This window comes from Miniopterus schreibersii (genome assembly GCF_964146895.1).
Source record: "Miniopterus schreibersii genome assembly, chromosome: 10".
NCBI classification, from domain to species: domain Eukaryota; kingdom Metazoa; phylum Chordata; class Mammalia; order Chiroptera; family Miniopteridae; genus Miniopterus; species Miniopterus schreibersii.
Window position 1 is genome coordinate 10,917,248 of NC_138110.1, and position 67,973 is coordinate 10,985,220.

At 51.2% G+C, this 67,973-nt stretch overlaps 1 protein-coding gene and 1 long non-coding RNA gene across 3 annotated transcripts; one reads left to right on the forward strand and one right to left on the reverse strand.

The window, feature by feature from the left end:
- Positions 1–2,546: 2,546 nt before the first annotated feature.
- GP9 (glycoprotein IX platelet) lies at positions 2,547–4,451 on the reverse strand. The gene is made up of 2 exons (XM_081149434.1): positions 4,363–4,451; positions 2,547–3,187 (listed from the first exon to the last, which is right to left on the reverse strand). The coding sequence occupies exon 2, from the start codon at positions 3,173–3,175 to the stop codon at positions 2,591–2,593; it is 585 nt and encodes a 194-aa protein (XP_081005560.1). The 5' UTR covers positions 3,176–3,187; positions 4,363–4,451; the 3' UTR covers positions 2,547–2,590.
- Positions 4,452–15,098: 10,647 nt separating this feature from the next.
- LOC308562760 lies at positions 15,099–56,338 on the forward strand. 2 transcript variants are annotated; one of them, XR_013999677.1, is made up of 6 exons: positions 15,099–15,159; positions 17,206–17,316; positions 19,887–20,091; positions 53,846–53,914; positions 54,011–54,187; positions 56,241–56,338. It is a non-coding gene; the product is annotated as an uncharacterized lncRNA (long non-coding RNA). The 2 variants fall into 2 exon arrangements; XR_013999678.1 differs by lacking the exons at positions 53,846–53,914; positions 54,011–54,187; positions 56,241–56,338 and adding an exon at positions 28,569–29,446.
- Positions 56,339–67,973: the final 11,635 nt, after the last annotated feature.

Below are 67,973 nucleotides of genomic sequence, written 5' to 3' on the forward strand. Positions count from 1 at the left end.
GGGTTTGAGACAATGATTGCTTGTGAGGGTCATCTGTACATTTCTAGTCCTAGCCCTGAGCATGTGGACATTTGTCTGTGCTGTCCCTGCTTACCCAGTGGCCAGAAGAAGTCAGGAGACCAGCAGAGGGCTCTAGAGAGAGCAGGCCTGAGAGAACGGGCTGAGTAGGAGGCAGGAGTCCTGTGGAAGGCCTCCTTGTGAACGGCTGATCACACCAAGGTGTCAGGGGGACCAAACCTCCCTTTGGGCAAGCAGGGTGTATTGGTTGTCAGGGCAGCTAGAAAAAATTACCTCGGTAAACTTTTCATGTGCAGCTGGGTTTTGAAAATACTCTTGAAGGTGGTAGTGAGGAGGATCATGTCATGGTGACTGTTTGGATAGATTGATGGCAATGACAGAGCTGGCATTTGGCTTATAATGGGGATAAGGTCCCTGGCTGTTTGGTGCTAGTGGTAACAGCAGCAATGGGGGAATGGTGGTGGGGAACAGTGTCAGCTCATGGGGCTAATGTCTGTGGCTGTGATGGAGAGAACGGGGAGGTGGCAGATGTGATGCTAGTGTGCAGGCCGTGATTGGTACCAAGGGTGGTGTTGATGACTGTGTGGGGAGGAGAGACTTGTCAGTGGCCATGGAGAGCTGGCTCTGTGGCTGACTGTGGTTCTAAAGGGGACAATGGTGGCTGGTAGGGGATGGTTGGTGGTGGCGGTGGGAGGCATTGATGATGGAGTTGGTGACTGTGGAGTGGGTGGTTCTGTGGTGAAAGCCTTGCTGGCCTGAAATGGAGCATGAGGGATGATGGAAAAGGGAAATCCATGCTCCCAGTGGCCCTGTTTTCCTAAGGCTCTTGTGGAAATTCTCTGTCCACCTTGGGAAAGCCCTGCATGGCCACTGAAGTTCCCTTCACTTCTTGCACTCTCAGGGGAATCATCAGCTGCACTGGTGCCACTGGGCTTCCCAGGCTCCTAACAGGTTCAGTCCCTAGAATCAAGGCTTATAATCATCACTGCACCAGGCCTGTGGCTGCACAGGTCGGGCTCAGGAAGGAAAAGGGGCAGAATTTATGGACATCTCATGTGGGGACTTGGAGGCAGAAGAGCCTGAGTTCTAGGGGGCCCAGGAAGTTTTCAAGGGAGCACTTTTCAGATGTGGAAGGGGACCTGTCTGGGATCATGCCTATGAAGTGACTGTGGGGGCCTGGACCTGTGTTTGCCTCCATACCCTGCAGGGAGAGCAGTATTTTCCTCTCTGGGTTCGACAGGGTGCAGGAAGATGACCACTGTGAGGTGCTTCATATAGGGCCTTGCACATGCCATGTGCCCAGTAAGCAGATGCCAGCTTTGACCATTGTTGTCATTAGGCAGCAGTGTTACAGCTGATTCCTAAGGCACAAATTACAGACTCTCAGTCTATGGACTCCAGCTAGTTGATAATATATGTTATATTTGCCCTATTGATATATCAGTTACAGTTTTTGTTTAATTGCCAACAGTTGAATAATTCAGAGATTTCACATAAAAATCTAGAGTTCCTCTCTCTTTAGCAGAATGGAACGCGGGGCCGCTGGGTCCACATCTCCACATGGCAGCATTTGGCTGGACCTCTTTGGATGGAACACAGGCTCTCTGATTTGCCACAGACTCCACCAGTCTCAACTGTCCATCCCTCATCCTGAGTTTGGGGGTCCTGTTCCAGCCTCTCCTTTGTGGACCAGTGCCTTTCAGTGGCACACTGTGCCCACTTGGCTTTCCTAGTGGCACCTCCTGAGCCATAGGACCACCACAGGGAACTCCTTGAGGCAGGGACCTTGGTGTAATTATATTTGGATTTGGCTTGGCCAGTAACGGACCTAAATGTTAGCTCGTACAGTTGAGAAAAGTTTAACTTAACTGTTGGCACCAGAATTCCTCTGAGAAGAGACGTGTCTTCTTTGAAGAATCTGGTGAATGGGGTAGAAGTTGAACCCCAGAGTTTGCAGATGTCTGATGTCAGCACTTGGAGGGGAGTTGTTTCCATAAGAAATGGAGTAATTTAATGTGCTGTTTCTGAAGAAGAGGGGTAGAGGGGAAGTAAAGGAGAGAGAAACTAGTCCAAGAGAAGAGAAACAAAGGGGCGGGTGAGCCCAGATGGCCTCAGGGCCAGACATTTTGACCAAGGGCCATTTGGGAATGGTGAAGTGCCTTTTTGTGTATGTCTGTTGCAAAGATAACCATGCCCTCTTCAAAAACTTGAGAGAAAGTTTTTGTTTTTTCTTGTTTTTGGAATTTGATGTGCAGTTGGCCTGGGCTCCCTAGGATGGTCCCTGTGGGAAGCTGGTACTATAGACAGGGGAGGGTAGGAGAACTGATGACCTGGGACCTGGCAGGCACTGGGGAAGGGCTCTGGATTTCCAAATTGTGAAACTGGGGGTGGCTGGTTGGAAGTAAGTGGGACAGCCCCTTTTACTAGGAACTTGGGGGACAGAAAAGCACCAGTTAATATAAAAAAGAACCCAGGTTTCCAGAATGTACTGAGAGGGAAAAAGAAAATCTCTGAGTTTGGATGAAATAGCTGAGCAGCCAGTTTATTTTGAGTTACTGGTGGTTGTGGTTGATCAGGGCTGATGGAGTCTGGGGAGGAGCTCAGGTGGGCCTGAGGGTGACCCTGGGAGCACGGGCTCTCTGGCAGTACACAGCAGAATTGCCAGGAGAGCCAGGCCTATTGTGGCCACAACAAGCAGTGCCACATCCCACCAGACCCCTGGGTAGTCCCAGGATGTCTGTAGCTGCCAGCCACAGTTGCCTAGCTCATAGCCTGTGAGATGGCCCAGTGGGTGGATGGTGGCAAGGCTGGGGCTGGCACAGTGGACATCCAGCAGGGCCTCGGGTGTGTGGTCCTCCAGCCAGAGGTGCAGGTAAGTGAGGCTGCAGTCACAGTGCCAGGGGTTCTGTGTCACATCAAGCGTCTGCAGCTGGACCAGGTGATCGAGGGTGCCGGGAGGCATGGAACGAAGGCTGTTATTGGCCAGCAGGAGGTGGCGGGTGTGGGCTGGCAGGGCAGGCAGGGATGTGAGCCCTCGCCCCCTGCAGTCCACCCACAGCCCCATGGTTTCCAAGGCCTGGCAGGTGCAAGGTTCAGGGCAGTCCTTGGTGGCCTCTGCTGTAGCCCAGAGCAGGAGCAGGGTCCCCCAGGCAGGCATTGTGCAGGCTGGCTGTGGGGAGAGTGAGTGTGGGGTGAGGGAGGGACTAGTAGCCTGAACCCCATCCCAAGAACCGGTGGGTACCATGGGAACAATGGTTTCTGACCTTGATCAGGGGACAATTACCTTCTAGGGCCTCAGCTTTCCTTTTTTAAAAAATATACCTTTATTGATTTCAGAGAGGTAAGGAGAGGAATAGTCATTGATCGGCTGCCTCCTGCAACACCCCCGACTGGGGATCGAGCCCGCAACCTGGGCATGTGTCCTGACCGGGAATCAAACCCCGACTGCCTGGATCCTAGGTCAATGCTCAACCGCTGAGCCACACCCTGGCAGGACTCAGCTTTCTTGTCTATGAAATTGCAGCGGTAAAGACTGAAGGAAGTGAACTGTGCCCAACTTGGGCCTGGCAGGCCCTCGCTGAACACTCAGGAGGCAAGATAGTGAGGGTGGCTGAGGTGGGGAGGAAGCAGGGGACCTTCAGAAGAGGACAGGGCTTCAGAAGGTGGGGACAGCAGGTCTCTGCTCCATGGTTTACAGTCCTGGCACTTGGCCTCAGAGCCAGGAAAGGCTGCTCCCAGTCTCCCTGCCTAAGGCTGGGGTTAGGCTGATGGCGTGGCTTTCACAGACCACCTCTCATCCCACCAATTTCAAACACTTGCTATGGCAAAGTCAACTCTTATTTGATGCTTGATGTAGAAAACAACACAAGCAGCTGGGGGCAAGAAAGGGAACCCAAAGGGGGCCCCCTCTGGAAAGCCACTCATCCAGGTTTTGGGAAATTAAGGCCCAGAGACAGAGTGTTTTGTGCGGGGTCACCCAGTAGTCTGTGTCAGAAAACAGACTCAAACTCAGGTCTCATGAGCCCCAGTTTTCTGCCTGATTCACTGCCTTCCCTCCACAACTGTTTTCCCCCTTTCTAAGACAAGCTCTTCCCAAGCCCCCACCCCTCCGCACCCCAGGGCCTTGGTCATGGCAGGCTCCCAAAGACTATTGCTTGAATAAACCAATGAATTTTGACTTAGCCCAGGAGCAGGTGTCTCCGAGTGAATGGCCCCACCCAACCCCATCTTCTGGAAGGGAGAGCAAAAGGAGACATAGAGGTGAGACTTGACAGCCCACCTCCCCACCGCCTGGGAGGAGCCCTGGTGTAGGAGGCAGTACTGGTAATAAGGAGGGCTACTTACCTTCCAGGCCTGCAGAGCAGTTCCCTTTCTGTGACCTGAACTGTCCTGGTTGAGGCTGGAGTGGCAGTCCTATGTAAAGCAGCTGATGGTGGCCACAGCTTGAGAGGGAGGAAGGAAATGATCAAAATAGCCTGGCTTATCCCCTGCATGCAGCCCTGGAGGGCCTGTCTCCTGGGGTAGGGAGCCCTGGGTCCTAGTGCCTTGGGCACAGAAGCCTAGGTCAACTTGAGTTTACCGAAGGGGTCCCATAGTGCGTGCCCCTTTCACCACTTTTAATCAAAATAGTCCCAGCCGCAGCCATCAAACAAGAAGAAAACAAAAAGGCATTCAAATTGGAAACAAAGAAGTAAAATGGTCATTATTTGCAGATGACATGATAGTGTACATAGAAAATCATAAGGACTCCACCAAACAACTACTAGATTTAATAAATGAATTTGGCAATGTGGCAAGATACAAGTTAACATTCCAAAATCTATTGTGTTTTTATACACCAATAATGAACTCTCATAAAGAGAAACATAAAAAAGAATCCCATTTACTATTGCAACAAAAAAATGAAGATACTTAGGAATGACTTTAAGCAAGGAGGTAAAAGACTTGTACGCAGAAAACTACAGGATGTTTAAAACAGAGCTAGAAGAAGATATAAACAAGTGGAAGAATATACCGTGTTCATGGATTGGTAGAATTAACATCATTAAAATGTCTATCCTACCAAAAGCAATCTATAGGTTCAATGCAAATATACCGTGTTCATGGATTGGTAGAATTAACATCATTAAAATGTCTATCCTACCAAAAGCAATGTATAGGTTCAATGCAAATATACCCATGGCACATTTCACAGATCTAGAACCAACACTCCAAAAATTTATATGGAACCAAAAAAGACCCCAAAGGGGACCTTCCTTCTCTTTCCCATCTTGCAAGCTGGTGGGTGCCAAGAAAGCCGAGGAGCCATCCGGATACTAAGGAGAAAGCTGGCGCTAAGGAGGGAACCCTGAGGCCAAGGAGGCTGGGCGGCGGCCAGGTTGAGAGGGGCGACCGCAGGCCGGGCGCCCGAGGGGAAGCCCCGCTGCCCGCAGCCCGGCCTGGCCCAGGACCCGGCAGGTGGCCCACGGCTGTGACTCCCGAGAGCCCTGCACCAGGGGCGGCGCTCAGCTGCTAGACCCCGGACTGAAAAGAAGAAGGAGACTGTTCCCACTACTGTCACAGAACCAGTCGGTGGTGACAAGAATGGCGGTACCGAGTGGCAAACTGCGCCACATGCCTCGGTGTTTCCTCCTGAGACGCGCCTCGGAAGCTGCTGAGCCAGAGCAGATCACCCTCCTCCCAGCACGTGAGGACATCGCGGGCCAGCGCCACCCGGGGCACTCTGTCACCCTCAGGGTGCCACAGAGGCCAGAGGGAGGTTTCCCTGAAGCAGCTGAGCAGTGGTTGGCTACTTGGGCCTGGACCCCTGTCCCTTAATCGAGTCCCTCTGCGGAGAACACACCAGAAATTTGCCATCACCATCCCCGCCAAAAGTGACAGCCGTGGCATGAGGATCCCCAGCATCTCCCTGAGGCTTCCTTCCAGCAGAAGCAGCTCCGCAGGCCCAGCCCCAGGAGGGTGGGACCTTCCGCACAGACAGAGAGAAACAGGAGCTGGCAGAGCAGGGCGAGGCCGAGACAGAGCCGGACTCGCAGGTTCTGCCTGAAACCAAAGCTGCCCTCAGCCCCAGGGCTGCCTCTGCTCTGCCTGCTCTGGCCAGAGGGCTTTACCCTCGCAAACTGGTGTTCTTACGAAGAACCTGATTAAACAACAGATCTGTTAAAAAAAAAAAAAAAAAAACTCAAATAGCCTCAGCAATCCTGAGAAAGAACAAAGTTGGAGGGATCACAATACCACATACCAAGTGATACTACAAAGCCTCTGCAATCAAAACAGCCTGGGACTGGCTCAAGAGCAGGCATAGAGATCAGTGGAACAGAACAGAGAACCCAGAAATCTACCCAAGCCATATGCTCAACAAATGTTTGACAAAGGAGACAAGACTATACAATGGAGTAAAGACAGTCTCTTCCATACATGGTGATGGGAAAACTGGACAGGTACATGCAAAAAACTGAAACTAGACCACCAACTTACACCATACACAAGAATAAACTCAAAATGCATGAAAGACTTAAATGTGACTTGTGAAACCATAAAAATCCTAGAAGAAAACGTAGGCAGCAAAATATTAGACATATCTCGTAGAGATGTTTGTGGATACATCTCCTAGTGTAAGGGAAACAATGCAGAAAGTAAACAGATGGGACCACATCAAACTAAGTAGCTTCTGCACAATACAGGATATGTTCATAGCGACACTATTTACAATAGCTAAGATCTGGAAAGAACCCAAGTTCCCATCAGTAGATGAGTGGAAAAAAGAGCTTTGGAACATTTACACAACAGAATACTATGCAGCGGTGAAAAAGAAGGATCTCCTACCCTTTGAGACAGCATGGATGGTCCTGGAGATGATTATGCTAAGGGAAATGGCCAGTCAGAGAAAGACAAATATCACATGAGCTCACTTATAGGTGGAATCTAATGAACAAAATAAACTGATGAAGAAAATAGATCCAGAGACACTCAAAAGAGAACACACACAAAGAAGCTGTGGCCCGACGGAGGAAATGCAGGGAAGAGCTCACCCGTCTTAGACTCAGTCGGTAAGGTTACCTGTCTCTAGATTATTGTGCGGTCACATACACTGGTCACATGTGACTATTTAAATGTAAATGAAGACAACAGACTAGAATGGAGTGAACAGAACGGAACAGGATCAGTTCCTCCAGGGCAGGGGCCACAGCTCAGTGCTCAGGAGCCACCTGTGGTCAGCAGCTACCATATTGGACACGTGGATGGGAACATCGCAGTCATCACACAGGGTCTGGAGGGCTGACCTGGAGCACAGATGACAATGAGGACACCGAGAGATCTCTAGGCAGCTGACTGGGCGTCACAGACTCAAACGGGGCACCAACTTGCCCGGGAGACCGCCCATATGCCCAGGTGGCCTTTACACTGGCTGTGGCTGGATGAGGTTGGCCGTGTCCTTCACTAGACAGGGACAGAAGGACACCTTGAGCTGGTGCCGTGAGATGTGAGATGTGAGAGGCTGGTTTCACTCCCACGAAGCCTGAAGCCACTGCTGCCTCCAAAGCAGGAGCTGGGAATGGCTGTTCCCAGGGACGGTGTTAGTTCTTGTGCCTGGAGATTGGGAAGGGAAGCTGGGGGGTTCCCAGGTGCCCACCTGAGGTACTCTGAAAGCACAGAAAGGCAACTGCTGGGAAGGACACACTCGTGCACCTCTGGGTGCTGTGGGAAGTCACAGCAGGAATGATTTTTACTGAAAAAGTCTGTATCCACACCCTGCCAGATGGGGCATTGCAAGAGGCTTACAGATAGACTGTTAACAGGTTAGGTTGTCCTTACCACCCCACCCTGGTAAAGCCGTCCTGATTTATTTGGGAGACCATCCTGTCCCCTACTTTTTTAGGTACCCACCCTGGCTGCTGGGGGGTTTGGGATGGATATCCCCAAAACCACGGTCCCTGGCCTAAGTGACAAGTTCATGCCTCGACGTGCAACGTAATCAGTCCCGTTAGGAAGCAGACACAGGGACACCATTGGCAAAGGGGCTGTTCCCCATGTACCCACAAGACAAGACTGGACACAGAGATGAGCGAATGTAGCCTTTAGTCACGACAGAGAAGGGCATGCCTGGGAACAGGGCAGGAGAGAAGACATGAAGCCCAGGGGAGATGCATGGAGGCCTGGCCAAGCTGTACCAGGCCCACCCGAGCCCAGACTCCGCTTCCTGCTTTGGCTTTTCTGTCTTAACTGAAACACCCTGACCAAGACCCAAGTCAGTGCTGCTGAGGAGCAGAGAGAAGAGCAGGCAGCTCCAGAAAAGCAGGGAACGTATTGACCGAATTCAGAGACAGCTAATGTGAACGTTAAGTACATCTCAGGACACCATGAGATGACATTCAGAATAACCCCTAAGTCCCCAAGGCAAACTGAGTCCATACTCAGAGAAGCAATGGGCAGTGCCTTTTAAGAAAAATTGTCTTTTAAAGTGGCTAAAAGAATCCACAAAGCTTGTCATGCTCAAAGGGAAAATTCAGCTTTCAACATGATTAATTCCCAAAGGGAAATATGTTCGTATGAAATAGAAAAATTGAAAAGAGAAATCATGGCTAACATTTGTGATGTGTAGAACATTAATCTAAAAGTAAATCACAAGCAGAGCCATCGTGGCTCAACAGGGGAGCATCGACCTATGACCCAGGAGATGGCGGTTCGATTCCTGGTCAGGGCACCTGCCCGGGTGGCGGGCTCGATCCCCAGGGCAGGAGGCAGCCCGTCAGCGACTCTGCCATCATAGATGATTCTCTCTCTCTCTCCCCCTCTCCCTTCCTCTCTCTGAAACCAATAAAGATATACTATAAAAAATAATAAATATAGAAAATACATCATGAGGTAATTCAGGCTCACACCATCCCTGGTTCACACACCACAGCTGCATTTCTGGTGAAGAAAATAGAGTGAGTTCTCCCATTTCCTCAGCGTGACTGAGGGGTGCAGATTGGGCTGTGGGACTGTTGGCGTCGGTAGCTGGACATTAATGAGGAGAGCAGAGGGACTCAGACGTGAGCATAATAAAGTAGGAGCTCAATCAAATATTGGCCTGTATTGCAAGGAAGCCGCAGCATTCATAGGCACCCCTGGGGATCACAGTGTCGCCTGGGGAATTAACACCCCTCCCTCCCTGTGTACGGAGAAAGGGTCAGCCTTCCAGTCTCCCCAGGGCACAACCGGTCGGTGTGTCCAAACTATAGGGGGAAGAATATACACTAAGGGGGACATTTCTCTGTCGGGTGCATGCCCTAAGCCTCGATGGTGTGGGGACGTGGTTCTTCTATAGGGCATGACGCTAGGAACTAAGGTGCTGACCATAAAGGGGGGGGCCTAGGCCGGGGAAAGGATCAGATAGGGTGGGGACACAGCCCCAGGAGATCCAGGGAATGGATTGCTTGGGAAAGGCCCAGTGCAATCCTGCGAAAGGATTGGGAAAGTGAGTGGTTAGTTTGAAAAAGCACCTGGTCCTGTCCAAGGGGAGACAGTACAATCCAAGCTCAACAGAGCTCGCTCCCGCTTGTCCTCCCGCACCGGGTAACGCTCCTTCACCGGGTTGGCCACGCCGTCTCTCTCAGCAGCAGTCAGCAGGCCCAGCAGCACCTGGGGTCCAACAGCCACACCGCCTCCGAGTGTGGGCTCCAAGCCCGAGCCTGGGCCCTGTGCTACCCAGAGCACAGTGGGGACAGACTAAGCCAGCCAGATGGGGACAGAGACCACACTGGACTAAGTCTTGGCATGACTCAGAATTTCCAGACACTGGTCCCATTTCTGGGCCAGATGAAGGAAAGGCTGGACTTTCTCCACAGTGGGACAGAGCAGAACCCAGGACAGTCCTTTGTGCTTGTTCCAGCTTCAATAGACTTAACCACCCATCACCTCCCGTGAATGTTTCCTCATGACTTCATGAAAGGAGCCCGTTTCCAGCAGCAACGGAGTCACCCTAAGCTGTGCAGACTCGCAGAGCTGACTTGCACCACTACCCTCAAGACACCCAACACTGGGAATGAGCCCTGACTTCCTTTCATTACTGTCATGTGCAAGGAGGCTTTGAGCAGGTTCTCAAAGCCATCACCCAGTTCCTCTGACACCTTCACAGGCAGGGTGGACGAAAAAGGGGCAACACACTAAAGCTGACAAGCTCAATGGAGGCCAGCACGGGGGGCCTCACAAACTCAGAGTCAGAGCCTGGCTGGTAGCTCAGCCGGTTAGAGCATCATCGAGATGCGACAAAGAGGCAGGTTCCATCCCCAGTCAGGGCACATAGGAGAATCAACTAGTGAATGCACAAATCAGTGGGACAAATCAGTGTTTCTCTCTCCCACTCTATCCCTTCCTCTCTCTCTAAAATCAATAATTTTTGAGAAAAATAAAAAAACACAAAAACTCAGAGACCTAAAGTAACCACATAGAACGGTCTGAAATTAAACTTTCTAACTGAAAGCGAGTCATGGCTGGTGGTCAAGGCCTAGACTGGTATCTTTCCTGAGAAAGGTCAGTCTTCACCTCAACTGAGCCTGTCCTTTTTCCATGTACAATAACATAGCTTTGGAACATGCTAATTTCCTTTCCCCAGACCCTCAGGGTACAACCTCCCAGCAGAGCAGGAGCCCACAGAGCCCGCGTTGCTGTGGTTGTCATGTTCATTGTCCCCTGCAAACTCTCCTCTACCCACCTGTGTAAAAGAATATGTGTCTGTTTCTTTTGCTTTTTATCCAACTCCAGAGAGGTCCCCACTTTGCCTTCTTCTGCCTCCCTAAACTGGCGCCAGTGGATTTCATGTGACCCCTTCTGCCCCCTCCTTTGAATGTAATGTATAAAATAAGGTGTGAAACTGCAATTCTCAGGAGCATTTTCTCAATCCACTGAGATTTTGCTTCCTGGCAATTGTCATCAGTTTGGCTCAAATAAACTCATAAAACTTCTCTACAGGTTTAAACATTTCCTACATTGACAATTCCTTGGTATAGGGCAAAGAATTCCAGAGAAGCCCACGCGGGACCAGCTTGAAGACCTGGGCTCATGCTAGTTATCAACAGGGGCCCACTGGGCCCCACCGGTTTCTTGCTTTGCATCAAGTGAACTTGGATGAGTTTTTCTCAAAATTCTGGAACCCCCGTTTTAGAGTAAGAGGTCTGACTTTATTTGAGCTGTTTTTTTTAAAAAAAATCCTCAAGGTGGAGGTAAAGGTTAAGGGTTGAGAGGACCAAGCTAAAGATGACTTGAAACCTCAGGATAGGAGTTGAGATGGGAGGCTCCTTTTAATTTTGGCTTTTCAATTGAAATCATTGTGAGTCTGAAGAAAAGCTTTTGCTGGGTAGATGAGAGTCTGAACTCTTTTGGCTCTGAAGTTAAGGGGCACTTCCTGCCTCCAGCTCTAATCTTGGGTATTCTTAGGTGACTAAGAATCTCTGTGGAGGTGTCAGAGGGCGTCCTCATGACATGCAGGAGTCCCATAGGAAAACTCAACTGTAATTAAATAATTGAGTTGTCCGGGGATGTGCACATAAATGTTGGTTACCTAGTGCTCTGAGTCCTCAAGGCTGTGTTAGACAGCTGGGGGAGAAACTGAGACACATAAGAGGGGTTGGTGCTACTTGGGAGGTGACGGCCTCTTGCAGTTCAACCCATAAGCAGCACACTTCAACCCATCACACGATATCCCTAGAAATTTGCTCAGACTCTGCAAATATCCAAAGGAAACTAAAATTAACATGGGAAATTGTGCCTCCAAGGCTGAAAAGTTCCAGCCCCAGCCCCTATTAGTACTTCTACACATATACAATAAATAGAAAGGCTTTACTTGCAAATACTTACAGAAATGAGAAGATTTAACTAGAAGTGATATCAACTTAAGATGGCCAAAACGGAACTCTGTGGATGACTAACTTAATTTTTTTTGCATGCAAAATTAGAAAAGTGAAACTGAATGAATTGGAAGCATATCTTGATTGGAAATTAGAAGAATTTAGGAGGAGCAAAAATAAAATCTCTTCTTCACAAGAAGTTAAGAAATTTTAGAGACTGTGTCTGAACTCAGGAAGGCTTCTGAAGCTAATAAGTGCCAACAACCCATTCTTCCCCTTTCTGCAGCTCCTGCCCTCTATCCTTTGCTTTCTGAGCTTTCTTGTGTGGACTTGCCCTCCCCTCCCTTCTTTCTTGCTCTCTAACTTCTCTACTGCCACTGCCTACTGGCCTAAGGAAAAATGAGAATAGAAATTCAGACAAGGATAATCCAGGAATTCTATGAGCGCCTTTCATGGAAAAGCCAACCTCAAGCAGAAACTGAAATTACCCCAAAGGGGACATTACTAAGGCCCTTGTAGCTGCTGGGCTACTTTCTCTCTCCTTCACCATCCCCAACTCCCTGCCTCCTCCCTCAGCGTTAAGCTTCTGTGAGAATGAAAGGGAGAGCTACTCAACACTGAGTGTTTTTAAATCAGAAGCTGTGTCCTTCCGCCTAGGGAAGGTTATAGGGCAACCTGTGTTTTTACTGGTCAAAGTGGCCCCAGTTCCTCTGATATGGAGACTTTCTTAAAACCCATGAGACGCATGCTTTTCCAAGACCGGTGAAAAGTACTTAAAATGAAGGAAATCAGACACTGACCCAACTGGGAAAATGATTTTAAAAGAGCCTCCATCGTCAGTCCCAGGCACCTCCCTGGCCTTTGGCAACCTGTCTGAAGCTTCCCAGGGGGAACCCCAAGGGCCTCTGGAGCCCCAGGGCTGAGTCTGCCTTGGGTCTTGCCTTTGAGTGTCTCTGCTCTGAGCTGCTCTCCCTTCCCCCATGGAGCTGCACTCTGCAGAGGTGGTTTACTCAGCCCCAAGTTGGGCATAGTGCCCTGAACCTGTAGAAGGGGTGGCGGGTGCTTCCTCTCCTTCCCAGGGCTGAGCTGACTCAACTCACTGGGGAGTTCACATGGACCTGCTTCCCCACAATGCAGCTGTAGCGCCCACACATGCCTGCCTGTCTCCCAGATAGATGCTCACCCAAAGACACAATCCTAATACCTCAGCTCTGTCTGGCTCCCTGTCACCCCCTGGCTGCCACACCAAGTAGTTGGGGATCAAAAATACATCTACATATCAGCTCTCCTTGGCAGTCCAATCTCTTCACACAGCTGGCCAGGGGCTGTGCAGGGCCATGGCCCAGGCTCCAACGGGGCCAAATATCCAAGACCTCTGCACTGTCATTCTGAGCAGTCGGGCTCTGATTTCCAACCCAGCACTGATCCCCTTTTCCTGGGATCACAGGCGGGGGCAGACTCAGGAGCTCTGCCCCTGGTGGGAGGAGAGTTGTCCAGGCCAGACCCCTTCTCACAGCTCTGTGGGAATAAATGGAGTTAATTCACTTGGTTCCTGTTAAATGGGGCGGTGGAAAGGGTGACTGACTCCCTCTTCCTAATTAGCACCAGAGAAGTCATTGAATGAGAGAAAGGCATGGGCTCCAGGGGGAACAACAGAAGCCAGACCCTGCACAGACTAGGGTGGGGGGTGGTGGGGGTGCTGAGTATATGCAGCAGTGGAGGAGGTGGGGACAGACAGAAGACGAACTCTGTCACGCCTGCTCTTGCCTCTCCTTTGCACAGTGCTGCACACTGGTCCCCCAGGGCCCCAGGCCCGAAATCAGCCCTGGCCAGGGAGGCAGGGATGGGCCAGTGCCCCAGGCACCCCCTCCTCCTGCTGCTCACCCCAAGACTGGGGGCTGCAGCTGGGGGTCCCTTCCTCTCCTGTTGCTTCTCTCCAGGGGCTTAGGAGACCTTGGCCAGGCAGGTGGGCAGTGATCAGAGCTCTCCACACTGAAGCTTGGTCAGCCTACAGGGCTCCCACCTCAGCCTGTGAAATACTCATTCCCAGAATCAAGGTGCGGGCAGGGTGGCTTCCTTCTGGGCTCCAGGAGAAAATCGGTCCAGGTGTCTCCCAGGCTGAGCAGAAACACGAGTCTCAGACCAGCAAGCTGAGTACGAAATTCCCCGTAAATATTCGTAAATACACGCAGAAACACCACCGCACATTTTCCCATGGGTAGGTTCCCACCCAGGTACATGCGCCCACGGGTGAAAGATTCACTCCCTACCCACAAGTGTCAGGAATAAGCCTGAAAGACGAACAAACCTGAGTTCGAGGGGGGGGAATTAAAGAGACAAACAAAGTTATGGGATCAGGAGGACTGCCCTGAATGAGGTGCAGCCCCAAATGGCTCCAAGGCCTGTATTACTAGTTAGTAAGAAACAACTGGTAAGGAGATGAGCCCGATACAAGGTAGTTCCTTCAAGCTGCACAAACACACTTTCAGAGTAAACATCCTGCCTCCTGCATGGGCCCAGAGCTTGGGAATTATCTTTATTTCGGCTCCTCACAGGAACTTGTGGGGAGGGTTGAGTCTTGGCTCCAGGCCCTCCGTATCCGTGGCACATGTCCAGACGGGTGGCCCCCCTCCCAGCATCCAGGGTAACTGCGGGGAGGGTCAGTCCCTGACCCCAGACCCTCAGGTGGGTGGACCATGTCCAGACAGGTCACGGGCTCCCAGCACACAAGCGGCTTCCTCCTGTGGCGGGTGGTGAAGAGGCCCCTTGACCATAACTGGGGGTGTCATGGGCTCAGTGAGCAGGTGTCTGGGCTCAGCTCCCAGGGAGGGGACCGAGCTCTGGGAGGGACCTGGTGGGGCTGCCTGGTTCCCTGGCTCCCGCCCTCCTGCCTGCAGAAGCTATGGGAAGCTCCAGGCCGGGCTCCGGCCTGCAGGGGCCGGTGGAGCCAGAAGCTGCTGAAGCTGGAGCCTGGGGAGCTCTGCGGGCGACCCCTCAGGCCCAGCCACCAGCACCCCGCCCCCGCCCTGGCAGCCGCACGCGCGGAGCAGGGGAGCGGACCCCTCCAGGCGGGAGGAAGCGCCCCCAGGTCGGAGGAAGGACAAGCTCCTGCTGAGGAAGGCGCGCTGCCCCCGGCACGGGGAACCCCTTCAGGGCCCCAACGGTAGCCCCAGGCCCCAGCCCCGCCCCCGCCAGAGCCAACCGCAAGAGCCCCCGCCCCCCCGCCCCCCCAAACGGGCGCTCCCGGGGGCTGAGAGGGGGGCGACAGGTCCAGGGGCTGGAGCCCGCCTGGCCTCCAACAGCCTGGAGGAAGGTGAGCCAGCTCCAGGGCTCAGCTCCCCCGCGGGGGGCCCACGGTGTCCTGGGAGCCCTGGGGGGGCGCGGGAGTGGCTGGTGGGACAGCAGCGGTGAGTCGGAGGGAGGACAGGCCGCCCGCGAAAGGGACGCGGGGAGTCGGGCGCCCAGGAGGCCCCGGGAGGGCGAGCGGAGGCTGCACCCAGCGCAGAGCAAGGGGAGCAGGAGGCCCAGGAAGGGAGGAAAGTGGGAAGAACAAGGGGAGCGCGGGGGGGGGGGGGGGGGGGGGGCAGCGGGAGAGAGTCTCTGCGGAGGGTGCGGGAAGGAGTGAAACTCCTGGAGGATGCTGCCCGCAGATCAGGAGTCTTGTGCAGGGCCTCAGTCCCCAGGGGCTCCCGCAAAATGATGAGGACAGAGGGCGGGACACGGGGCACAGTGGTGGGTTCCTGTTGGAGCTGCGCGTGGTGAATCGGTTATTCTTCTACTTTCATGTCTTGAAATTCCCATGATGAAGAGTAGGGGGAAAGCTCTGGAGGCTTTTCAACCGGGGGACTGAGTGGCCATTCCCACCGCTGTCCTAAGGGGACACCTGCATTCGGCATTTACTGCCTCAGGCTCCAAACCTGACTGCCACTCCCCTCGCCCTTGCTTTGTCCTGGACCCCTTCCCCTTACCTTGGCCTTTTCTGTGCACCTGCTCCTGGAGCCAGTCTTTCTGAAGCACTGAGCTAGTCTGCAACACTGGCTTGAAGAGCCTCACATGGAAGGTCAAGGTCATAAGCCAGGACACAGCAGTGCAGGCCTGCAGGGCCTTCCCCTGCCCCTGAAACCAGCTTCACCCCAACAGGCACCTTGAAGGCAGCCAATGGAATTGCTTGTTAACTTCCCACCACCATGGTCCCCTTTATCCTCACTTCTGCTGTCTGTGGATTGTCACCTGCTGTCAGCCGTGGTGCAAAGATAATTAAATGAAAAGTTACAGAAAGGAACAATTGAGAAGTTTTAAATGGTGCGATGTTCTGAGAAGCCTGGCGAAATCTCGGGCTGTCCTGCTCCGTCCAGGATGCTTTACTTGCCACCTGCCCTTGAGTCAGAATAGCCATGATGTCTGAGTTTTCAGACCAGGTGTCCTAGCATTGCACTGCTGGTGTTCAAATAGCCCTTACTTCACTTACAGTGGCCCCAAAACATAAGCTGGCGATTTCGATCTGCCAAAAGGAAACCTTCAAGTGCTTCCTTGAAGTGAAATGGTCTGTGTGTAAAGGTTAGTACTGTCTGCAGTTTCAGGCATCTATGGGGGCTTGGAATGCACCCTTGCAGATAAAAGGGGGGCTGCTGTATTTTAAAATCTGCCTTTAGATCTATTACTTGTGCTTCCAAGGCTTTTCCTCGTTTTCTCGCTGTGGTGGTTGTCTGTCCAGGTCGGGCATGTCAGGGACTCTTCCCATCTTAGGTGAAGGAGCCGCCTTCCCTTCTCTCACTGGTGCCGTGGCACCCGGCACTGTGTGAGCAATTCCTGAGTGCTCTAGTTTTTCTTAGAACATTCTTTTTGACTCTTCCTTGTTTCCTATCACAGCCTGTTGAGGTAACTGACATGCAGTGTGAACTAAGGGTGTCTCAAGAGTAGCCGTTTCCATGTCCACTGGTGTGCTTTCTCCAACCAGGTTTAAAGTCCCTGACAGCAAGGATGGCGCTTACCAATGTTCCCTAAAGGCCTGTCACTCAGGTGTCCAGGGAGTGTTGGTCAGTGATGACAATTTGTAATCCTTGCAGTTGATAATCTAGGAGATAGTGAGCAGTGGATTGATTTTGATGTTAGCATGTAAATTTAGATACTAGTTTTCAACAAGTTTGAAATTATTTTAGGACAGCTGATCCCAGGGTTGTTGAAGGAACAGGTCTAATTCGGGGAGTGTAGACGAAGGGAGGTGCATGGTCAGCATGTGAGCCAGTGACGCTTACATAGCGGATGGTATTGCTGTTTGAGGAAGAACTTGGGGATGCCTTTGGATCTTTACATGGTCCAGAACCTTAATGGTGAGGTTTTGTTTCTTGCCTTCTGATAGCCCCACTCCCGAGAACTGGCCTGGCCACAAAGCTGTGCTATAGGCCCCACTCCCGTGTGGTCCGCAGGCTCCATGTCATCACCATGGCGGTCCTCGCGGTCTCCCAGCCCGGTAAGTAGGACAGATGTTGATTGAACCCCACCTTGCAAGTTCAGCAAAGCCTGAGGAGCTGTGTGAGGGTCCCCAGACCATGGGCGGTGGAAGGGCTCTGGGACGTGTTTTCGTCTCCTGGGCCGGTGCTCATTCCACTGGCCTGGCCTTCCAGCATGTCCTTGCTCCAGCGCCTGCTCCCGTCAGCCTGGCGCCTCACTGGGGCTTTTACACATGGGACTCGTGCTTTCCGATGCACGCACTCGCCCAAATGAGTCCTCCTTTGTGGTGTGAGGGTCCCCCAGCGACAGCAGTGTGGGGTAGACGCTGTGTGTCTGCAGCTCGGCTCCACTCTCCAGCTGCCGCCGGGTGGCCTCTGCAGCTGCTCTAGTGAGTTTTGCAAGTAGCCAGTGTCCTCAGGAGCTCATTACAGGTTAGTTAGTTACCTTCTGCCCGGCAGGTGGAAAGTGCAGGTCATACTGGGCACTGGGGGCAGGGACAGAGGACAGGCTCAGGCTCTGGGTCCTCTGTTCCTCGGGTCTCCCGGCCCTGCACGCACCCGCTGCTTAGGGAGTCAGCCTTCGCAGTAAGGGTTTTATTTCTGAGAGGCACGCTCACCCTCCCACAGAGCCGAGTCCCACTCTTCCCTGCAGTGTGATGGAGCCGTGGGCACTGTTCCTCGTTCCTTGTGTTGCCACAACTCGGCGCTGTTACAGGGCTTTCCCAGCCCCCCGCCCAGTCCTCCTGTGCCACACCAGGATCCTCTATAACCACATGGTTTGGCTCCGACAGAATATCAGAGTTGTAGCAAAAGCCATAGACCCCAAGCACCTACAGCATGTCAGGAATGTACTAGACTTGGAGGTATGAGGCTATTGGTGCACTTCTTACTTAAACCTTCACTAATGGCATGAAGGAGGCCAGAAATGACTTGTTTCAGGGAAGTCGTTATGGTGCTTCAGCTGATGGCATCCCCTGAGACTTCTGCCAGAGCAAGGAGCCCTCTGGATGCTTTGTCCATTAAACTCCAGTTTTATGAAGTTTGAGGTTTTTGGGTTTTTTAAATTTTTTTTTTTTTTTTTAATTTCAGAGAGGTAGGGAGATGGAGAGAGAGAGAGAAACATCAGTGATGAGAGAGTCACTGATGGGCTGCCTCCTGAACGCCCCCTGCTGGGGATCGAGCCTGCAACCCAGCCCTGTGCCCAGACTGGGTATCAAACCCCAGTCCCCTGGGTCATGGGTTTGATGCTCAACCTCTCAGCCAAGCCTGGTGACCAGTTTGGTGGTTTTTTCAAAAGTAATTTTGTAGCATTTCTTTTTAAATGATTCAGTGAACAGATTAATGCTTTCTGATACACTCATTTTTTGTGTCTAAACATGTCCAACCATGTTCAAATTATTCATCAATTTTTATACACAAATTTGTATGAAGTAAATTTTATTTAACTTTCATCATTTCAGTAGATTGATACAAAATTAGCATTTGGTATGGAAGTGAGGAAGCAGAGAAATTATGACATTTGTTATGTGATTTTTATTAGCTATGCAATAACGCTCTGCCAGCAAAGAGCAATTTTTTGGAGATCTACACATATTTGAATTGCTACTTTCAGTTTCTAGGTGGATAGTAATCTAAGTTTACGTGATACTTAAGAAGAAATAAATGAATTATAGATACACCACATTTTTTTTTTATTTAAATATATGTACACATTATACTAAAGTAGGTATTTTGATTTTTTTAAAAATTTTGTTTTGTTTTTTGTTAATTCTCACCCATGGATATGTTTTCCATTACTTTTCAAAGAGAGTGGCGGGGAAGGAGGGAGTGGGAGAGAGAGAGAGAGAGAGCAACATGGATGTGGGAGACATACATGGACTTGTTGCCTCCCACACGAGCCCCAACTGGGGGTAGGGAGGGATCCCCAACTCAGGTACGTGCCCTTGACCAGAAATTGAACCTGAGACCCTTCATTGCATGGGCTGATGCTCGAACTGCTGAACCACACCAGCCAGGGCTAATTAAGTAGTTTTAATACAATTATGATCACAGTGTTTAAGTAAATTTATTACATTCATTGTTTCTGGGCTTAGCTTTGAGCTAACAGAGTGGGGTACTTCTACCACTTCTATAACGTTGTTAGAGTAGTATTCTTACATTAAAAAGCGGTAAGTAGGCCCAGGCAGTGTTGCTCAGTGGTTGAGCATCGCTACGGGAACCTGGAGGTCATGGCTGGATACATGGTCAGGGCACATCCCTGGGTTTGAGGCTCGATCCCGAGTAGCGGGCTTGCAGGAGGCAGCTCAATGGTGAGTCTCTGTCATCATTGATTTTTCTATCTCTCCCTCTCCCTTCCTTTCTGAAATCGATAAAAACATTTAAACAATGGTAAATCGGAGGAAAGCTTATGTTTCTTAACCCTCGCTCATGGAAGAAGAGCAAATTATATATTGAAGAGCTTCCCCTAAAATAATTCTGTAAAAGTATTTGAATGGCACCAAAGTGCCTATAAGAGTTTCATACATAGCCATATGGATGTGTGTTGTTAAACAGGAATTCTTTATCTCTGCTTAATGTATCTGCATTACAGTTCAGACCTTTGTTCCATTGGGAGGAGTCATATTTCACAGCCGAAGCCGTACTCAAATTTTTTTAAAAGAAAGAAAGCGGGTTCCCAAAAACGACAGTTGTCCTTCATAGACAGCAGTGGCTGTCCACTGGATCCCCGGGAGCCCATCCCATCCTGCTCCCACTGGTAAAGGACCCGTACGCCCACAGCAGGCTCCCAGGAAAAGGTAGGAGGGCGACCTGGCTGCAGGTGGGTAGTAAAGGGTGGGATCTCCGGTCTCCTTCCTGGGAAGGTAGAACCAGCCAGAAGGAGTGTTGGATGTGCACACGAGTGTGTAGGAGCCTGAAGGGGGCATGCTCCATGCACACACGTCTGCCTCCTTAGGTATGTTACCAATCAAGTAGAAAATGCAAACCCAGGCAGTGTTGTGGTAGTTTTGTCCCAGAACAATGTAGTCACTTTAGCATGAGAAGCCTCACGGATCGTGTCTGTGGTGGGAGGGACGCAAATCTCCAGAGCTGATGTCCACACAGCCAGCACGGAGAAGCACCATAGCCTATGTTTGGGTTTCCTTGTAGCTGTCAGGCCTAGAAGAAGCCATTTCTATAGGGAGATCCCGGTGCATTAAATAACTAATGGACATACGCAGGGTCTTCAGCAAGGCTGTGAGCAAGGCCGTGGGTGGCTCTGATCTGTACGTCACTGTGGAAAGCAGGTCCTGTTTCCTTCTCCCACCTGATCTGGCCTCGAGTCCTGCAACCATGGAGAGCGGGCACCTGGTCATTGAGGGTGACGTCTGCTAGAGGTTCTGAAATGGGTTTCTAATGGCATGTGCTCCATGTAGTTCCCAAATGTAAGAGGCTGTCAGTTATAAGCTACGCAGTTGTGCACACAGGAAAAGAAAATGAATTGGTTCTGGCAGTGACTGTTTTGTCAGAAGTGCCACCTTGCGGACAGTGACTGAAACACTCTGGAAGGCACGTCCTGATTTCAGAGGGTAGGTTTGGGGGATAATTGTGCATCTTAGAACTGATTAAAGAAAGCTGTTGCCTTAAACATGGTGGAGTTATCAGATTAACTTTTAAATATCATTTTATAGATTATTTACCTATAATCCTGCCAAATATGCACCCTGAGAAATTGAAACTTTATGAAGGATACTAGGACTTTCTGAAGAACAGACCCGGGCCCAAGACTCATGCACTTTCAGGGGCTTATGTGGCAGCATGAGGGCCGGTGACAAGTCACCTCCTGAGTGTGACATGTACCCAGCCTTGACGGGTGACAGTCACCACTTCAAGTCCTGGTGTGCCACTCAAAATGCAAAAATGATGTGTGTAGACATTACACATTATTTGGGGACTAATGCTTCCATTCCCATTCTTTACAGGAAGTGAATTTGGTAAAACACTCATGTGTAGGTAAATGACAAGGAAGCTTAGTGTTTGTTACATCTAGAGAGGTTCTCTTGCCTCAGGTTTTCATGCTGGCTTCTTAAATTTTTTGACATTTCTCACCTCAACTCTTCATATTGTCTGAGGTGAGTTAGTGAACTCTAAGTAGCCTACTTGAATTAGCAAATTTTTCAGAGAAAGAAATGCTTGGCTGATGCAAACTGTTGTTTGGATCCATAAATGAGCAGGTTAGTGGTAAATATTAAAACAGCAGCCATGTAATGGGTGCTCTTTCTGGGCTCAGCACCCTTTTACCTTGTTTACACGCTTTATCTCATTCAGTCCTAACTGCCATGTGAGGCAGGCACACAAACTGTCCCCTTCTCCACAAGGTTAAGCACTTGCCCAGAGAATAGGTGTTAGAGCTGGGGTCCGAACGTGGGTCTGACGGACTACGAGGCCTGAACTCTCAACCAGTGTGAGCACTGCCTGCAGCTGAAGCTGCTTTGGTCCCTCAGGATGCTGAACAAAGCTGGGGCACCAGCATTGAGAAGAAGGTCCCTTATCCTGCGGTGTGAGCTGTGGCCATGGGGTGGCAATAATGGAAGTTCTGCTGGGGACTGGAATCCTAAACCTGAAATGGGATCAATCAATGATGTGAATGTATTTGACATGTTCAGAAAGTTACACCTATTTTCTTCTCCGATGCGACCCTATAGTTTAAACGTCATAAAGTGTAGGTTTAGAGTAGAGGATTCATAGGGATCGAAACTGGACGAATTCTTGATGTTGAGGGCGTTTTGGTGTCAAAAAGAGGTATTTTCAAACTCATTCTGCCACAGGAGGCTGTTTTAGATGGATGAGAATTCTTAGTGAAAGTTCAGGTGGGCCGTTCATGACATCAGGCCACAGACATACCAGGGAGTGTCCGAGGTTTGTAAGGGGCGCAGGAGGTAGTTTTGTGTGAGGCGAGTTGTCAGGAGCCGGTCACTAAAATGGAAGAGTAAGAAATGCTGGGTCCTAAATCACTACCCATTCTGATTTAGTAATTTCTCTCACTGAGATTGGAAATAGCCTACGTGTCGGCTCCTTGAGGAACTCGGAGTTCTCCTCCCTGCTCAGTGAAGCACTGGCTCCAGGACGCCCTGGAATGAACCAAACTGAGCCCGACCCTCAGTGGTTCCCGAGTCCTGGCTCTGGCTGTGCCCTGGGCACTGTTTCCATCTCTCCTGGACTGGACCGGATTCTGCTTTCCCTACACATGTAGCTAATATAGCAGATTCCTTGTTATTCATTCCATTTATTTTCTGTTTTTGTATTTTCCTTCCTCCAGGCGATAGCAATGTAGCAGCTCAGTGCAAAAAGAGTCCCTTTGGGAGAAGCAAAGGCAAGGAGACGGACAAGCCTCCAGCGGCCCGCCTGCCTTTCTCCAAACGCCTGTGCTTCTGGCCGTCCTCTCCTTTCTCCTAACTAGCCTCTCCCTTTCTCAGACACTGGAGGTTTCCAATCCTTTCCCTTTACCAGTGCCTTCTTCATGTCCCCTCCTTAATTTGGAATTGAAAAAAAACGTTAAGGCCAAATGACCCATAGTGGACCCCTCCTCCTGACCCCAATTCGAGCCAAGCTTAAAGCAGCCAACGTGGATTCTGATTTCAAAAGAGAAGATGAGCTGTCACTTCTGGACTCTGCTCCAGCACAGCACAGTGTCAGGGAAGCCTTGGGACATCATGCACAGGGTCCTTGGGCCGGGATGGCCATGTTCAGTCAGTCCCCTGGCCGGGTGCTGTCCCTCGTCTCTCCCACCTGCAGGCTTGTATGTCCTGCCCGCCCGAGTGCAAAGCAGAACTGATCAGCTTTCACTGTGCTTCCCAATATGTACAGCCTCTGTCAAGTAAGATTCTTTTTTAAGACATTTTTGGGCAGCTAAATTCAAAACTGCTGCCCTTTGTTCCACTTTTTTTTTTCAGAGCATAGAATCGGTGGCTTTTCCACATAAGTCTTTTTAGATAGATGTGTTCCATGTTTTCAAGAATTTATTTCTCCACTCTAGTATTTTGAAGAATTGGATCGAGGTTGCCAATCCAGGGTTCAGCCCAGAGTGATGTTTTATGACCGTGCTGAGGTCCTCTGACATCTCAAATGCCGGTAGTAGAGCAGCAGTGGACCGACACAACATCAGCACGCAGTCCCCCTCAGGGCTGGGACACTGGTCCACAGGGGCCACTGACTGTTGCAGTGAGTGTTTCCTGTCGTCATCCTTGTATCATCTCCATGACTTTTGCCATGTCTGTATCACCTCCTTGAATCGACTCATCATGTCTACTTACATTTATCTTAAAGGGACAGATGATTATCAGTATTGTAAATGGAAAACCATTACCACCATAAAAACAGGGTAACCATACAAGTGAACAGGTGACCGTCACCCTGTTCAAGTCAAGTGGCACGATTGGGCCGCATGCACCTGCTCGGACTCCTGGGCTGCCGGGTCCTGTCCTCCCCTCGCCTGTCTCCCGGCAGCTCTGGGAAGCTCGTGGCTTCTCTGCCATCAGTGCCGTTTACCCGTCGCCGCCTCTCCTCTGCTCCTGGTGTCATCACCTCCCAGTGGGTGCCCGTGTGACTCATTCCACCAGACTTGAGTCTTGTTTCTCATCAAGGTTATCTTTCAAAATCCAATTTTCCCCCCTGATTTCAAGCCATAAGCCTTGGGTGCTTAAAACTTCCCAGTGAATTGGACATTGAACGGCTGAGGGTCAGGGGTGCAGTTCCCTGGGGGAGTGTGGGGGGGGCCCGAATCCCTCCTGTGGGGGTTTCCCCGGGCCCACAGCCCATGGGCTGCCTGGAGCAGGACGTTGTGCAGAACAGCGCTGTCCTGATGCTCCCAGGAACTGCAGCTACAGTAACTCTCAGCTAGTGCTTAGAGAGCCAGTCTTCTCTCCCACTTCTAAGTAGTTGAAGATCTTTTCCTTTTTGACCCCAATGTTATTTTTAAATTAGGATTTCATTTAAATTTAACAAGAGTCTACGTTCACAGTAGAAAATTGATGTTGCAGGAAAGCAGAATTACAAGTAAACTCATTCTTGCAGGTGGTATTACCATGCAGAGACACAGACCCCAGTGTCACTTTGCAGAGACAGAGTCACTGGTGTCATCATGCAGAGGTGGAGACTTCCCAGACAACTAAGTTATTGGTAGGGAGGCAACAAACTCCTTTCTGAGAACATAAGGGAGGCCCCTTGGCAGGGTGCACATTGGGGAACTTGAGGGCCTTGACTGTGGTCCTGAGCAGACATCTCTCAGGGTCCTTTTAAACCAGGGATTTGAGTGACACACAGTTACACAGCAGCTGTGCCCAGTAGTTAATGTGTTGACCTTTTAGAAAAGTTTTGTTGAGCCTCTTGAGTCTGTCCTTTATTTTCTCCCAGCTGCTCAGGGTGCCAAGTGGGATCCATTATTAGAGCCAGGGCCAGGGCCTGGGTCTCGGGGTCCCCAGCGCAGGACTGTAGCCCTGACCTCCTTTGCAGAGCACAGCCTGCGAGACGCGAGCTCAGCTTTTGTTCCTGTGGTGCGCGTGCCTTGCTGCCCATGCTTCTAGGCCTCAGTGTGACAGCCTCGCCATGGCATGGTATCCTGCAGCTCCATTTCTCACCGTCCTTCTCTGCCTCAGGCCCTCGGGACCAAATACCAAAGCGAGGCTCCTGCGTGGAGGCAGCCTTGACCACATGGAGGCGTCCACTGCCCAGCCATGAAGTCCTGGTCATCAGAGCTGGGCTTCCAGACCTGTTTGTCTACAGCCATCACTACACCCTATCTCCTGGCACCAGGCCTCACCCCAAGTGAGTGATGGGTCCGTCCAAACCCAAAGGGATGAGTACCTGCAGCCCAGGGTCCTTGGGGACCCCAACTCTCAGAGGCAGGAAGGGCGTCTCAAACTGAAGTGTGGTCAGCAGATAGGCTAGGCTAAGACACAGGTTCCGACTCAGCTCTGCCTGCAGCTGTGTCTTTGGGCAGGTGACGTCACTGTCTAGAGGCCGGTCCTGAGCAGCTAGAGGGAAGGCCCTAGAGTCATTTTGAAAGGGATCTGGGGCTGCTGTCAGAGAGAAACTAGCACGTTTGAGGCCCAGGCAATTGTAGCCCTTCTCAGGGAAAGAGTAGTGACTGGAGGCCCAGGGGTTGTGCACTGTTCCTGGTAGGAGCTGCTGGTGCAGGGCTCAGTCTCTAGGGAGTCAGCTTCCTCTCCCAGGTGCTGGATTCTTTCCTTGTCCTTCGTCCGGCCCCTGAGAGAACAAGGCCCCGGGGAGCACCTCTGCTTTTGGTGCATTACCCTGAGGTTGGACTCTGCCTCCGTTTGGAGTCCCAGTCATTGCACAGGCAGAAGCCTGGTTTAAAGTTAAGTCAAATAGAAGTCTGGAGACGGAGGCTGTCCCAGCAGGAGAAATGGGGGGATGGAGAGTACAGGCAGGTCCTAAGGGACGGTCCACACGTCCCTCCCTCCTCCAGGTGCTGGACCCCACCACCACTCAGGCGCTGGGCCGAGTCAGAGGTGGCCGTTTGGCAAAAGGCCTGTTTCGCCATGGGTATCCCCGGTCCCCTGTCTCACAGCCTTATTTTCACCATAGGCTAGACTTCAGATGACAGCTTTGTGAGCGCTTCCTGGAGCTCGACTTCACCAACTGCAGGCAGCATGGTGAGTGGGGGGTGTGCTGTGCCCTTCAGCCTCGGTTCTCATGCCTGTTTTCATTCACAGGACTTGTCCTTCCTGTTAATTCCTGTGTGGAAGTTCCACTGACACAATGGGTACAAGTAGAGTTGTAATGCTAGAGTGGGAACGGGGGACCCACCCACAGTTCCTCCACACTCCTTCCCTGCCCTCCGAGGGTCCTAAACATGCAGCTTCTGCTTACATGCCTCCAGTGATGGGGAAGTCACTACCTATGGAGTGCCCTCCTTCTGGAAGCTCTGGCTGTCCTTGCTTGAAGGAAGGCCTGGCGACCCATGCAGAGAGCACTGATTGCAGGAAGGTCGCGCTGTCCTCACCTGGACGTTAGTTGCCCAGAGCAGCTCCAAGATGTAAATTTCATCTCAGAAATTGTTAGAAACACTTGCATCTGATTTAGGCCTATTACAAATGTCTGCAGAAGGGAAACAGTGAATTATGCCACCCCTCTCAAAAATTAAAAGTTGCTCTGGGTTTTTGTAATTTCTGAAACACAAGCTCCTAGAAGGGTGGGAAACTCAATGTTTAATTAAAACAAAGACTTAGAGAGTTCATATGGGACCCAGTCTCTGAACTGATCAGCAGTAAGTGTAGGAGTGAGGGTCGTCTCCTGCCCTCTCCACTGCGTAAAACATTGAATGGTGCTGGCACTGATCCGCACAGACATAGACGCTTCCAGCTGACGGGTGGAGACAGGGCTGGGGTGACACAGCTGGACCCGCGGAGCCCTCTATCCTCGCCCTGGGGGAGGATGACGACAGGAGGGGTCAGCCACCGCTCTCGGAAGTTTCACTCGCAGCCCGACTTAGGCTCACCCTCGGACGAGAGGGTTTCCTTCCTCAGGGCTCTGGCTCCTCAAGCTTCTCTTCCCGAGGAGGAGGCGAGGAGTGTGCAGCGAGGGCTCCAGGATACAGGGGTGGTGTGGAGGCCGTTGATTTGTATCACAGTTGCCTGTTAGGGACACATCCTTTTCAAAGGCAGAGGTGGATTTTTAGTTCAAGTTTTCCCTTCTCAAAGAGGGGACTTGTTCTGCTTCTGTGCCTTCAGGAAAACCAAGTATTTGTGGCTCACCCCACATGACCTTGCTAACTGGTGTTTTCCAGCTGCTGCTGTTTGTGGCCCGCGCCAGCACTTGGGACCTGGGTACCCTGTGGACCCGGTGAATCCGGAGCAGACTGCTTGGCTGGGGGGGAAGCAGAGCATCTCCCGGTGTGTCCTCGGTTCTCAGTGCAGCTCAGCTGCTCACCAGCTGTTAGCAGGGACCGTGGAAACTAGTCCCTGTCCCGCAGTTGTTAGTGTGCAGCGGGATAGACACTGATGATCCCAGGGACAGGGACCTGATACTGAACGTGCTAGAAGAGTGGGCCAGGAGGGGAGGTCTGCAGGCCTGGAAGGGGCAGCCTGCTCTCGGCCAGGGCAGTGTCCCCTCCCTGTAGCCGCTCTCACCCTCAGACCCGAGGGCTGTGGTGGACACTCATGCAGGTACAGGGCAGCCGGGAGGGTGTTTCCCCCACACTCGTCACTGAGAAGGTTGATTTTTTTCCCCGTTTAGGGCATACTGTGTGTGTGTCAATTGTGGGCCCTGATGTCTTCCTGGGTCAGGAGTTGTTGGCCGGTGCAGGTGGTTCCTGGGCTGCTGAGCTGTCCCACAGACTGACTTTCCCTGACATGTCTAGTTGGGGTCTGACTCCACTTGCTGGTGACCCCTGCCTCCTCCGCATGCACTCCTTCCTTTCCTCTCCTCATGGTGTCCATCCACCTCAGGGGACACCTCCACTCGGTTCCTCCAGGCTGTGAGGTGCTGGCAGAGGGCTGCAGGTTCCAGAGCAGGGTCAGACTTTGGTCTGGGGGCCTTGGCGTGCTGCCAGCCTGGTGGGAAAGGACACTGGTTCCCTGGATACTGGAAGCCTGGCCCGCATAAGGCTGCTCAGCCAGGATAGCAGCTTAAAGGGAACAATTGTGGGGTGGCCGTCCCCTACACAGTCCAGAGTTACCCTTGGTGGCCCACCTTGCCGTTCCTACATCCCCCTTGTCAGATCAAGAGAAAGGTGTAGGTGGCAGTGAAGCCTTCGAGTGAGGTCAGTCTGGCATTTAGGAGCTGCTGGCCTCGTTTCTGTTTCTTGTGGCCTAAGATGAAGCTCTCACCAGGTGTCTGAGCTGGTGGCCTGAGAAGGAACAGAGGACAGTCCACCCAGCAGCTCTCTGCCTCCCGCTGAGCTTGGTTGGAATGAGGAGCAGTTGGAAACCGTTGGCTGTGTCCAGCCTCCCAGCTCTCACCCTCCTATCCAGTGGATGTGTTTTTGGAAATGGCTTCCCTCTCTGGGTCTGTTTTCCTGCTGGTTAAGTTGGGGGGCTGCCGGAGTGACACCTGGCTTTTCTCCCTGACCCATGTGTGGCCCCGTGCTGACCATCTCAACCAAGGGCTTTGTGTGTGGTGGGGCCCAGCTAGGCTGTGAAAGGCCCAACAGAAGCGGGAAACTTCACTTCTGGCCAAGTGGCCTGCATCGGGGATATCCTGGGTGAAAGAGGGCTCTCTGAGGACCCTCGTGGCCCTCATTCGGGCCTTTCACTTCTTCCTCTGCTCTCTGTAGGACATTCCCAGCTGCCAGGATGACCTGCTCAGTGACCTCTTGAGGAAGGCCAATAATCTCCCAACCATTAGAGTTTAGCCAAGACCCCCTACCAGGAGAGAAGGGGCCGGGATGCCCACCAGCTCTGCGGCCCCACCATGAAGATGGCTGTCAGCACCTCCGAGGGGAAGCTGCTGAAGCCAGGGCTGTGTGAGCCCACCTTGAGACCTGCTGAGGCCGAGGCCCCACCCAGCACCCCGTGAGGCAGACCCAGCCTCCCCAGAGCCTGTCTCTGGGCAGACCCCAGCAAGCCACGATGCCCCCAACCTCCCGCACACCTGCCAGCTGGAGCTCCTCCTTGAACCAGGTGGGCCCAGCACACCCTGTGGTGTGAGTGTGGACCGTGGCTGCCTCTGCCTGGTCTCCTGGACTAGCAGCTGCAGAGCCTTAATCCTGATCGGGATTGGGATAGAGTCTGCGACCCAGGTATATATGTCCTTGGCCGGATGGAAACCAGCACCCTTCAGTCCTCAGGCTGGCACTCTTAGCATTGAGCCAGACTGGCTAAACTAATTAAGTAGTTTAATACATTCATGATTACAGAGTTTAAATAAATTTATTACATTCATTGTCTCTGAGCTTAACCTTCAGCCAACAGAGTAGGGGAATACTACCACTTCTATAACATTGCTATAAGACTGTTTTTACATTAAAAAGTGGTAAATAAGCCCAGGCGGTGTGGCTCAGTAGTTGAGCACCGACCCATGAACCAGGAGATCAGGGTTCCATTGCTGGTCAGGGCACATGCCCAGGTTTCAGGCTCCATCCCCAGTAGGGGGCGTGCAGGAGGCAGCCGATCAGATTCTCTCTCATCATTGATGTTTCTACCTCCCCCTCTTTCTTCCTCTCTCTGCAACAAGGAAAACATTTTAAAAAATGATAGAGGAATGTTTATTTTTCTGAACCCTTGCTAGTGGAAGAAGACTAAAGTGTAAAGTGAAGAGCTTCCTCTAAAATAATTCTGTGAAGTGCTTCAATGGCACCAAAGTGCCTTCAACAGTTTCAGACATGCTCGCTGGCCCTGTAACACGGGGCTTGCCCTGTTCCCGTGCACGGTCTCCCTGTAGCAGACATGCGGCCCTAGCAGGCCTCCGGGGCGTGCAGCAGGCTGCCCGGGCCTGGGCACAGTGCCAGGGGCTTGGGGCTGGGATGACATAATCGGAGCAAATGGTGCAAGATGTCTGGGCACTGGCGCTATTTCTGGGCCTGATGAAGACAAGGCTGAACTCTTCTCACAGCAGGCGATGGAGATGAGAGACACTGGGAATCCAGGAGCAGGGCTTTGATTTTGTTTCTGCAAGAGGCAGCCAATCAATGACTCTTGTCGTTGATGTTTCTCTCTCTCTCCCTCCCTCTCCCTCAACTCAATGAAGGTAGATTTAAATTAAAAAATAGATATGACTCACACACAGTGGAAACCCGGGTTAAGCCCGCCTGGCCTCCCTTCCCCTGCACTCTGACCCAGCAAGGCCTGGACCCCGGGGGCCTCAGGGCGGGGCCACCGAGAGGGAGCCTCTGCAGCCTAGAGAGGCCGCCAAGGCCGCCGGGGGCGGGGCCCAGGCGCCTTCCTGCTCAGGGTCTGCGGAGGGTGGGGTTGCGCTGCTCCGCGGGAGTCGACCCCCGTGTGGTGGGGACCTGAGGCCTTGCCCTTCACCCTCCGACCTTCCTTGTCCCTCGTGGAGCCGCCCGACGCTCCTCGTGGGGGCCACAGGGGTCCCACCACTGCGCGTCCTTCGGGCAGCGGGGGTCGGTGGCCGACGCCCTGTTCCAGGCGCTGGTGACCTTGGAGGACGGGTCGTGGGCTTCAGAACCGGGAGGGGAAGCGCCCGGGCCGCCCTGGAGGGCGCTGCAGGGCCTGAGGCCAGAGAGTCGTGGACGCCCCAGGGAGGAGCAAGGACCTGCCTGGTCCCCGCTGGCGGGACGGAGAGGCCCCCCCGCAATGGCTTTGTCCCCGCGCACTGGGCAGCCTTGCCCTGTGTTCCCGAAGGTCAGCCCGGGGAGCGGATGTCCCCCTTTTTTTTTAAATGTTTTTATTGATTTGAATGACAGGAAGAAGGCAGAGAGAGAGGGACACACATCCACATAGATTAGTTGCCCCCCAACATGCGCTCTGCCCTGGGCCAGGGGTCAAGCCTGCTACCCAGGTACGTACCCCAACCTGAAATCAAACCCGAGGCCTTTCAGCCCACAGGCTGATGCTCCAACTGCTGGGCCACACTGGCCAGGGCTCCTTCAGAATTTTAGATTAATTTTTGGCAGATATAAAAATAAGCCCTTTTTAAAGCTCTATGAAGGAGAAACAGCTGTCTTTATGAGAAAGTCTTGTTTTCAAAACAGGTTGCTCGCCATCACTAGACATTCTATTAGCAGTGCCAAACCCAGACAAGGCGGTGAGGGAGGACAGGTTTTCCCTCCTGTGGTTCCCTGTCACCCTCCTTAGCATTTGGCCTGCCTTCCCCTCCAAGTTTTCTAGTGTTTTCCAGTCTTGCCTGGCTGGAAATAAAGTCATCCGTAGTAAAGCCTTAGACAGTTCCTGTTACTCCTCTTGGACTGTTTGCGCTCTTACAGAAAAGCATGGCTACAGGAAGCAGGAGTTGAACTCCGCACACAGGCAGAGAAGAAGGGCGGGCGGTGGACTCGTGAGCTGGCGGGTGGCGCTCGGGTGAGTGGAGGCCGCGAGCTTCAGGCCAGGAGGGCTTCACTTACCCAGGACTCAGACTGTACCTGATGGTCCGTCCTGGTGAGGAGAGGGTCTCTCAGGTGGGTTCTGCCACTACGTTGCTTTGCTGCACATAGCAGTTCATCTCAACCACTGACATGGAGCATGAACTTCCTTTCTGTCACTTACCATCCCAGCTTGAGATCAAATCCCTTTTTGTTTGTGTGTTTCAGGCTGAACGAGCATGTTCGTTTCGTGGCACTATTGAATATGTGGCACCAGATACGGTCAGAGGGGAGATTGGGGACATGACAGAGTGTGTTCTGTTTCTGACACTTCTTTATATACCTCTCTAAAATGTGTAATAACTTAGGTGTGATAACCAAAGTATAACAACTCAGGCACAGCCTTCAGCAGAGTCCCCTTTCTTGTTGTCTTGTCTTTATGTTTCTGTCCTTTGCTTCTTATATATGAACACACTGTGATATCTAGTGTTTTGGCGGCAAAAGATAATAGGAAGGTGAGGACATTCTAGGTTTCCCTTTATTCAGGTTTTGTTGGTGAGGGTAATTTTTTGTTTTATAGAGTAACAGTCTTTGTTAAAGGAAACTTCAAAAGCAACTAATTCTTCAAGTCATAATTTTTATGTAATTGCCATGAGAAGAGTCTATATCTTAAGCAAAGCACCAGCTGCAACTGTATGGAAAACAAAAATCATGCATTTTCTGTAGCATGGGCCCTGCTCTTTTAGGACACAGCCGAGCCAGAGTACAATACAGTACAGAGGTGTCACTGAGGGCACCAAGTGTCCCGTGTTGCTGTCTGCATCATGAGGATGATTTTGGTCAGTGTGTATTGACATTACTGATTTTTCTTACAAAAATACATGAGACGTATCGTTGGCTGTTTCACCTGCGGTTGATATTTGCTTTCTAAAAGATCCTCGAAAAGGGTATCTTTCTTATTTTCTTCCTCCCAATTTCTGCTTTTAACTTTGAGATGCTGGAGGCTTTCTTGATTGTCTCTTCAACAGACATAAGCATCGTAACAATCCTCGGAGAAAAAGATAATCCAAGATAGTCTAAGTTTGTTTTCCTAAGCCCTCTAAAGAGGTCAGTTTTCCCTCCCCCCTTTCCTTCCTATATGCAAAATTAAGGCCTTGAAGAGGCCTGACTCACATATATATACACACACACACACACATATATATACATATATATATATTTAACTATGTCCTTGCTGATTTCAGAGAGAGAGAGGGAGAGAGAACTCATTGACCAGCTGCCTCCTGCATGCCCCCTACTGCCCTGTCCTGGGGATCGAGCCCACAACCTGGGCATGTGCCCTGACCGGGAACCCAACTGAGATCTCTTGGATCATAGGTCGCTGTTCCACACTGAGCCACGCCGGCTGGGCTAGGTCACATACTCTTCTTTCCTGTATTAAAGGGTGCAGGCCTGTCTAGTTCTTTCCTAACACTTTTGCTTTATGAATAACTTTCTCCAAATAAGGGATTCTGACTATTTTTTGCATCCCCTCTCCCTCATCCCCTTTCCAAACCCCTCATGCAGAGCATAGATATTTTAAGTGTAGAGAATGTTTGCTGATGGCTTATCATGTTTAAAGCCTGTCCTTCGACTTTTCATGACTAGGAATCAGATTGTAGAGCTGTGTCAATTGGTTTCCAATCCAGCAACAGAACATTCTGAGGTTCTCACTCACATGGCAAGAAAAGTGCTCATATAAAGAAAATAATTGAATTGTTGGTTTAGTTCGCTTCAAGGTATTCATTGAAACTCTTGGGAAATTTGGTAAGAATTGATAACTATTCAAATTGGAAAATTACCTTCTAAGACCTAATGGAACCAATTTTTTTCCTAATCCTAACCCGGGGATATGCTCACTAAGTTTAGAAAGAAGGAAAGAGAGAGGGAAAGGGAGAGAAGGAATCATTCATGCAAGACAGAAACATCCTTGGGTTGCCTCCCGGACATACCTGAGTGCGGATTGAACCCAAACCTAGATAGGTGCTCTGACTGGGAATTGAACCCACAACCTTTGGGTGTAGGCAATGATGTTCCAGCCAACTGAGCCACACAGGCCAAGGCATGGCACCCGTTTTTAGGAAAGAAAACTTTATATTGCTCCTAGAATTTCTGCACACTGAGGGCCAGAATACAGCTAAGTTACGGGGAGCCCATGGAGCACCGCGATGGCTCTGAGCTGCTCCCGTGAGACACACAGTGTGCAGCGCGCTGGTCCCCGCGCCTGCCTTGCACTCACTTCCTGTGGTTTCAGTCGGCCTGAGCCTGTTTCTATGTCATTGATATGTTTTCTCTGTAAAATAGGTCTAGGCTCATGGGTTTTGCATCATTTCTCTGAAGCCTTGGCCCTGACATTTGGAAGCAGAGAGTTGAAGATGTTAGCATGGAGCCCGGCCGGCTGGCGTGGCTGAGCAGTGGAGCATCGACCTGTGACCCAGGAGCTGCAGGTTCGATTCCTGGTCAGGGCACATGCCCGGGTTGCAGGCACGATCCCGAGCAGGGGCCGTGCAGGAGGCAGTCGATCAGGGACTCTGGTCATTGATGTTTCTCTCTCTCTCTCTCGCTCTCTCTCTCCCTTCCTCTCTCTCAAATCAACAAAGACATATTGAAAAATAGATAAATAAAATAAAGTTTTAGCATCCAGTTAATATCTCACTGGCATAAGCTCACAATCTCAACTATTATTGAAATCTTGTTTTGCATAATTATAAAAAGTATTTTTCAGTAGATCAGGATTCCTTCAATTATATATAATTTGCTCAGTTCTCAGTTCTGGTAACTACATTTATAAGTTTGTTTCCCAGTTAGTTCCCATTTTGTTTTACATTATTTTAAATCTCAGCATGCTTTCCGCAAATGAAGGCCATTCCGTTCATGAGATATGCTCTATAAGAACTGACTTAGGTTGGTGTGAAAAAAGTAACACCTATAGGTAGGATTTTTTACATTTTCATTTTTGTTCTTTGACTTTAAATAATTTTATAATATTTATTGCAACTGGATAATTAATAAAAATGCTAATCGGTAATTCCCCCCTCCACCCCCCATCATGAGTCCAAAGATTTGATGTTCTTAAAAAATTTTAATTTCTTTTAAATGAAATTTTTTTTTTTTTTTTTGTCTCATTAACGTGGCTCAGAGGTTGATCCAGGAGATCGAGGTTCGATTCCCAATCAGGGCACATGCCTGGATTGCAGGCTGGATCCCCAGCAGGGGGTGTGCAGGTTCACTGACTCTCTCTCATCATTGATGTTGTATCTGTCCCCCTCTCCTTTCCTCTGTCTGAAATCAATTAAAAAGTTTTAAAATACTCATTTTTAATTATCCAAAGGAGAACCATTACTAGTTTACAAAATAATTACAATACTTTTAGCTCATTGATTGACAGACTAAATGTTTAAAATCTTTTCTGAGGATACCTGCATATTTGTTCTCCAATTGTTTCTCTTGCTTATGCTAATTGAATACTCCTTGTAGAGAAAGCTATGTACAAAATCTTTTTGTTAAAATATCTTCTAAATATGCAGCTTTATTTTGTTCGTTTTTCTTCCTATTAATTGCATGTTAATTAATATTCTATAAAATTGTTTTCCAGGCAGTTGACTGGTGGAGTTTAGGTGTCCTGATGTATGAACTACTAACTGGAGCGTCGCCATTCACAGTCGATGGGGAGCAGCAAGCCCAAGCTGAGATACTAGGCAAGACTTAGCAAAATAAAATGAATACACTCTTGCTTAAAGGAACTGATCGCCTTTCTGTAATTCGGCTGATAGAAGAAATAATTTTAAAAAATGGAGATACACAAGGTTAGGTTTAAGTGGCTATTTTCCATTTACAATCCTACAATGTAGATATATAACCTTTCTGTTTCTTTGTATTTTATGTGCCCAGATAGATCTTAAGTTGCATGGGGAGAGAGCCCCATTTTTAATGTACCCCACAATGCTTAGCATGGGGCGTGAGCCCCCATGGCCCGGGCCGGGCAGCATTGAGTGCCAGGGCCAGTTGGAATGTGGGCGCAGAGGCTTATGGGATGCGGGCATGGGGACAGTGGCCATAGAAACAGTGGAAGGTGGGGCACAGAGCAGTTGGGCTCAGAGCCAGTAGGTGCAGAGCCAGTTGGTGCAGAGACGTCGGGCGCAGAGACTCTGGTACAGAGACCTTGGGCCCAACACAGTAGGCGAAGCCTCAGGATGGATGATGAGAGCAGGGAGCTCCTGGAGCTCTTTCTTCACAGCCCCCTCATCGCGTGGGTGAGTAGCCAGGCTCCCTACTACGTTGGTGCTCCGGCCCTTCTCCCGCCTGCCTGTGGTCCCTACAGACCCAACTATTGCCCCTTGGGACCCCGGGGAAGTCCCAGCACGCCAGGTTCTTAGCAGGTGTGGGGTCCAGACCAGGGCCTGGGGTCGGGAGGCGTTTCCAACTCGGGAGCGTGTGCCCCCTGCAGCGTCCCAGCCCTGGGCTGGGAGTGGGTGGGCCTGTTCCCATCAGGGTGCTGGGCTGCCATTCCAGGAGGAGACAAGCTATGAGTGGTCACCCCAACCCCTGTCGCTTGGCCATTCAGGTAAAGGACTCCCCAGAAAGTATCCTTGTGTAGTTTTTGAACTGAGACCAGGTGGTGAATGGTGGTGACGGTGACGGGTGGGCCTTGAGGGACGTCTGAGTGGGGATGTATACAATCTGCGGTGGGCACAGTGATTTGTAATAGATCAGATGTGAGTAATTTGTTGAAAAGTTCCTTTTATTTTTCATTTCTTTCCCGTTCTGGGACACTGGGAAAAAGTGGGGAGGAAGTTTCCCTCCCGCTGTCTCGAATCTGTTGCCTGGAGTAGGGCAGGGAGAGGGGCCCTGAAGAAAGGTGGGCTTGGAGCCTACTGAAGCATGGGTGGGCGTTGGGTGACCCCTCAGCCCGCAGGCCGCGGTTGTCCTGACGAGCTTCAGAATGTGCGTGGGGTGACTTTTCCTGCCTTTCTGCATCCTGCTCCTTGCAGGTCAAAACCTTGGGACCCTTTGAAGGCAGCAACGATGACAACCTGAGGGTTTACATGAGTCTGGTCGATGGCATCTTTCTTAACCAGATCATGGTAGAAATGTAAGTTGTCTTCAAGTTTGTTTTCAGGTTGTAAAAGGAGACCTGCAGTTGCTCTGGGAGGGTCCTTGCCCCTGGGCCAGTGATATCTCAGTATAAGGGCCTTTGCCGCCCTTCGTTGGGGTGGGAAGAACTGCAGGACAGTGTGTTAGCAGCTTGATTGATGAAGGACATTTAGAACTGTAGAGAGTGCAATTAACTTCAAAATCAGCTATTTCATGTGGTTTAAGCAATGAAATGAAAAAAAAACACCACAAATCACACTTTTTGGGGATCAAGGAACTATAAGGGACAGTGTCTGCTTACAAAATGTGTCGGGTTGGTCAGGAGCATCTGTGAGTGACTAAGGTTTCCCCCTCGGTAAGGACGCCTGTGTTTCTGAGCCACACTCCTTACAGCCTCACACTAGCCTAGACTTGGAGAGGACTACATGCCACTGGAAGGGAGGTGTGGCCAATGTGGGGAGACGCCATTTCCATTGCCATGTTTCTTTCCCTAGCGATCCCAGGCCTGGATATCAACCCATCAACCAGCAGGTGAACAATGATATTAACCTCCGGACTGAGAACTTAAGCATCCTGGTCACAAATATCAAGACCTTCTACCAGGTGAGGGCAGCTCTTGGTGTCCCAGGTGTTCTGTGCCCCTGACACCGACTTCACTCAAACAGTTGCTCTTTGCCCCTAGCAATGTCTTCACTCAAACCTTTCCCCACGGGAATCCTGGAGGAAATGGTATTCACATTTAGGCATCTCCTTGCTGACACTTGGTGTGTTTTTGTCATTTTCATCTTTTTCTTTTTACCTTGTGAGAAGGTTCAGACGTTCGATGTCTTTACTTTTCCAGCAAATGTTGTTTGAGCTGTGTGGTGTACAAAGCACTGGTGTCTGGTGCTGTGAGAGCCCCAGAGATGAGCCTTGGGTCGCCAATGTAGCCTCCAGCACCAGTCACACTGGGAGTGGCTGGAATTCGTGGGGAACCTGGAGGACGTTCTTGGCCACAGCTCAGCGAGTCTTTGTACAGCAGCAATTCAAGGGGTGGAAGGAAATATGGGAGCACACGAGGGTTATGTTGGGCCAGGGCGGTCATCGACGAGCCTCTAGCTTGTTGACAGGAGTAAACTGTAGGGTGTTCCATTGGCCCTGCTGTGTAATCATCCCCTTTTCCTTTATCAGTGCTTGCTGGCAGGATACTGAATGTAGAGTTTCAGCGAGCTATGCAATAGAGAGACTCCTGAGAAAATTTGGAAACCTGTTTTTAAAAGGTTTAAGGTTGCTTTGTCAGTGAAGATTTCTATAACAACCAATTTCGTGAGGCCAGGAATGCTTATGGAACCTACCCCCTTCCTTGTCTTCTGTAAAAATTTAATTTGTATCTTCTGATTTGTAAGATCCAAGTCCCATCTGCTCAGGGAAGAGGACCTGGCCTGAGGCCCTCGGGGAACGCAGCGGTGGGTGCGGGTGTGAGCTGCCACACTGCCAGGAGGGCTTGTCAGAGACACCCCGGCAAGGGACTTGGCTGATGGCTGGTGGCTGGGCCCGCTGTCAAAGGCCCTTGGTCTGAGGGCCAGAAGGCAGCTGGTCTCCCACACCAGCTCTCCGATGGGTGCAGATTAGCTGTGACTTATCCCTCTCCCAGGGAAGGGCTGCTGTACAGGAGAGAAGCCGCCTGATTCACATCGTGTCCCGGAGACCTGCTGAGCGCCAGCGTCCTGCATGATCGGTTATAGACACCCAGCAGCACCTCTTTCATTTTCATTCTGTATTTTCAATTGCACAAGCAGACCGTAGCATAAAAATAAAGACATCTTTTACAAAGACACTCACAGCTGACCCTGCGGTCCTGGCATTAACACATCTTCTTTGACCCCAGGTCTCTGTCCATAAGCAGACATGATGCGTATTTGGTTCTGATCCAGGCAGAAGTGCAGTTAGCTTGGACTTTTCACATGGTTTCTATCCTAAGTTTTCCTTCCTCACACGTGGCTTGCTCATAGTGACCGTGTAGTGGCCGCACACTCATCCTGTCATTTTCTTAATGCCTCTTTATTTTTGTTTCCTGTTCTCAGTGGTAACTTTTCTTCTTTGTTTCTGTAGGATGTTCTCGAGCAGCTCGTAGTCATGCGTTTGCCGAACGTCACGATGATCGGCAAAGATCCGCTATCTGGTGAGTGAAAGCTGTGCACAGAATTCTCGCTTGCCTTAAATAATACACAAACGCACAAGTAGAAAACAGATGGGCTGTGTGCACCCAGGTAGGAAGCACTGAGTAGACAAAGGATTTTTTTTTCTCATCTGATTTTCCCCCCTACAACCACCAGTGTCTCACCAGTGAGATTTTATAATCAGATGAGCCTAATTAAATATGTTGCTTTTTCAATGTAGGCCGAAGTATCGAGGAAGTCAGGAAACTGCTGATGCTGATGCTGGGCTGCGCTGTGCAGGTAGGGCTTGGGCAAGAGGGGAGGAGGCCTGCCCTCAGCCATCTCGTGTTGGGGTTTGTGGGGATTAGACTCCACCTTAGTGAGGCAGGAGGGAAGCTGCCTGAAGCGCAACGTAAAACATCCCAGGCTTCCTGAGAAAAGGGACCACTCATTAGGTGGTAGCCACTGCTTGTCCCAGGGCACCTTTGGCAAGAAGCAGGTGGGGTTTCCTCAGCCTGAGGTGCCATTAGCAAATGGTCCCTGGTGTGGGGACACCTAGAGCAAAGGTCAGAAACCACACACAGCCTGGGGGCTGAGTGTGACCCACCCCCTGTGTTTGAAATGAGCTTTTCATTGACCTATAATCCAGGAGATGGCGGTTTATTCCCAGTCAGGGCACATGCCCAGGTTGCAGGCTCAATGGCCAGTGGGGGGCATTCAGGAGGCAGGCATGAATGACTCTCTCCATTGATATATTTTTTTCTCTTTCTTCCACTCTCAATATCAATAAGGTATATTTTTAAAAATATTAAAAAGAAAATAGGCTTTCACAGGAACAGAGCCTCAGTTGTTTCTCTGTGTGTTACCTCTGGCTGCTCTCACACCAAAGTGGCACAGGTGAGACCAAATGGCCGGCAGACTCTAAGATATTCTTACCATGCAGCCCTGTGAAGATATAGTTTGCCACACCCTGGCTTGAAGCAGGTGTTCTTCATTTTATTTTATTTCATTTTTTGTGTTTTTTCCTTGATTTCAAAGAGAGGAAGGGAGAGGGAGACAGAGAGTAAAACATGGATGGGAGAGCAACACTGATCAGCAGCCTCCTGCATGCCTCCGACTGGGAATGGAGCCTGAAACCCAGGTGTGTGCCCTGAGCAGCATTTGAACCCAAGACCTTGCGGTGCCTGGGACAACAGTCAGGCACTGAGCAACACCGTGTTGCTCAGGCACACTCGGTGTGGTTGATCTTTACTTGTTTAAGATGCCCTGGGGAGCTTGTTTCAGGTGCAGATTTCTGTGTTTCACCTCCAGTGTCTTCTGCGTGATGGCTCCTCAGGTGATTCTGATGTAGGTGGTCAGAGCAAGTTCTAGAGAAACCCCCAGGGTAAGGGACTGTAGGGAGGACAAGGGACAAATTGTTGGTTACAAAAGAGGAAGCCAGGGGCTGGCTGGGCAGTTCGTTTGGAAACTGTTCCTGTGGGTGGGAAGGGCCCAGGTTGCCTCAGTGGCAAATGCTTCCATTAACACGTGTTCCCCTCTGCAGTGCGAGAGGAGAGTAGAGTATATAAACCAGATCCAAGAGCTGGACATGGCCACCCAGGCCGGGCTCGTGGCCCATATTATGGAGGTAGGTGTGTGGCTGGCTTTGTGGGGCTGAGCTGTGGACCCCCACTCCTATTGCAGCCAGGAGGCATGCTGTCTCCACGAGGGAAAAGTTTAAAGCCTATGTCACCTGTTGGTGACTTTACTAATTTTAGGGTTCAGACACCACAGCAATATGGACCCTGTTTATAAAGGTAGTGTCTTGTAGGAGCTCCAACCCCAGATTGCCACTCTGTTCTTTGCTAGTCTGAAAACAGCAGTCAGTGGAACAGCGTGGAGAGATGTCGCCTTTATTACTTGCACTCGGCCAGGGTAGGCTAGGGCCTTACCTAGCAGAAGAGAGGGGACGGGAGGGAACCATGCTGGGAACGGCCTGCTTGCAGACCCAGGGCAAACAGAGCCTGGTGAGGCTTGTTAGCCTTCAAGGACATGGGAAACCCTTGGGTATGTGGTGCCCTTCTCCTCGTGGCAGCTGGCCAGGCGGACACCTTTCCACTGCCTGGGAGGGGGATTGGGGTGTATCCTCACTTGCTTGACCCCACAGGTAGTCATTAGCAAGCTAAAATGAAATGGGGCTAAAAATGAAAACAATTTCTTCACAACACCTTCATCAAGTCTGCCATTGCCTAGTCTTCTTGCCTAATGTGGACTCAGACTACTTTTAAGTGCTCTCAGATGACTCTGAAGTGGTTTGGGCTCAGAGTTTGATTTACAGACTGTATTCTGGCACATGTCACCCCGCTTCAGATGGTTGATGTTCGAGAAAGATTCTCTGTTTCTGTTGGTGACATGGCAGAGAAACCAGCTGGCACCACTTAGGAAGTGAGAAAGCACCAGGTCCCTGAAGGGCTGTCACTGCAGACTCAGCCCCTGGGGTTGGGTCCGGAGGGCTCTGTACTGAGGACAGCCCCTCTGACATTGACCTTGGCAGAGGTGGTAACGTCAGGGAAGTGGTTTCCCTAGAAACCGGGCCTGTGAGGGCAAGCCCCGACCTGAAAATTTATTTCCCTGACAGCCTTCCCCACCCTCCGTCCAGAAGAAGCCTTGTATGTTTTAAGTGCCTTAGGAGATGTGGTTCGGCCTTTAGTCTGATGGGACAGATTAGATAAAGGCATGAAAAGGACGGGAGCAAGAGCACATAGGAGCAGGTGTGTGACTGGCAGGGTCAGGTGAACAGAGCTCCCCACGCCGATGCGGGACAGGCTGTGTGATGGTTCCCCGGCCTCCAGGCACCACGGGGCTGGGTTCGGAGTCAGCCCCGGAGCAGGAGCTGGCTGCGGCTTGTTGCAGTCGAGGGGAAACTCAGCATTGTCAGAAACACACTCAGCCATTCCTGTAAGTGCGTGGCCAGCTCTTGGCCTGAGAATCATTCTGCCTTTTGATTTTCCTTATGTGTCCCCATGCTTTGAAAATGTATGTAGCTGGGGACTAGGTCCTTGCCACTCGCTGTCTGTCCTGCTCAACCAGGAGGATATTTAAAATGGGAGAGGGTGGAATGCAGCCAAAAGAATCCTGAGCGATGGTCAGATTCAGTGCTGGCTGCGGGGACTTGAGAATTAGTTGCGTGCTTCTCAGGCAGTCAGGTGCCGGGGATCCACAAGAGACCCACTGAGTGAGAATCCGGGAGGAGCGACATGAGCCTTTAATTTGAGCTGCTCGATTGAGTGATGTGCAGATGGGGTTGTGTCCCGAGAGCCCTTTTTCAGACACGAAGGGCGTTTCCCAGACCCTGGTGTGGAGCAGGCCTAGAACCCAGCCCCTGAGTCCCAGATCCTGGCCTTTGGGGTGCCCCGTATCATTGGCTGAGGTTTCTCCTAATTCCCTGAGGTCCTCTGACTCCCGACTTTTCCTTTGTGAGGTGGGGAGAAGTAAGGAAGTGGGTGCCATTTGAGAAACTGGAATGCCCCGTTTTCATGTGGGTTTTGTTGTTTAAGTTATTCTCTACCTCCATTTACTCCTCTCTAATATTTAAGAACTTTTGGGTGCGTTTCCCTGAGTGTCTTCCGCTTTTGTGGCGTGAGTCCTCCAATAGTCATCTTCCCAAACTGAGATGACAAGGACATGAACGAGACCTTCTGCCTCTGGCTGCTCTGCGGGGTCAGGTTGAGAAGGAGAGGCTGGCAATCGGTGGAGAGGCGGCCCGGCAAGGCCGTGGCCGTGGGCCTGCGCTCCCAGCCGGCTGAAGGGGAAAACCAGGTGGTGCGAGTGGCCAGTGGGACTGAGATACAGGCTTACCTGAAAATTATTTTAGATCATGAAATATTTCCCTGAAAAATAACATAAGATTGTTGTGTACCAACATTCTGACCTAAGTCTTTTACTATGGGGCCATGTTTGCCTTAGATTTTACGTACTAAGATAGTATTCCTCTTGTACTCTCCCACACCCAAGATTGACCTTCTTTGTGTGGTAAATGGATGGTGCTCCACTGAGAACATCTGAGGACTGTGGAGGGAACTACTGCATTGTAAGGAGCTTTCTGGTGTTAACATCAGTGTCCTCTTTGAGCTGGTGATGAAGGGAGAAGTGGTTTGTGAGGGTAGAGCCTGGGAAAGCACTTGTTCAGGAGCCCCCTGCCGGCCATAGGAAATTTGTGGATGAGAGCTGTTAATGTCAGTGACATGGGTCCGCTGTGGGAGAGTGCGCCTAGGCCCCGTGGCATGGCCATGGTGGGTGGGTGCTCTCAGGTTTCCCTGGAGCTGCTCCCTGTGCGGCCTCTGCAGCACCCTACCCGTGTGTGCCCTCAGGTGACCCACAGTCCGGAGAATGTGCTGGACTTGCAGAATTTCAGACTTCCAGACATGATCCCAGAGGAGGTAGCGGCCTTCTCCAGGAACATGCTGCTTCTCCTGAAGAGGCTGCTACGTGAGCGAGACCAATGCCAGGAGGTGTGTTTGCTGATGGCCAAGTGGCCTGTTGGGACAGGTTGAGGAGGGGCCTGGGCCCGGGGCCCGAGTGCTGGGTGGCTGTCTTCATCCTGACTCTCCCTCTGAATCCTGCAGACCACCCCGTCCTCCTCTCGGATGTTCCCTGGGTGTCAGGACATGGGATTTTCCCTGCACTGCACAGTCACCTCCAAGACACCTGTGTCAGGGTAGAAGTTCAGCTTGGGGACACTGCTCCATTCACACTCCCCTTTTTGTCTCACTAACTATATCCTTGGTTTTCACTAACATAGCACCATTCTCCTGGCTCCCTGCTGGTTTTACAGTCTTAGCTGACATCCTCTCTTTTACATTTTTCCATCTTTTGGTTCTTTTTCACCAAGTACTAGTGTGGGCACTGTGCTGGGCACAGGAGCCTGCTGATGAGACCCCCCTCTCTGCCCACCTGTCTCAGGAGCAGGAGCACCTCCAAGTGCAACAGCCGCCTAGTCCTTTCCAGGTCTCTAGCGCGGACTCAACATTCTGCCTGACCAGCAGCCTCTCCATGGAGGAGAAGCAGCACTTGGTCGAGGAGCTAGAGAACACCAAGGCCAGACTGTGCCTCATGAACCAAGAGCTGTGAGTCCTCCTGTGCCCCTTCTTTCTGTTCTTCTCCCACGTGTTACCAAGCCATTTCTAGCACATGTGGTTCATTGCCATGAGGTGCATCAGACGGGAGAGCTCTGATTTGCACCCTGGAGTCCCTGGGCTCTGCTCTGAGCTTGATCCCTGTTTGTTCCTGGACTAGTCCACTCCCAGCCTGGTCCACACAGGAGGGTTTCTTCTGGTGCTTTAGGGTTCCTATCAGTGCAGACACTATAGGCTTAGAGAGGCAGCCTGCTGTTTACCCTCAGGCCTAGTGTGAGGCTCAAGTGGTGACACACTGGGGTGGTTTTCTTGGCCGGAGGGAGGATGTGTCTCACCCCATCTGGTGAGCCTGTTCCCCTTTCCTGAAGCTGGTGATGTCACTTTGCCCATCATCTCGGGTGCTGCCCTCCTTCCCCACCCGGCCAGGTGGCCTCACTGCCTACCTGACTCTGGAGTGGCACAGTGCCTCCTGGAGTCCCCTGACCTGTCCCACACACTCAGAGGAAAAATCAGTGTCTGGTGGGTGTAGTCTGAGAAGAGTCATTAAAAGTGGGGGATTCCAAGATGGCGATGGATTAAGTGGAAGCTACACTGACACTCTCCCAGGACATAACTGGAATTCCAAGTAAAATATGGAAAGGATTTTCCTGAATAATCAATGGAAGACTAGCTAGAAAGCACCCTTATAACCAAGGACCTAAAGCAGAGAGCGCCTAGAGACTGGTAGAAAGTATGGAGGCTAGAAATGGCTTCTTGCGCACCCAGAGGCAATAGCTGGAGGTCTGGAGGGCTATCTCAGCTGTGGGGTGTTCCCAGTGTGAAGTCTGGATTCGAAACATGAAGCTGGGCTCCTCAGCCCAGAGCAGCACATGTAAGAAAGGTGACCATATACGATGTAGCTGTGAAAAGCACCGAGATTTCTGTGTGCCAGGGAGTGATGGCTGGAAATGCTGGCAGCCTCTTCAAAGGCCAGTGCACAAAGTTTTGTGTCAGCTACTCATTTTGAGCTCTGGTGGAGGGAGGGCAGAGTAGACTAGAGCTGTGTGAGGAAAATCCTATCTCTGGGGCTAGAGCTGAAGGGTGGCCATCTGAATTCCTGTGCTGAGTCATTCCCCCAGATGCAGAGGCTGTCTTTCTCAGGTACACCTGTACTTCCCAGGCAGCTTTTGCCTGGGGGGGGGGGGACAATTGCCCCACCCTTTGGCAATCCTCTCACCCCACCCTGTGGTCTACAGCCTGAACCTGACTAAGAGACTAAGAATAACAATCACCCTGCAGTTAGAGGTGGACTGTGGTTGACTCTGGTCTGCCTGATCTGCTTCTGGACCCAGGGTTTGGAACATCAAACCCTGGTGTGCATGTTGGTTTTTCCCAGGGGCACCCAGCCCCAGCAGAGAGAGCCAGCCGCCACAGGTTGTGGATCACGTGTAGCTCCAAACAGAGAGTACCCAAGGCCATTCACAAAGAGAGTTTGACATTGGCCTGCACCAGAGACCCTTCAAAAAGAATGGGACTCCTAGCACATCTACCTAATACATACACAGAAAACCTAAGAGGCGACCAAAATGGGGAGACGAACAAGCCCCCACAAGAAGAACTAAAGGAAATGGAGATACACAATCTTATCAGATCCAGAGTTCAGAATAATGGTTGTAAGGATTGCCCTAACAGCAGAAGAAAAGATATTGAAACTATGCAGGCTATTAAGACTGACCTAGCAGAAATACAGACTACATTGGGCCCTAGCCGGTTTGACTCAGTGGTCAGAGAGTTGGCATGAGGACTGAAGGGCCTCAGGTTTGATTCTGGCCAAGGTCACATACCTCAGTGTTGGCCTGGATCCCCGGCCCCATTCTGAGCATGAGTGGGAGGCAACCAATCAGTGTGTCTCATATTGATGTCTGTCAGTCTTTCTGTCTCCCTTTCTCTCTCGTACTTCCTCTGAAAAGCAGTGGAAATCATATCCTTGCATGAGGATTTAAATAAAAAAAGAATACACTGGACGGGATAAACAGCAGAGTGTTGTAAGCTGAGGATGAGATCAGCCAATTAGAAGACAGGGTCGAAAAAATACTGATTCAGAGATCCAGAAAGAACAAACAAGGGAATTGTGTAACGGAGCTGTGGCACAACATGAAGCATAACTGCATTCACATCCTTGGAGTCCCAGAAGGTGAAGAGAGTGAGCCAGGGATAGAGAACCTGTTTGAAGAAATGGTGGCGGAAAAGTTGCCGAACCTGGTGAAGGAAAGTCACACAAATTTGGGAGGCACACAGAGTGCCAAGCACAAAAATTGCAAAGAGGCCCAGGCCTAGACACTTAATGAAAATGCCAAAAATTCAAGACAGAGAGAATGTTAAAGGCAGCAAGAGAAGAGCGTTGTGTTACCTACCTACAAAGGGGCTCCCATAAGGCTGTCTGTTGATTTCTCATCAGACACTCTACAGGCCAGAAGGGAATGGCATGAAGTATTCAAGGAAGTGAAAAGCAAGGATCTGCAACCAAGACGACTTTACCCAGCAAGGCTATCAATCAAAATAGATGGTGAAATAAGGGGCTTTCCAGACCAAAAAAAGGCTAAAAGTTTCTCACCACCAAATGTTGTTCCAAGAAATATTAAAGGGACTGCTGTAATCAGAAGTAGAGTGTTTGGTAGAGTGGACTTCAGCTGTGTATGCTGTGGTGTCATTTTGAAGGGCTGGAATGACAGGGAATTGAAGGGACTATGGAGACACATCGGATGGGGGAAGGTGGACTCGGCTCTGTGGCTGGAGGAGATCCCCCAGAGCTAGCCCAATGTCTGTGCCAACTGCCATTCTCCGATTTCTCAGCTGTCCAGCCCACTCCCTGCCCATCGCCCTCCCTTTCAGCTCTCCATAGAGCAGCCCCCCAGAGGAGGCTTTGCGGTGTTCAGGGGTGTCCCTTCCTAGCAGGTGTCTTCCCTCCCACAGGCAGGAAGACAAGATGGCGCACAGGGAGGCAGTGGAGCAGCTGGAAAAGCTCCTGAACACCCAGCGGGAGGCTCTCCAAGAACAGCAGAGGTCCAACGCCATCCTCACCAATGAGAACCAGAAGCTGAGGGAAGAGCTGGACAGGTAACCGCCACCACCCCAATGCTGCGGCATCTGCCAGGATGTCATTCAGACCAACCTACTCAGCACCCACTGAGTGAAACTCAAGAGAGTCCCCTGGCAATGATGCATTCTTACAAACCTTGTCATGTTAACTGCAGGATGGGAATAGGGTAAAAGGACCGCAGCTGGTAGCTGGGATGGAAGGACTAGGGACACCTGGGATGGTGCACTGTCTGGGTTTGGATAGCCTCACCTCCCACACTGTCGATCGTGATGATGGCATGGGGTCCGGGCACCTTCATCCCCTAACACCAGTGGTGGAGGTAAGGTCAATTTTCATTCACGCATTCCCTGTTTGTGAATCATCTACTGGCTGAGATGTACTTGGAACCCCCATATGTGCACGTGTGGCCTTTTGTGGACTGTCCCTGAGTGCGGGATACTGACGTCATCTGATGTGCACTTTCGCATCTATGGTCAATGAGGCGTTTGACTCCTGCCTTGTTCCAGCTCTCATGCTGTAAACGAGCGCCCTTCCTGTGGCCCAGTTGGTGCCATGGTTTTCTAGTTTTGTGCTCTTTGGTGGTGATTTCTCTGTTTGAAATGGCCCCCACGTGCCGTGCTGTGTGCTCCCTAGTGTTCCCATGTGCAGGGCTGCGCTGGGCCTCACGGGGGTACACAAGTGGTAGATAAGGTGCCTTCTGGCAGGAGTCACAGTGCTGTTGCTGTGAGGATGTTACACAGGCATCTTTATGTCTTGATCAGTTGCCAAAAGTGTGGCCTGAGACTCACAGGAACGTTGGCATCAGGTTCAGTGTACACCGATTCCGTCTTCCCTGTGACCATAGAACATACTGCGGACCATGGGAATTGACTGACTTCTTTAACACATGAGGAATCAGGCTGAAAGAGATTTAGACCCTTGTTGAAGCTCAGTGCTCCTACTGAGTGGCATAGTCAGGATTTGAGGCCAGGGCTTGTCTCAACCTAGAGGCGTGACCATAGGAAGCCTTCCTCCCCACAGCCTTGTTTTAGCAGGTCCTGGGGGGCTGCAAAGTCAGGTGCCTGTGGTGGCCCGGCAGGCCCTGGACGTGGGGAAGGAGTGTCAGTAAAAGACCAGGCCCTGGTAAAGAACACACGGCATCTGAAGGTATGACCTGGGAGGTGGATCCAGGGGCGCCTGGTTATCTTTTGTTGAGAGTACTTTCTTCTCAGAAGCGAGACATCTGAATGTTGATGTGAAACCTAAACATTTTTAAATGATGAGATACTCATTAATTTTAGAAACAGAACTGTGTGGGCCAAGCTAGACCTATTTGTGTTCTCACTGAGTCCATGAGCCTCTGGCAATTGGAGCTTTCTGGGATAAATATTTCTTAGGAAACCCAATCAGGTAATTCTGGTGATGACGATCATTTCAGTGGATTGACAAGAACCCCAGAATCTCATATTATATTTCCTTCCAGAGTTGAAATTAGAAAGGGGCTTGGAATTGAGGAGGAGAGCTGGGCAGAGGCATAGAATTTTAGAGCAAATGTTCTGATTCAATGATTTCTGAAAGTATTTTAATAGAAGAAGCCTTTTTTCCAAGGAAGCAGGGAAGCAAAGCCATAAGTATAAAGGATGTTAACAGTGATGCTCTGCTGAAGTCTTGTCCAAGGCTGCCTGTCCTGTCCCCCCAGCGCACAGTGGGGGACCATGGGGAGCCTCATAGAACCCAACAGGCACAGTTTGAGAACTACTGATTTTGTTCAGCCTTCACTTACACATGGGAAAGCTGATGCCCCGAGAGGCGGTGATTTTGCTAAGGTTGCAGAGCCGGGACAGAGCCTGGGAGTGTTCCTGAGCCCTTGGCCCTGTGTCTGTCCACCCCTAGAGTGAGCATCCTGCACCGGCAGGTGAAGGGGCAGCAGGAGGAGCTGCAAGCCCGCAGCACGGAACTGGGAAGCGCCCTTGTCAAGATGCAGGTGGAGGCGGACCACTGGCAGGCCCGGTTCTGCCAGCTGGAGGAGGAGCACCAGGCAGCCAGCGCCTCTCTGGCCCAGCTGCGCAAACAGTGTGAGGTGAGGCCTGGGGGGCCCAGCACAGCGGGCGGTGCTCCCTGGGCTGAGAGCCTTGGGCTGGGCCGGGTCCAGATGGGTCCTCGTTGGCGTCCTTGCTCAGAGACTGTATGTGAATGTCACCCAGAGGCCGAGGGGAAGCCAGAGGCATTTGAAGGGGACGAACACCCTGACCGTCAGGGATGTGTCAGGAAGCACCTTTCGTCTGACCTCGGCTTTTGCAGGGTCGGGCGGTGCGTGGAAACAGCCGAGTCCCGTTCATGTCCCTCCTGCTGCTGTGCACTCTGCCCTGTGCTCCCCGGGGTCCTCTCACTCAGTTCTCACGATGACCTCGTCAGCGGGGCTCCTGTCCTTGTCCTTCTTAAGTGGTGCCTTGGGACCCAGTTTGATTGAAGCCGGAGCTTTTGACTGTCCTGCTGCACCAACCGCGATGATATTCTAGAGCAGGACTTGGTCCACCTCAGCCCCAAGTTCAGATCCAACCCCCACTCACTGCCTCTTTTTGTATGTCTGTGAACCAATAATACCTTTTACAGTTTTGAAAGGTTGGGGAAATCACAAGAAGAAGAATATTTGGTGGCAAGTGAAATAGGAACCTTAGATGTCTGTGTCCACAAGTAAACTTGTTTTTTTGTCTCTTTTTTAACACAGCCACACCCATGCATGTCCATTTTATCTCTGGCTACTTGCCTGCTGTAATAACAGAGTTGAATAGTTGCCACAGAGACCACCATCCTGCTGGAAAGCCTAAAACAGTCACCATCTCGCCCTTGACAGAAAAAGTGCCAACCCTCATGTAAAGCAGAGGTGTCCAATAGGAATATAATGCAGGCCGCCCCACGTAATACAAAATTTTCTAGTAGCCACATTAAAACAGTAAAAGGAAAGAGGTGGGATTAATTTTAATGATAGATTTTATGAGTTATTTGAAAAAAAATATTTTTATTGATTCTTTTGACAGGGAGAATAAAAGGGAGAGGGAGAGACAGAGACATCCCTGATGATGGAGAAACTTGGGCCGGCTGCCTCCTGCAGGCTCCCTACTGGGGATCCAGCCCGCATCTTGGGCACATGTCCTTAGCAGGAATGGACCTAGTGACGTCCTGGTTCATGGGTCGATGCTCAGCCACAGAGCCACACCAGGAATCAGGCTAATTAATGAGATATATCATATTTTTAAAAATGGTTATTAATTCCTCGGACTCTGTTGTCTATTTTGTACCTATGGCCCGACTCAGCTCAGACTGGCTAGTTATCAGTGCCCAGTGGGCACATGTGGCCAGTGGCTGCCTGATCGGACGGAGCAGTGGCAGAAGGCTTGGCCGTCCCCATGACATTGGCAGTATTGGTCACTCCGACTGGTCTAGATAATAACGCAGTGGCCATCTGTGTGCCCGTCGCCTTTTTCTTCCTTTGGAATTAGATTCGAAGCAGTGGAATCGCAGGGCTTGGGGTGGTTGAGACCTTGTCCATCTGTGTTTTAGGTGCTGTCTCGACTCAAGGGCAACATGGAGGAAGCCAATTACCACCTTGCGGGCCGGGTTGAGATGTTGGAGCGGATCCAGAATTTGGACCATGACCAGCTGATGCTTCTAGAGCAGAACTTGTGTTACCAAGATCAGTGCTGGAACGTCAAGGAGCAGGAGGATTCCCTGTAAGGGGTGTGGGATGGCTGACGCCTGTCCACAAAGGGTCCTGGCTTCCAGCTGCAGCCTAGAGCCCAACATTCCGGGGAGAGAAGCCCTGGGGAACATTCGTGTCCCCAGGGCGAGGGGACAGGCCACCTTACCAGCATGTCCTCTCATTTTCCCTGGGGTGGTTCTAGATTTCTGCAAGCAGGGTGGTTGGCCTTTGTTTGCTTTTCAAAGACAGTGCCCACTGCCAGACACTTCTTGGTCTGCCTTTGGAATGAAATTCACTGAAAAAAATATGATAGTGGTAAAGAGAAGTCCTCAGGGAAAGAATTCAGGTCAAAGGCTGAGCTTGTCTGTCTTGGAGAGTGGGTTGTTGTGCGCGTGGTTGCCCTCCCTCTGCCAATATCTACAGGGTCCGGACTTCGGCGGAGGCCCCTCGAGGTGCAGAGCACCAGTTCCCTGGTCAGCAGGGACTAGTAGGGGAGATGGGATGTGAGAGGAGCTACATGCATAGCACACGGATGTTGAGGGGCTCCGTGGAGGCATAGATGGAGGCATGGGGCTGGGAGTTGGGTTCTGCTGCTGGCATAGGACGAGGGGGCACATGCAGACAGGAAAGCACCCTAGCATAAGGCCAAGCAGCACGGCTGTGGGGGCAGAATCACAAAGTCTAGAATCAAAGATGTTGAGCTGACGGGACTGGGAATAGAGCAGGGGCAGTGGTTGGGGCCTTACTGGTTGGCAAGCTAGCACTTTGCCTGGGTCCCCACTTCACGGTGAACTCCCGCAAAAGCCCTCGGTTTAGGTGGGACCTTGGCAGTTTCATGGCCAAGGAGCCTGAGCAGCTGCCTGGATCCAGAGGACTCATTGCCAAGCAAGGAAACCAGGGATCAAGCTGTCAAGGCCACACCCACTGTGAGAGGCAGCGACAGGACAGGAGCCAGCGGGCCCCCTGGGCAGCATTGTATGGAGAGCACCCAGCACACCCCCAGGGGCCAGGAGAGAACAGAAGCAGGCCCCTGTCACAGGAAGGCCAGGCGCCCTTTCCTCAAGGTCGGGGTGCCCTCTGGAGGCCGAGGTTCAAGAGTTTCTCTGTGGTCCTTTTTGTGGTTTTCAAAATGTGAACTGATTTCCAACAATTAGAAATTAAGAGATTTTGCTTCACAACCTGGGTTTCTGGGTCCTTTGGGAAAACAATCAGAAGTTCCGCCCCCTCGCCAGCAGCCCCCCGTGTGCAGGGCCCGGTGCGGTTCCCCGCGGCACCATGCACTCAGCAGCCCCAGGCCCGGCCACTCCCTCTGGTCCTTCCAGGCCAGCTTTGCTCCTGATTTTCTCTGTCTGGGCCCTGAAAGGCTTAGAGTTTGCTTCCCTGCAAGTGTTATCAAAACCAACATTGGAATGGGTGGAGGTCAGAGGTCTGACTTTGCTCAAGTGACTTTGAAACCTTGATGCCCATCTAACACGCTGAAGGCAGATGTCTCCTCAGCACTGGGGGTCTTGTTAGTTTGCCCCCCAGGAGCCAGCCTAGCCCTGTGTCTGACCCCGAGAGCCTCCCGTCCTGAATTGGCCTGGCCGGAAATTCCTTGGGGTTTCTGGGCTTGAGTTTCAGATGGACCAGAGTTTGCTCTCCTGAGATGATGTACAGCCTGGTCCTAGGTGCTTCAGCAGGTCTCCTTGAGGTGTTAGTGTTCCCGGACCCATATCCAGTGCTTGTGTTCACACATTCCCACCTGAGCGACCACGATGTTCGTGAGCACCGTGATGTCTGAATCCCAGAAAACCACCGGCCCTTCTGGGCTGGGCTGAAGGGACAAGTTACATGTTACATTTACAAAACCAGTTTGTTTTTCCTTTCTCCTCTGTTTTTAGAGACGACTTAAGTGACTTTCAGAGTGAAAATGACAACCTGGAAGAAAAATCCAAAGCTCCGCTCAAGCGCTCTCAGCCTGCTCCAAAGAAGTGAGTTGCCTTAAGCTTCAGTGACTGAAAGAGAACAGAGAGCTTGTTCTCTCAGGAGGAGGGAAGGCTGTAGCCACCTGGAGCAGGGGCCCGTTGGTGGGCCTGTGTCTTCCACTGTTGAGCAGGTCATGTGTGTGCAGGTCCCTCCCAGCACGGACGGAATTTAGAGTTTCTTTCAGTCCTGCCCTCTGGACTCAGGGTTATCCAATGAGGGATGGCAAATGACAGCTGGCCATGAGCCTGTGTAAGGGCACAGAGAGTCTGGTTTTAGAGCCATTAAAGCAGGAGGGTCAGGTTTTGCCTGACGATTTCAGGACATAGGAAGCCATGCTTCTGTCTTGGGAAGGAAGCTTGGATCAGACACCTAGACCAGCACCCATGGTCTTCAAACACAGGCGAAATTCCTCTGGAGTCACTGGACCCCAAGGCACTTGCAGAACCACTGTCCTTCTCCAGAGAGCAGCAGTTGCAGTTGTGGGCTGGCTAAGTCCCCTTCAGCAGGGCTTCCCCTAGTCCCGGGCCTGAGCCCCAGGAGCTGGCCCTTCAGGCTGTCCTGCCCCAGCCCAGCCTTGAAGTCACATCCCCATGAATCCTGCAAGGCTTCTCTGTTCAAATCACAGAACCACAACATTTCAGAAGCTCCCTCTGACCCTTCTGTTGAGAGGAATTGAGTCACCCATGAGGAACTGGAGTGATTTGTGTGAGCACAGTGCTGTTTCAGGGCAGAGGCAAGATTAGAACCCAGATGGGGTTCTTCTGTTAGGTTAGAATGCCAACATTTCTGCTCGGATACCACACATACTTCTTACCCTTTCAATTCGCTGTTTTTATGCATTTTATTTATTTTTTTAATGCTCACCTGAGGATATTTGTCGCATTGAGATTTATAGAAAGTAGAAGGGAAGGAAGGAGGCAGGGGTGTGTGTGTGTGAGAGACAGAGAGAGAGAGAGAGAGGGAGAGATGGATATGAGAGAGACACATTGATTGGTTGCCTCCGGCATGTGGCCTAACTGGGGCTGGGGATTAAACCTTGACTGGGAATCGAACCTGCAACCCTGCTGCTCAGGCTGACACTCTAAGCATGGAGCCACAGTGACCAGGCCTCACTGTTTTTCATTCAAACGACCCACTCTGCCCTGCCCTCTTCCCCTCACCCAGATTCCCCAGTGCCGGGAATGGCAGAGTATCCCAGCCTATTTCACTCATTATTGACTCTAGCAGAAAATGAGAAGGTCCCTGGCTTTTCCTGAAAATGGCATTTTCATCTGAACTTTCTAGGAAACATAGGTTAGGTTCGCGCAGCACCGCTTCCTGTGCTCGGCAGACAGCCAAGGGCTGAGGGCGGTGTTTGAAGTTGTTTCCCCGAAGGCTAGTGTGGGCTTCTGCCCAGACCGACACTTCTACCATCCCCGAGTCTGTGCACGTTAACTGCAAATTCTGTTTTACCTCCTGAACCCCAGATCCAGTGATTGTGGTGATGGCAAAAAGAAGCCGAATTCTGATCCCCAAGTTAATGGCCAACTTCACAGGCAAGTGATGGAAATCCCAGGTCACGGTAGGGCACCCGAAACCTGCTGGAGGGGGCAGTGAGTGTAACTGTGCCCTAAAAATCTCCTTCAAACTAGGAAAAAACGCTGGATTGGACCCAAATGGATCCTCAACCTTTTTAAAACGAATAAAAGGGGATCGAGAAAAGGAGAGGTATCGATTGTAGGTGCCTGTCCACTGGATCCCCGGGAGCCCATCCCATCCTGCTCCCAGTGGTGAAGGACCAGTACACCCACAGCAGGCTCCCAGAAAAGGTAGGAGGGCGACCTGGCTGCAGGTGGGTAGTAAAGGGTGGGATCTCCGGTCCCCTTCCTGGGAAGGTAGAACCAGCCAGAAGGAGTGTTGGATGTGCACACGAGTGTGTAGGAGCCTGAGGGAGCATGCTCCGTGCACACACCTCCGCCTCCTTAGGTATGTTACCAATCAAGTAGAAAATGCAAACCCAGGCAGTGTTGTGGTAGTTTTGTCCCAGAACAATGTAGTCACTTAAGCATGAGAAGCATCGCAGATCGTGTCTGTGGTGGGAGGGACGCAAATCTCCAGAGCTGATGTCCACACAGCCAGCACGGAGAAGCACCATAGCCTCTGTTTGGGTTTCCTTGTAGCTGTCAGGCCTAGAAGAAGCCATTTCTATAGGGAGATCCCGGTGCATTAAATACCTAATGGACATACGCAGGGTCTTCAGCAAGGCTGAGAGCAAGGCCGTGGCTGGCTCTGACCTGTACGTCACTGTGGAAAGCAGGTCCTGTTTCTGTGCCTTCAGAAAAACCAAGTATTTGTGGCTCACCCCACATGCCCTTGCCAACTGGTGTTTTCCAGCTGCTGCTGTTGGTGGCCCGCGCCAGCACTTGGCACCTGGGTGCCCTGTGGACCCGGTGAATCCGGAGCAGACTGCTTGGCGGGGCGGGAAGCAGAGCATCTCCGGGTGTGTCCCGGTTCTCAGTGCAGCTCAGCTGCTCACCAGCTGTGAGCAGGGACCACGAAAACACGTCTCTGTCCCACAGTTGTTAGTGTGCACCGGGATGGACACTGATGATCCCAGGAACAGGGACCGGATACTGTATGTGCTAGAGGAATGGGCCAGGAGGGGAGGTCTGCAGGCCTGGAAGGGGCAGCCTGCCCTCGGCCAGGGCAGTGTCCCCCTCCCTGTAGCCGCTCTCACCCTCAGACCCGAGGGCTGTGGTGGACACTGGCATGCAGGTACACGGCAGCCTGGAGGGTGTTTCCCCACACTGGTCACTGAGAAGGTTGATTTTTTTTGCCTTTGGGGATGACTGTGTGTCTAGTTGTGGGTCCAGATTCGGAATCCTGGGTCAGGCATTGTTGGCAGGTGTAGGTGTGTGTCGGGCTGCTGAGCTGTCCCGCAGACTGACGGTCCCTCAAATGTCTAGCTGCCTGGGGTCTGACTCCATGTGCGGGTGACCCCTGCCTCCTCTGCATGCACTCCTTCCTCTCCTCATGGTGTCCATCCGCCTCAGGGGACACCTCCACTAGGCTCCTCCAGGCTGTGAGGTGCTGGCAGAGGGCTGCAGGTTCCAGAGCAGGGTCAGACTTCGGTCTGGGGGCCTAGGCCTGCTGCCAGCATGGTGGGAAAGGACAGTGGTTCCCTGCACAGGGGAAGGCCGGCCCAGCACAGCTGCTGTGCCAGGGCAGTGGCTTAAAGGGAACAATGGTGGGGTGGCTGTCCCCTGCACAGTCTTGAGTTACCCTTGGTGGCCCACCTCGTTGTTCCTACGTCCCCCTTGTCAGATCAAAAGAAAGGTGTAGGTGTCAGTGAGGGTTTCGAGTGAGGTCAGTCTGGCATATAGGAACTGCTGGCGTCATTTCTGTTTCTTGTGGCCTAAGATGAAGCCCTCACCAGGTGTCTGAGCTGGTGGCCTGGGAAGGAAGAGAGGACAATGTGCCCAGCCGGTCTCTGCCTCCCACTGAGCTTGGTGGGAATGAGGACAGATGGAAACCTTTGGCTGTGCCCAGGCTCCCAGCCCCGACCCTCCCATCCAGTGGATGTGTTTTTGGAAACGGCATCTCCCTCTGGGTCTGTTTTCCTGCTGGTGCAGTTAGGGAGCTGCCTGAGTGACGGACGCCTGGCTTTTCTCCCTGACCCATGTGGGGCCTCGGCCTCACCATCTCAACCACGGGCCGGGTGTGTCATGGGGCCCAGCTAGGCTGTGAAAGGCCCAACAGGAGCAGGAAACTTCAGTCCTGGCCAAGTGGCCTGCACAGGGGACGTCTTGACCGGGAGAGGGCTCTCTGAGGACCCTCGTGGCCCTCACCCTCGCCTCTCCCTTCTTCCTCTCTTCTCTGTAGGATATTCCACCTACCAGGATGACCTGCTGAATTACCTGTTGAGGAAAGGCAATGATGCCCGAACCATCAGATCTTAGCCAGGACCCCCTACCAGAAAAGAAGGGACCAGGATACCCACCAGCTCTGCGGCCCCGCCATGGAGATGGCTGTCAGCACCTCCGAGGGGAAGCTGCTGAAGCCAGGGCCTGTGTGAAGCCCAGCTTGAGACCTGCTGAGGCGAGGCCCCACCCAGCACCCCCTGAGGCAGACCCAGCCTCCCCAGAGCCTGTCTCTGGGCAGACCCCAGCAAGTGTACATAGTGTGTTGAGGGGAGTGTGTCTGAGATGAGGTACACACCGGATTTGGGAGTGGGTGTAGGTCCCCAGTGTCCCCATCGTGGGTGAGATGTTGACATGCTTTAGGAATAACTCCTTGTAATAGTAACCGCATTTCCTTTAATCTATTACATAGGTTTGTACACACTGGTGAAATGCATGTATTTTGAGGGTGATCTACAGGGTGTCTCCCAAAAATGTACATAAATTTTCACAGCTGGTAACTCCCTTAGTTTTCACTCCTTTTCAGGTTTAACAAGTTTGGAATAATGGGTGAAGCCAGACTCAGCTTTGAACAATGAAAAATTATCCACTAAACTCTCTTATGGGGATATATAAAATATCAAGCTTACGGCTCAAACCCGGCAACGGTCAATGAATCAGGGGCAGCTGTGGAAAGACAAAGCGCACAAACGCCAAACAAAGTGGTTCCTGACGTTTGCGATTCCTTTGCTTCTGTCTCTGGAGCGCCCAGGCCGGAGCTGATGCGCAGCAAAGGAACCGCAAACCTCAGGGATCACCCTGTTCTGTGGGAATCTGTGCGCCTTGTCTTTCAGTAGCTGCCCTCAGTTCCCAAGTGTTGTTGGTTTTGTACCGTAAACTTTCTTTTCCGTATCCCCATAAAGAGTCCAGTGGATACATTTTCTTTGTTCAAAACTTAGTGTGACTTCACCCATTGCTTCAAATTCCTTAAACCTGAAGAGAGTGAAAATAAGAGTTATCAGCTGTCAAAATGTGTGTAACTTTTGGGGAACACCCTGTATTTATGTTCCATCAGGAATCTCCCCTTGTGTCCCTTTTTGGGGCCACCCAGTATTTACGTTCCATCAGAATTCTCACCTGTGTGTACCTTTTTGGGGACCCCTGTATAAATGTTTCATCAGGAGTCTTCCCTTGTGTGCCTTTCAGTTGACACCTTCTTATATTTATGTTCTGTTGGGTATCTCCCCTATTGGTACCTGTTTGGGGACACCTAAATTTATGTTCCATTGGAAGTCTACCCTGTGTGTACCTGTGTGGTGACACCCAAAACATACGTTCCATCGATAATCTCCCCTGTGTGTACGTTTTTGGGGACACCTATATTTATGTTCTATCACGAATCTCCCATGTGTGTACCTTTTTGGAAAAACCGTATATTTATGTTCCATGAGGAGTCTCCCCTCTGTGTAGCTTTTTGGGGAAGCCCAGTATTTGTTACAACAAGAATCTCACCTCTGTGTACCTTTTTGGGGACCCCCTGTATTTGTGTTCCATCAGGAATCTCCCCTTGTGTCCCTTTTTGGGGCCACCCAATATATATGTACCACCAGAAGTCTCACCTGTGTGTACCTCTTTGGGGACCCCTGTATTGATGTTCCATCAGGAGTCTTCCGTTGTGTACCGTTCGGTTGACACCTTCTTATATTTATTTTCTATCGGGTATCTCCCCTATTGGTACCTTTTTGGGGACACCTAAATTTATGTTCCATTGGAAGTCTAGCCTGTGTGTACGTTTGTGGTGACACCCAATACATATGTTCCACCGTGAATCTCCCCTGTGTGTACGGTTTTGGGAACACCTATATTTAAGTTCTATCATGAATCTCTCATGTGTGTACCATTTTGGGGACACCTATATTTGTGTTCTATCAATAATCTGCCATGTGTATACCATTTTGGAAATACCCTATGTTTATGTTCCATCAGGAGTCTCACGTCTGCCTACCTTTTTGGGGTCACCCTATATTGATGTTCCCATGGGAGTCATCGTGGCCATTGGGAGTCTCACGTCCTGTTCTGTGTATTTGGCCTGGTTCCTGACACATTTTCTTTCCTGTTGTTTACTAAAGATGCTCTTCCTGGATATACTAAACCTGTTGATTTTGGTCTTATAAAGATTTTTCCCTTTTGAGTTCATATACTGGTAAAGAAATGGGCATGTTCACGTGGTCGATTTTAGGAGTGCTTTGCATGTGTATTCAATAGCCATTGATTCTGGACACGGGGATGGGGTTGCAATAAAATGAGCTGGAGTAGAATTGAGTCCTAGTTTTCTTCACCGCTCCTCCCTGGCAGCCTTGAAGAGCGCCGGGCTCTCGGGGTTCCCTGCATCAGCCCCCCAGTCTCTCGCCCCCTGGAATCCACAGCTCCCTTTGCCACGAGGTCAGAGACTGGGAAAGCCTGGTTCCTCTTCACCATGCAGCAGCTTTTTCCAGACCTGTATTTATGTTAAGTTTGTATAAGTTGAATCCCGTTTTGATGTGGGCTTTAGATCACAAAGGAGCTCAGCCTACAGCGATCCTTTGGATTTTTCCAAGGCTACTGCACTAGGAAGAGCCCGATCTGGAGTTTAGATCTTGGAGGCCTCAGACTAGAGGCTGGAAGGTGAGAGAGGGAGGCAGGAAGGAGGCATGGAAGTGTCCCCACCTGACCCAGTCCTCTAATGGTTTTCTGTGCAGCTGCTGCCTCCATGGCCCTGCCTTCCCACCAAACCTCTTCTGTACAAGTGTGTCCTCGAGCCTCCTGTCCCCTGTTCCCCAGGTTCTGCAGCCTGTCCTAGCCGACCACTCAGTGGGAGCTGCCACCCGCAATGCTTAGAGCCAAACTGAGCAGCGGCACCTGCAGGCTGTGTGTCCTGGGCCCTTGGCTTTTGCAGGATCTGACCCTGGCCAGTCACTCCTTGGAGCTCTCAGCCTCTGGCTCGTGGTTCTCTCCCCTGTGGGACAGCTCTCCAGTGCTCACACTTGCCAGTCCCTCAGTCAGTCATTGCTCCCACAAACCCTCATGGAAGCTCCTGTGCTCACTCCTGAGTTCCCCTTTGAGGCATCTCCCTCCATGCCCCCCTCAGGGCTGACCCCACCCTCCTCCCCAGCACTGACCTCTCCTGAGCTGCAGGCCTGAAGTGGGCTGCCTGTTACGCCCCCTGTCTGGACTGCAGGCTTCCTCCCCTCCCCCAGCTCCTCAGGGCTCCCTCCTTAATCCAAGGACAGCAGCTGTCAAGCACAGGAGCCTGTGGTAGAGGCTTGACCCCTCCTGTCCCCACTTCCCATGTTTTATATGTCACTTGATCCTGAGAATGGGCTGGAACCTGCCATGTCATCTTAACTAACTGCTCTTGTCCTAGGTGACATCCCCCCTAGGCTGACTCGCGTCTTGGCAGGGGCTTGTCAACTGCTCTGCCTGCCTCACACAACCTCTCAGCCCCATGACGCCTGTCAGGCGTTCACCCCGGGTGACCTTCCTTTCTGAACATTCCCCTCCCTCAGCCTCCACACGAGCTACACCCATCCCTTTGTGGTCTAGGGTCCCTACATGGCTCACCTCGGGGTGCACCCTGCACTCTCTCACCCCCCTCCAACCCCAGACAAGCTCAAATAAGCCCACCGCTTTTAAACAATCGATGTTTTTTATTGATTTCAGAGAGAGGAAGAGCGAGGGAGAGAGACATAGATCCATCATTGACGAGAGAGTCATTGATCGGCTGCCTGCTACACGCCCCCTTCTGGGATTGAGCCCACAACCGGGGCGTGTGCCCTGATGGGAACTGAACCCTGAACACCTGGTTCATAGGTCAAAGCCCAGGCACTGACCGTGCCAGCCGGGCTCACACCCAGAGCTTTAATTGCAGTCTTCCCAGAAGATTCCAACACCTCTAGCTAGCCCCAGCCTCTCCTCAGGAATCTCCAGATCTGTTTCCAGCTTGGATGTCCCAAAGACACCTCCAACTCAAAATCGAGGTTCACCATCCTCCCTCCACCCAAGCCGCTGTGTCCCTCATCTCATCACATCTGTCCCCTTCCATTCAGACCATGTTTGGCATCGCTCTCTCCCACTGTGTCCTATCCATTACTGCATCAGCTGGTTCCAACCCTGACATCTTGCTCACACACCCAGCCAAGCCCAGGTGATGGTCCCCTGAGCAGTATCACGGGTCCTGTTGCTGAGGGGGCCCCCAAATCATGACTCTGCTGAGCTCCAGGGCCCCCCCACTCTGCACTGGCCTGGGAGGTGTGCGACCTGGTGGGTGGGAAATATCGAAGCGACAGCTGGGTATTCATGCCCACAGCTCAGGGCTGAGGTTTGCCTGGAGGGAGATTTGGGGTCAGCTTTGGGACAGGAGGGGCTCACCCTGGGCAGAACAGTCACGTGAGAATATTAGAAAAGGTCGGACGGACCCTGGGAAGCACCCCCTCAAATGTTTCTCAACCAGCCAGTGGCACAGGAGGGAATGTATTTACATGTATGCATACGTACGTACACAGGTACACATGCATACATATTCACATGCACCTACACATGCACATATACATGTCTATGCACAGCAATGGATCCTTAGGAAGCGCTCCTTGCATTTGGCCAAACTGGTGTATTTATAGCCGCCTGTGCTTGCCCTCAGCTGACGGATGAGTGTAGCTCCAACGGGAATGTCGGGTGATGTTCTCCTGTGTTATCAAGGAAAACAAGCTGAAGATGTTTGTGAGAACGTCACTCCCTCGTTAACGATGTGAGTGGCTCCTTATCAGGTGGTCGTTTTCTGAATGCCAGATGGCATTCCTCAGTTTCCTGTAATGTGTTCACATTGTAATGGCTGCAGGCAGTTTTTTAAAAACAGAGACACAATTTACATACCATAGTATTCACCCAAGACACACTCTTAAGTTTAACCTCTGCTATTAACATCTTCCCCATCACTGTCTTAAGTCTGGAGACAGCAGGTGCTGCGGAAAACAAATCAAGCCCTGATTTGGTACATTTGCCAGTTCCTGTGCTGTCAATATTCTCACCACAGCCCATTTCAAGCTGCCAACATGGTGTCACTCCCCACAGCGATGGGAAGAGCTGTGTGGCGTCACCTGCTCTATAATATCGCCTCCGTACAGGTGCAATGGGTAGAAACAGCCCCAAGAGCATAGGTAAGGAGAATAATTCCAGGCGGCAAGTGTTTGCTGTCAATTATGTGATCGCGGGGCTGCACAGTTCACTGTTGACGGCGGCTGCGTTTAACGCCTGGCCTGCCAAGTCCCTGGAAACTCAGGGATGTGCCCTCACAGGGCCCCCGCTCAGCAAGGGGAGCCCGCCTTTGAGGGGGGGCTAAAGGGAAGGACAAGAAGGAAGAAGGGGCCAATGAGGAAAGTGACGCCAAGAGCAGCGCAGCTGGGCCCTGGGAGCTTTAGGGACCTGCCCCCCTGGTCCAGGCTGGAATGTGTCCCCACAGTGCTGTCCCCACACGGGCACAGAGTGGCCAGGAGCCGTGTCTGGAGGCTGGAGACTGCCCGGGCTTCTCTCCTTCTTTCCTCGTGTGGGGATGGCCTTGCTTGGGGTGCCTTTGGCCCGTCCCTGCTGGGCACTGGGTCTCCTCTCCCAGGGGTAAACCTCCCTTTGCTACAGCCCAGTTCCCTTTGCAGTACAACCTCACACCCACTGTGAGCCTAAGTTGTGGGTCCTTGGTCACCATCCGCACTCCCCATCAGGGAGTCATGAGCAAGATTGTGCCCCTGGTGGGTGCCTTATAGCTTTTCTTGTGCAATCGTTTAACAAGTTTCATTGCGTGCCCCTGTATCAAACAATCCCCAGACACATAGCCATGTGGCTAGGTGTGTGCGAGGAGGTGACATTTGAGCCGAGGTCCTGTTGATAGGAAGCAGTAGCCGTTAGAGGAAGGGGAGAGAATTTCCCAGGCCAGTTCTGAACCCTGAGGGGCCCTATTGAGCGCAGGCTCCCTGGGAACAGAGAGAAGGGGCTTGTGGCTGGGCCATGGGACTGAGGGAATGTAGGAGGGGAAATGTTCAGAGAAGCAGCTCCAGACCCAGGGGCCGGAGAACAGCAGTTCCTCCCTGCCACTCAGGTGAACGGGGGCCACTGTGCACCCCTAGTTTCCTGTTTGTTTCTCGAACTTGCCATTTATCACCAAAGATGGTAAAATTCACCAAATATGACAAAAACTACTGGGGTTGGTGTTTGGGTTCAGCAAAGTGATGTTTGTTAATGTGCTGCAGCTTCTAGTGGGCACTGCCCTGCTCCCTGCTGGCCCTCTCCTGTTTTTGCCAACACCCTCAGCAGTCACAGTCCATCAGGGCCTTTCTAGCCTCTGCATTGACCTCTCTCTCACTGGCCAACCTTTATTTTACAAAATTAATTAAGACTAAAGGATATTTAGACACTGAATATTTTCCCCTACCTGCTTGACCTGCACAACTATTCAGCCTTCAGATCTTAGCTCAGACATCACTTCCTCCAGGAAGCCCTCCGTGTTTAGGATATCATCATTGCAGTCGAGGTGCTCTCAGAGGGCCAGGTTGCTTTTCTCCATAGCAGTCACCTCCTTTTGAAACTGTGCACTGATTCCTGTCCTATCTAAATGCTGTCTGACGATCCTATCAGACTGTGAACTCCGTGCGGAGGTGTGTGTGGGGATTGTTTCTGGTTTCGCTCCGTGTTGTATTGTCAGCACTTAGCACAGCGCCTGGCACATAGAAGACACACAACAAATATCTGTTCCATGATTGAATGAATGGTCTTCTGATGCAGGACCGCAAGCAGGGTGTTCACCGAGCGCTGGGTTAGAGCCGCTGCAATTCAGGAGTCTCCTGGATCCCAAAATTTGGTAGATGGGAGTAGCTCCAGAAGCTGGAGTCCCTGCTGCAGCAAACCTGGGTCAGCCCAGGACCCCCAGGCCTCTCTTGCACCCACCTCCTCACCCAGGTCCTCCCGGATAACTTCTGTCTTCAGGGAGAAGCCAAGTCTCAGATAGTCCCCAAAAGCCTTTGCTCCCCCACCTCCCACCCCCACCCCCACACACATCAATGCCACCCTGCACTCGCAGCAGCGTTGAAATGTTTCTTTTGCTCCCGAGAGCATCCTGGGAGCGGGGACCAGCCTCGGCACATTCGTTGGGGTGCTTGGCTAGGTGTGCAGAGGGCCCTGTGCTCCTGCTCGCATGCGGCCGCCCTCGTGGGGCAAGTCGAGGATCACACAGCCCTGGATGTGACAGGTGCCGCTCCTCCTTTGTAGCCGCGTGATTGACAGGGCTGGTGGGGAGAGGTCTGTCTCTGCTTTGAGAACTTGAGAGCTTCGTGCACACACTTATGGGAGTCTGGGCCTCCATTAACCCCACCGCTGCCACGTTCCACTTGTTCAACGGTGCCTGTGTGACTTAGTGTGAAAACCAGCGTTGATTATACAACATGTGCGTGCTTGTACGTGTGAGCACGTGAAGATGTGCATGGACCCGCGTGCGTTTTGTGAGAGTGTGGCACAGGTGATCAGTTGTGTTTCGGTGTGCCGGTCCATGCAGGCATTCGCAGGATTGTGCAACTGCACTCGGGCAGTGTCCCTGCCTGTGCGTGAGCTTTCGGACATACGTACAAACCGGCAGGTACGTGCATGTGGGCACACGTGTAATGTGTGCGTGTGCACATGACTATGAAACTGCATACAGGGTGGCGCAAAACTAGGCTTGCAGTTGTGAGCACACAAAACAGAGTCTGTTCTTATATTATTCTGTATTAATTGTTGTATTATCTTTTCCATATGAGCAACTGTAAACCTACTTTTGCCCCACTCTGTATATCGCAAATAAGCGCATATGAATTCTGCATGTAAACGTGTGTGCATTACACAGATGTAAGCGTGTTACACACTCCCATGCTCCTGCCCTCAGAGTGTGAGCACATCTGTACACAGGTCCAAGGCTTCCATAGTGCACCAGGAACAGCTTCGGCCGCCTTATGGGCAATTCCAGCGAAAGGGCCTCACCTAGAGGCGGCATCTTCTATAAGCACTTGCTCTGGCGCCTAGGAGACGTTTATTGGAAAGATCATTTGAGAACAGACGAAAGGGGAGAGGACTGCTGATTAATTACAAACAGCACCACTGTCCGAAACCCACAATGCCCACGTGGGCCTACACACACACACACACACACACACACAAGGGGCCACCAGACCCAAGGCCCCATTGTCCATCTCTGTGCCTGGGCTCAGGGAGCCCTGTGGCTGTAGTGGGACATTAAGTCACTCCCAGGACAGTGAGTGCCCTCTGCAAAGGGAATTAGAAAGGAAACTATCCCCCAAAAGGGCCATGTCTCACTGCTCCAGACTTTCCCCCAAACTCTCCCCCACCAAGTATTTCAGGTAAGGGATAACAGGTTTGTGAAATTTGGTGACAAATATGCAAATTTTGGCATCAGGCAAGGATTCAAGTTCTAGGTTCTCCACTAGATGACACTGGGCAAGAGATGACCACTTGGGCCTTGTTTCTCCAACTCTGACCTGCATGGTAACAGTAGCCCACGCTTCAGGGTTGGGTGAAATGCCGCCATGGGACTAGCCTCAGGATCTGGCCACACCTCCTATGCTCAGGCCCAGGCTCCCGGGACGCAGAGGGCAGATGCCGAGCGCCGTGCTGGGAGGTGCAGCCCTTCCCGCCCCACTCGGGACAGGCAGAGCCGAGTCCCCAGACCAGTCCAGGCCCACAGCCTCTCCTCAGTAGGACACAGCTGCACGTGACCCTGACAGGGTCCAGGCAGTGACAGTGACAAAACAGTAGAAACCAGGGGAATGTGAGTGAGCTCCGGGCAGCCTGGGCTCACTGACTCCAGAGGGCATCACAGGCCAGACTTAGAGCCTATCTCACCCTCCCCACCCACCCAGCTCAGAAACGGGCACCCTCTAGCTGCCCACCCCGCTGTCCATTTGCCACAAACAATGCAAGCCCTGGCCAAATGCACAGCTCCGGAAGGAAAACAATAATATAACGTAAATATTGGATTTGTGGACTACAGCTCCTTTCTCACACGGACCCTGGCTTCTTCCAGAGAGTATCAGGCCTCCTCCCACTGTCTCTGTGGCTGCCCCTCCAGCCCCAGGACATCAACCCTTTTTGACACAATTGAAAAGGAAATAAGTGGCTGCTGTTTTACATGAAAGTAATTTCACACGCAAAGAATGCAGAGAGGCAGCTAAAGCTGAGTTGTGCTTCGGAACAAATCCTTATTAATAATTTAAGTGGTTTTCCAAATTGGAGTGGGAACTTACCTCTTTTATTTAAGTTCCTCCAAGTGACGGCAGTTAGCTTTGATTTTCTTATCTAAAGGCGTCTTTTAAGATAACAAGTGTAAGACAATGGAGAAGGGTAATGAGATATTAAGAAAACATATAAGGCACGGAAAGTGCATGTAGAACACAGTTAAGCCATGCAGCTGAAGGTGGAGATTCCTATATATTGACTTAGAGTATTTCAGGTAGGGAAGGGGGCAGATCTCTATTCATGTTCCATAGAATGGACCAAGGGGATACTATTAAGACATCGATTATAAGGAGGGAACTGGGAATGAGATGTAATGGGGAATGTGTCGCTGGCTATCATCTAATGACTCAATGTGGAATCTACTCTTAGCCATGTGCTCACAGTTGCCCTAAGTTGCTCCCAGTTAAAAGGACCAGGTAAGCGCTATGTATAGGACAGTCCTGATAGAAGGCTTTACAGACATTTTCCTCTGTCTGGCAGTATAGGGGATGGAGATAGAACTGGAAACTTTTATTTTTTCCGATGTTCTTGTGTTACTGTTTTTTTCCTTCTAGAACTGGTTTCAGAACTGACCAGCTCAGCACTCAGAGCAGAGCAGAAGTGGAACCCTGAAGGCCTTGGCACAAGACCCTCATCCCAAGCCTCACCTGCCACCTTGGTTGCACCAAAACAAATTTTGACAGTTCTCAGGAGCTCTCATCATGTTCCTCAATTTTATGTTCTCCATAGCATACATTCATTTGTAGCAGCAACAGCTGCTCCTCCCTTTCCCGCCTTTCTTGTTATTTCTTTTTACCCCAGAAACTGATTGGGCCAATCACGGCGCAGGCTGTGCAGTGAGAAGATATATCTTACAGTTTTTGAAATTTTGAATCACTTGTAAATGGAACAGACATTGGAAGGGGCTTCTAATTTACTCATAGGTCCCTTTGATACCCAGACGGGGGAAAATGCCAGCCCACAACTAACACAACAGCATTGCCTTTGCAAGACTCTGCATGCAGTGGTGCTACGAGGGCCTAATGATGTCAATGTCAACGAAAGAAAGGGAAAGGGACAATTGTGCAGCCTGCTGACACCGGGACATCCCACACAACCTGTGAGGCTCCTAGAAGAAATCCTCTCAACCCCCTTGCAATAGGACGAGGCCCAAGCATTTCCAAATGAGAAACCTCAGGAAGATGAGCCTCCGGGGCTACCAGAGTGACCCCTCAGTTAGAATTTTAGGCTCTAGTGGACATGCTGTAATGAAGTCAGGACCGGGCTTTAGGAGGAGAATAGTATAATTCTGTCACCCCCAAAACAGGCCTTTGTTTGAGATGCAGATCCGCAGTGACAGCAAAGTATTTCGATCTTGGAATACACAGCAGGTGTTGGAACAAGGCCAAAGCGGAAAGATGCAGCCATCACATGGCAGCCAAAAGGGTTTTCTTATCCCTGTTGCGCGTGAAGTGCTTTAGTGCCTCAGGGATTGTTGTCAAGCCCCACAGAGCCTCTGGAAGCGCTGAGAGCACCAAACAGCAGATGCCTCACCCAAAGTCTGGCAACAACAAAAGTCTTGAAGTGGCCAACATGACTTCTTCACTGCTGCCATCACCACCGAGCTGTCTGGGCAGCCCCAGAACGGCAAACGAAACGAGGCCTAACGAAGGGCTGCAGACTCCTCCTCCGTTTCTTTGCTGGTTGATCTGGAGTTCAGGAGAGGAAACAGGTTAGGCCGGTGTGCAGAAGGGCGCAGGGGCTAACGGTCTTGAACACGTGAGTCCAGAACCATGATTTATTCTTCTAGCTCTCGGCCCAGGAACAGATAGTAAAATATACCTTTAAACTCTGCATGTGATTAATTGATTTAAAGGGGAAGTGTAGAACACCTTGAAATGTTTGTATCCTATTTTCCCTTGGAACATTTAAAACAAATAATATGGGAGATAAAAGTACTCTTGATAGAAACTTGATTCAACAGTCAGGAAATTGTCTGAATATTTCTCTTTCCCTTATTCTAGCATTTTTGTCTATATAAACATTCATATTACCCATAATTTTTAATAGTTTTGTATAAAGAAACTGTAAGTTATCTCTGAGCCTCCTGGTGGTGTTTCTTCATTGTGTATCTTTACTTTCTTTTGTTTGTATTTTGAAAAAACTGCTTCAAGTTTTTAAGGCAGTGGAATATGACTCTCCATTCATCAAATAAAATCATATTTGAAAGCTCAGAGTTCCTTCTTAACTGTGAATATGACTCTTTGCCTTTTTTCCGGCCTTTGCAGCAGATTTTCAGAAATTTGCAATGCCTCATTTATCTAAGACCCTGTGTGGGAGAGTCAGAGTGCCTAACCAAGTTTATGGCTTCTATCTGCATCCACACCAGATTGGAAGCAGTGGAAACTTCTAGCAGAGAGCAACCTCAATT

Bases quoted from the DNA above. Each gene is read 5' to 3' on its own strand.
- GP9 (XM_081149434.1), bottom strand. From the start codon at position 3,175: ATGCCTGCCTGGGGGACCCTGCTCCTGCTCTGGGCTACAGCAGAGGCC.